Source organism: Mauremys reevesii, linkage group 26, assembly GCF_016161935.1.
Source record: "Mauremys reevesii isolate NIE-2019 linkage group 26, ASM1616193v1, whole genome shotgun sequence".
Taxonomy (NCBI): Eukaryota; Metazoa; Chordata; order Testudines; family Geoemydidae; genus Mauremys; species Mauremys reevesii.
Genome location: NC_052648.1, coordinates 13291 through 83593, shown reverse-complemented (window position 1 = coordinate 83593; position 70303 = coordinate 13291). Strand labels below are relative to the sequence as shown.

Sequence of the window (70303 nt, the reverse complement as noted above, 5' to 3'; positions counted from 1 at the left end):
TGAAGGTTTGGAGTGTGGGAGGGGGCTCCGGGCTGAGCCTGGGGCAGAGAGTTGGAGTGCAGGAGGGGGGTGTGGGGTGCAAGCTGTGGGAGAGAGTTTGGGTGCTGGAGGGGGCTCAGGGCTGGGGCAGGGGATTGGGGTGTGAGAGGGGATGAGGGGTGTGGGCTCTGGGAGGAAGTTTGGGTGCGGGGGGGGGAGCTCTGGGCACGGGGTTGGGGTGGGGGTGTGAGATGCAGGCTCCTGCCAGGAGGTGCTTACCTGCCTTTGCCCCACTGCGCCGCCAGACTTTTAGCACCTAAAATCTCCCAGTTTGGCTTCAGTAACCTCCATGAGATGTCTCCCGGCAAAACCGGGAGGGTTGGGCAACCATACCTAAAAACGGATAGGTGGCTACGAACAGGGGCTGCTAACAGGGAGTTTTGCAAGGGGAGTGGGAAGGGGGCAAGGGCCCCTTGCTATTTTTTAAAACTATAAACTAAACTACATTCAAAACTTCTTGATTTAAACAAAACCCTTTAATTAACTAGGAGACCATGCAGGCAGAAGCCCAGCAGTAGAGTGGGGGCTGTCCAGTTTATTGCGCTGAATTGCAGCATGTATGATTACTTGCCCTGTGGGCGGGTGGTGTATGTGTGCATTTGGTGCAAGGAGCTCCTGGCCCCCAGAGACTGCGTACGGGCTTTGGAGGCCAGGGTGGCGGAACTGGAGGAGCTAAGGGAGGCAGAGAGGTATGTTGATGAGGCTTTCTGGGACACTGTAGAATTGTCCCACCTCTGGTCAGACAGCCCCTGCGCTGTTGAGAAGGATGAAAGGCCCAGGGAAGCAGAGCAGTCAACGGGAGCAGAGGGAAACCTTCCCATAGTTGGGACCCTCCTTCCATATGGTGTTAGGGTATCCTCTCGCACTCAGGTTACCTCTCCGGGGGAGGGAACTCCAGTCACTAGGAAAAGGCAGGTGTTAGTAATGGGAAATTTGATCATTAGAAACATAAATAGCTGGATTTGTGATGACCAGGAGAACTGTGTGGTCACCTGCCTGCCTGGTGCGAAGGTTGCGGATCTCTCGAGGCATCTGGATAGACTTATATGTAGTGCTGGGGAGGAGCCGGTGGTTGTGGTACGTGTAGGTATTAATGACATAGGGCTGGATAGGAGAGACGTCCTGGAGGCCAAATTTAGGCTGCTAGGGAAGAGACTGAAATCCAGGACCTTTATGGTGGCATTCTCAGAAATGCTCCCAGTTCCACGCCAGGACCAGGTAGGCAGGCAGAGCTTCAGAGTCTCAATGCATGGATGAGACAATGATGTAGAGAGGAGAGGTTTAGATTCATTAGGAATTGGGGAAACTTTTGTGATAGGGGGAGCCTGTTCAGGAAGGATGGGCTCCACCTAAACCAAAGTGGAACCAGACTGCTGGGATAAGAGGGAAGGTCCTTTCATGTATTGAGAACTGGTTAAAAGACAGGGAAAAAAGGGTAAGAATTAATTGTAAATTCTCAGAATGGAGACGGATAACTAGTGGTGTTCCCCAAGGGTCAGTCCTAGGACCAATCCTATTCAACTTATTCCTAAATGATCTAGAGAAAGGGGTAAACAGTGAGGTGGCAAAGTTTGCAGATGATACTAAACTGCTCAAGATAGTTAAGACCAAAGCAGACTGTGAAGAACTTCAAAAAGATCTCACAAAACTAAATGGCAACAAAATGGCAAATGAAATTTAATGTGGATAAATGTAAAGTAGTGCACACTGGAAAAAATAACCCCATCATGTTCCTTCTGCCAATAACAGGGAGGGGTAACCATACAGGAAATGGCTCTAAAATATCTGATAGTCCTACATGGGAGCATCTCTTGGGTATAAGTAAGCGGGTTTTAGGATACTCTTGTGCTGGTGAATCAGCAGGAAGCTTCCTAATGCAGCAACAGATGTAACCCTAGACAACCAATATCATTTTTTGTGGCGGTGGGGAGTTATGTACCTCAACAATGACAGTTCATCTGCAAATTTAACACCATTAGTTTAGGACTAAACAAAGACTGTGAATGGCTTGCCAATTACAGAACCAGTTTCTCCTCCCTTGGTTTTCACACCTCAGCTGCTGGAACAGGGCCCCATCCTCCCTGATTGATCTAACCTCGTTATCTCTAGCTTGCTTCTTGCTTGCTTATATATACACACCTGCCCCTGGAAATTTCCACTGCTTGCATCCGAAGAAGTGGGTATTCACCCACGAAAGCTCATGCTGCAAAACGTCTGTTAGTCTATAAGGTGCCACAGGATTCTTTGCTGCTTCAACAATGACATAATTGTCTCTGCCTTTTTCCTTTGGGCAAACTACTGCAATAAATTAACACTAAATCAAATATACAACCGATATACTGTGTGTTGTAAAATATACCATTTCTAGTTAGTTTACACATCTGCATTCTGTGCAGATACATACATCTGTTGCCTTCTTATCAGTCTGTTCCAGTTTTTCCTGAGCATCTTTGAGAGCTTCTGAGTATTTATCCAGTTCATCTTCAGTTCCTTTTAACTTCTTCTGCAGTGCCACCAGCTCATCCTCTACCTTTTGAGAAAGAAAAATAAGTTGTGAACATTCTGACACATTGGTTGCTCTGCTTATAGATAAGGATAGCCAAAGACTTCTCCCTACTATTTGTTTTAAATTATGTTAAGATGTTTTTAAAGTGATGCTATGGAGAGATATCTAATTGTGGATTTTTCAAAGTCACTGTGTAACTTCAGTTGTTTAGATGTCAAGTAGCCTACACAGTTTTACACCATGCTAATAAACCTAACATGGCAGCTGAGCAGGCTGTTTGGCATTCACATAATGAACATAAGAATGGCCCTACTGAGTCAAACCAAAGGTCCATCTAGCCCAGTATCCTGTCTTCTGACAGTGGCCAGTGCCAGGTGCCCCAGAGGGAATGAACAGAACAGGTAATCATCAAGTGATCCATCCCCTGTCGCTCATTCCCAGCTTCTGGCAAACAAAGGCTAGGAACACCATTCCTGCCCATCCTGGCTAATAGCCATTGATGGACCTATCCTCCATGAATTCATCTATTTCTTTTTTGAACCCTATTATGGTCTTGACTTTCACAACATCCTCTGGCAAGGAGTTCCACAGGTTTCCTGTGTGTTGTATGAAGAAACACTTCCTTTTATTTGTTTTAAACCTGCTGCCTATTCTGAAACCATGCTATATCCATGTTTCTAAACTGATTTAGCAAACCTCACCTATGAGGAAATTTTTTTAAAATATTAGAAAAGACTGAGTGGGGACCTGATAACAGTCTTCAAATATGTTAAGGGTTGTTATAAAGAGGATGGTAATCTGTTGTTCTCTATGTCCGCTAAAAGAAGTAATGGGCTTAATCTGCAGGAATGGAGATTTAGCTTAGATATTAGGAAAAACTTTCTAACTATAAGGATAGTTAAACACTGGAATAGGCTTTCAAGGAAGGTTGTGGAATCCCTGTCATAAGAGGCTTTTAAGAAAAGGCAGACAAACACCTGTCAGGGATGGTCTAGGTATACTTGGTCCTGCTTCAGCATAGAGGGCTGAACTACATGACTTCTTGAGGTCCTTGCCAGTGCTACATTTCTATGATTCTATAACTCAGCTGTTGTAAGTAGGCATAACTCCACTTACTTCAATTTAGCTATGACAAAGTACACAAGTTGAGAATCTGACCCCATACATCCATAGATAGAGTAACCGTCTATGTTGCCCTGGTCTGAAATAAAAAATTATGCTAGCATAGTGTGCTCCTCCTCAGGGAAGGCAGGGACAAGCTTGTCCCCATCACTGGCATTCTACCTACAGTACTGTCATTGAATCCTGATGATAAAGAAAATGTCATGTATATAGGAAAAATGCATTATACCCAGTATCCCTGAGTTCAGGGAGACTCTTAATGAAACATAAATTTGAAACAATATGAAAAATAAATTTGGTGTATGTCTTTTACTCTTTGGACTGTGTTGCCCTTTGTTTATAGGCTATAGCCCACTTGGTCCGTACGTAAATACAACACTGGATGTATTGTCTCCTTAACATATGCATGAGGATAGAGAATGACTCACAGAAGTACAGGTATTGAGTAGAGTTTAGAGTCCATATCTCCCTTAGCAAGCACTGCTACACTTCACTTGGTAAATTGAGGCATTGCTTGAAATATGTTGAATATGATCAGTGCAAATGTGTTATCTGAAATACAGAGGTACCATCCACTCACTGAGATAGTTATTTTGTTAGATTTGATGGTCATAACATTATTTCCCTAAAGATTCAGAGCTTTAAACCATATATGGTTCTCCAATGGAAGGAGGGACATATGGGTCATCCAAGGTATGTTCCATTTTATCTCATTATCACTTGACCATACCATATAAATCCATACTGTATTCTAAAATGTGCTATTTATATCCTGCTGGGAGACTGCCAGATGACAAATTGCCCCCTGCTCCCTGGAGAATTTCTATTATCATGAGACTTCTTGCTGATAACATAACTGGTGTGCCTGCAGACTGTCTGATCTGTCATTGAACTCATAATACCACCTTTGTTCTGTTCTATCCTGGGAATAGTTAATTCATTGGGGAGAATGATGGTTTAACTCATCCCTTGAATAAGTTCAATTTATTAAAACAGTTAATTTATACCACCTTGATGTGTATGTTAATTTTTAGTGCAGTTCTTTTACTTTGTTAATTGTACCCTGGAGGATATCTTTATGATTTTGATTAGCATGTTGTGTATGCACATTGTTATACATTTCTGTACTTGTGCTCAGAGTAGCTTGATGCTGTGGAAAAAAGTGATAATATGATACTAGGCTATATTAATGGGAATATTGAGCAGGAGTAAGGTTATATTATCTCTGTATATGGCATTGGTGAGACTACAACTGGAATACTGTCTCCACACTTTTTAAACAGAAATTTGCAAAATTTGAGCGTATTCAGAGAAGAGCAACAACAATGATTTGTGGTCTGGAAAATGAACCTTACAATGAGAGACTAAGGGCTGTCTTTGCTAGCATTTTTTACCTTTTTTATTGCCAATTGACTTATCATAGTTAATGTCTTTATAAAGACTAGTCTGGACAGTTCACAAATGTTTGTGGTTTATACTAAGTTGAGCCCTAAAGAAGTGCAAGATATTTAGTTTATCAAAGAAAATGTTAACCAATGATTTAATCATGGTCTATAAGTACCTACGTAAGGAGTCGATATTTGCTGCTAGAGGGCTCTTTTAATATAGCAGAAAAAAGTATAGCAAGATCCAGCGGCTGTAAATTGAAGTCAGCAAAGTTCAAGCTAGAAATGAGATAAAAATGTTAGCAGTAAAAGTAATTAACCATTGAAACAGATGAGGGGTGTGGTGAACTCTCCATCACAGGTAATATTTAAATCAAAACTGGATACTTTTAAAAATGATACACGAGTTGACTTCAATTTAGTGGGTTAGATGCAGGATGACAGCATGAAATACTATAATCTGAGGTTTTTATGAGGTCAGACTAGGTGATCATAATACTCCCTTAGTGCCATTATACTCTATGTTATAATCTAAATGCCCTTGGAAAATAATAAAAACTACAAATTTAAAAATTCCAAATCCAACAATTTGACCTAACACCCTAATAAAGGTGACAAAGCAAAGCAAATAAAAATTCCTTCCATGAAAGCCATAGTTACCACCCTTCTAAGTCATTGAATTTCTCTGATCCTCAGTTCCCAATACATTGAAGACAACTTAACCAGGCACTCAGATACTATAGTGATTGGGGGGCATGTAAGTATCCCCAAAAATCATAACCAAAAGATATGTGTATTACTGTGTATAAAATAGGGTGGTCAAGCGAATAAAAAATTTATCACGATTAATCGCATGATTAAACAAATTGCAATTAATCGTGCTGTTAATAATATAATACTATTTATATAAATATTTTTGGATATTTTCCATATTTTCAAATATATTGATTTCAGTTACAACGCAGAATACAAACTGAACAATGCTCACTTTATATTTATTTTTTATTATAAATATTTGCGCTGTAAAAATAAAAAAATATATTTTTCAGTTCACTTAATACAAGTACTGGAGTGCAATCTCTTTATCATGAAAGTTGAACTTACAAATGCAGAATTATGTACAAAAATAACTGCACTCAAAAATAAAACAATGTAAAACTTTAGCACATACAAATCCACTCAGTCCTACTTCTTGTTCAGCCAATCGCTCAGACAAACAAGTTTGTTTCATTTGGAGGAGATAATGCTGCCCACTTCTTGTTTACAATGTCACCTAAAAGTGAGAACAGGCGTTCTCATGGCACTGTTGTAGCCAGCATTGCAAGACATTTAGATGCCAGATGTGCAAAAAATTCATGTCTATTCAACCATCATTCCAGAGGACATGCGTCTGTGCTAATGATGAGTTCTGCTTGGTAACAGTCCAAAGCAGTGCAGACCAACGCATATTCATTTTCATCATCTGAGTCGGATGCCACCAGTAAAAGATTGATTTTTTTTTTTTGGTGGTTCAGGTTCTGTAGTTTCTGCATCGGCGTGTGCTCTTTTAAGACTTCTGAAAGCATGCTCGACACCCTATCCCGATCAGATTTTGGAAGCCACTTCAGATTCTTAAATCTTGGGTCGAGTGCTGTAGCTATCTTTACAAATCTCACATTGGTACCTTCCTTGTGTTTTGTCAAATCTGGAGTGAAAGCGTTCTTAAAACAAATAACATGCTGGGTCATCATCTGAGACTGCTAGAACATGAAATATATGGCAGAATGCGGGTAAAACAGAGAGCAGGAGACATACAAATCTCCCCCAAGGAGTTCAGTCACAAATTTAATTAACACATTTTTGTAACGAGCGTCATCAGCATGGAAGCATGTCCTCTGGAATGGTGGCCGAAGCATGAAGGGGCATATGAATGTTTAGTAGATCTAGCATGTAAATACCTTGCAATGCCAACTGCAAAATTGCCATGTGAGCCTCTGTTCTCACTTTCAGGTGACATAAATAAGAAGCAGACAGCATTAGCTCCTGTAAATGTAAACAAACTTGTTTATCTTAGCGATTGGCTGAACAAGACGTTGGACTGAGTGGACTTGTAGTTTCTAAACTTTTATACTGTTTTGTTTTTTTGAGTGCAGTTATGTTAAAAAAAAATCTACATTTGTAAGTTCCGATTTCGTGATAAAGAGATTGCACTATGGTACTTGTATGAGGTTAATTGAAAAATACTATTTTATTTATCATTTTACAGTGCAGATATTTGTAATAAAAATAATATAAAATGAGTACTGTACAGTTTATATTCTGTATTGTAATTGAAATAATATATTTGAAAATGTAGAAAATAAAAAAAAATTAATAAATTTCAATTGATATTCTATTATTTAACAGTGCAATTAAAACGGCAAGTGATCACGATTAATTTTTTAAATTATGATTAATTTTTTTGAGTTAAACACGTGAGTTAACTGCGATTAATTGACAGCCCTAGTATAAAGATTTTTTTCCTTTGGAGGTTTCTTTCATTCAGCTGTTTGTTTCCTCCCCTTCAGATCTTCTGTGCACAAAGGCCCATAATATATCTTTTTTCTAATAGAAAGAACACTGGACAGTGTTCCATCAGAAGCTTGTCATTATTATTCCCTGAGTACACTTGATAAGTCACTCTAAAGTGACCCAATGGTAATTTTGTCTTTGTGCTGTGCATGCTGGGAATACATTTTGCTCTCTAAGGGTACGTCTATACTTACCGGCCGGGTCGACGGGTAGCGTTCGACTTCTCGGAGTTTGAACTATCGCGTCTAATCTAGACGCGATAGTTCGAACTCCGAACGCGCTCCCGTCGACTCTGGAACTCCACCACCGCAAACGGCGGTGGCAGAGTCGACGGGGGAGCTGCGGACTTCGATCCCTTGGCATCTGGACGGGTGAGTAGTTCGAACTAAGGTAGTTTGAGTTCAGCGAACTTGCATACCTTAGTTCGACACCCCGCCCCCCTTTAGTGTAGACCAGGCCTTAGACTAGACCAGTGTAATTCAAGAGTAACTACAGAAGTAGAGGTAGTTATTCTGGATTAATACTGGTGTAATTGAGAAGAGAATTTTTGCTATCTCAAGCCATGCTGTCAGACTCTGCTGACATCAGAGTGGGGGCTTAGATCTGAGTCCTGTACTCAGATTTTCCACATTGTGCCACTATTGGGCAGGCTTTTTCTTTTATATTTCTTAGCTTCTTTTTCATTTTCAGCTACAAAACTTTCCATTATAAAACTGGTTTTGTTGCTTGTCACTTTGCCAAATTTTAATTGTTTGGGATGAAATTTTGCATGCCATGACTCTACTGCAGGTTGAATTTTTTGGGAACATTCAGCCAAAACAGTTCAGCTGCTTCAAAAAATGAGACTATGGAAAAATACATCATTTTGCCCCTGTTAAAAATGCTGACAAACCTTTTATTTGAGCAGCTCTAGTGCCCTATGCTTTGGAACAAGAACTTGAAATTTGGTAGGGTAGGTGGCCTTTATGTCCGGGATGTACCTTTTGCGGGCACATTGAAAATCTACCCAAATTTGACAACGTTATAAGTCTTTGAAAAAAAATCACAGTACGCACATGCTCAGAGTCTGATTTTAGCAGCTAGAAAGCTCCAAAGATTCCATCATCATTGAGCATGCTCAAGCCTCTCACAGCTCCTACTGCTGATCAGACTGCATATGCATCATCCCCACAGAGAAACTGAGGGTATTTCATCCCCTCAACATTCTTATGTGTGAGCAGACCTGTGCATTGTGTTGGGATGGAGCATGTGTAGTCTGGCTACTATGGAGAGCACCATAGAAAAGCTCCTGAGGATGTTAATTTTGTATTCACTGCAGGAATTAGGTACACTTAATGATGAAGATAAAAGAAAATAGTGAATAACTACCCATTCACTAAGCACCATACATCTTGTGCACTGAATGAAGTAGGGTTGTGTGGAAAAAAAATAGTACATGATGCAGTCTAATTACTTGATCATAATGTGCATGCATAAGGGTTGTTATACAGTGTTTAGAACGTTTTGAGTATTCCTGTTATATCACTAATACTATAAATGAGGAATAATTGGAATTTTTTTTCACCTCTTTAAAAGCAGAGATCATAGTGGATTCTTTATATTTTTAAATTATGTTCCCACCAGGTCTCTACATGCATTATTGGTTTTAGGTTGATGGGACATGGACTGAGATGGTAAAAATTATTTTTAAAGCAAATAATGTAAACTTAAATATAACTTCAATTAAAAATCAGTTAATTTTTTTCACTTGGATGCAGCTTTTTCCTTTTCAAATCAATCCTTTTACTTTTTCATTTAGCTCTGCTATTTTGTAAAACTATCGAGCCAAGAAAATCTTCAGAAATGTGAAAGCTTCAGTATCCACTATCTGTTTTTTTAAACTAAATCCCTCCTTTAAGCAACTTTGTATAGACAACTGGGATTGCGCAGCCTTCCTTGTCATTTTCAGATAAAGGGTGCCTTTCCTCTCCTCCATCAAACTTGTGCAAAAACACTGATTTTGTGAAGCATTTCAGCTACAATTATTATTCAACATTCTGTGTTTATTCAGAATTGCATTCTTTTGTGCCTGGTCTTCGGGGTGAAACTGGTGGGCCTTAAGTAGTACTGACCCTCTGAACTAGTCTTATGTAGAAATTATAGTCTGGAATATAAAAAGGAATAACATAAAAAAGCATCTTTTAAAAAGTGGAAGTCAGATCCTAGTGAGGTAAATAGAAAGTAGCATAAACAGTGCCAAATTAAGTGTAAAAATGTAATAAGAAAAGCCAAAAAGGAGTTTGAAGAACAGCTAGTCAAAAATTCAAAAAAATGTTTAAGTACATCAGAAGCAGGAAGCCTGCTAAACAACCAGTGAGGCCCCTGGATGATAGAGATACAAAAGGAGCGCTTAAAGACGATAGTCATTACGGAGAAACTAAATGAATTCTTTGCTTCCGTCTTCACAGCTGAGGATGTTAGGGAGATTCCCAAACCTGAGCCATCCTTTATAGGTGACAAATCTGAGGAATTGTCACAGATTGAAGTGTCACTAGAGGTGGTTTTGGAATTAATTAACTTAGCAGTAACAAGTCACTGGGACCAGATGGCATTCACCCAAGAGTTCTAAAAGAACTCAGATGTGAAATTGCGGAACTATTAACTATGGTTTGTAACCTGTCCTTTAAATCAGCTTCTGTACCCAATGACTGGAAGATAGCTAATGTAACGCCAATATTTAAAAAGGGCTCTAAAGGTGATCCCGGCAATTACAGACCGGTACGTCTAACGTCAGTACTGGGCAAATTAGTTGAAACAATAGTAAAGAATAAAATTGTCAGACACATAGAAGAATATAAATTGTTGAGCAAAAGTCAACATGGTTTCTGTAAAGGGAAATCATGTCTTACTAATCTAGTTCTTTGAAGGGGTCAAAAGTGAGGTGGCAAAGTTTGCAGATGATACTAAACTACTTAAGATAGTTAAGACCAAAGCAGACTGTGAAGAACTTCAAAAAGATCTTACAAAACTAAGTGATTGGGCAACAAAATGGCAAATGAAATTTAATGTGGAGAAATGTAAAGTAATGCACATTGGAAATAATAACCCCAACTATAGATACAATATGTGGGGGCTAATTTAGCTACAACTAATCAAGAAAGATCTTGGAGTCATCGTGGATAGTTCTCTGAAAATGTCCACACAGTGTGCAGTGGCAGTCAAAAGCAAACAGGATGTTAGGAATCATTTAAAAAAGATTAAATAAGACGGAGACTATCTCATCTCAAAAAAGATATACGGGCATTTGAAAAGGTTCTGAGAAGGGCAACTAAAATGATTAGGGGTTTGGAATGGGTCCCATATGAGGAGAGATTAAAGAGTCTAGGACTTTTCAGCTTTGAAAAGAGGAGACTAAGGGGGGATATGATAGAGGTATATAAAATCATGAGTGGTGTGGAGAAAGTGAATACGGAAAAGTTATTTACTTGTTCCCATAATATGAGAACTAGGGGCCACCAAATTAAATTAATAGGCAGCAGGTTTAAAACAAATAAAAGGAAGTTCTTCTTCACACAGCGCATAGTCAACCTGTGGAACTCCTTGCCTGAGGAGGTTGTGAAGGCTAGGATTATAACAGTGTTTAAAAGAGAACTGGATAAATTCATGGAGGTTAAGTTCATTAATGGTAAGGAATGGTGTCCCTAGCCTCTGTTTGTCAGAGAGTGGAGGTGGATGGCAGGAGAGAGATCACTTGATCATCACCTGTTAGGTTCACTCCCTCTGGTGCACCTGGCATTGGCCACTGTCGGTAGACAGGATACTGGGCTGGATGGATCTTTGGTCTGACCCAGTATGGCCATTCTTATGTTCAGAAGCTCTGCAGGAAGTGCTGTATTTGACCTTAATCTGAAGGTCAATATAAAATCCCTGTTAGTATTGGTACGGTGCCTGCACTCCAACACTACTCATTGGTGCATCGGGATACAAATAAACATATTGTAATCCTCTTCCAATCACATTTAGCAATGACTGCATGTTTGTGGAAAATATTTTTATGTGTCTAAACCTATTAGTCTTTGCTATAATGTTTTGTGCTATGATGATCTCTTTTTGTTCTGAGATATTTAATCACTAGAGAGGAGTGATTTGTAACAAAGGACACCCAAGTAACTCAAAATGTTTGAGTTAGATCTAAATCCTACTGCATAGACAGTTGTGGTTTGATCTGTGTACTCTGCCAATTTAAAAATCCCAAATACAGCATTAGCAATGCATTCCTGGACTTCTACATAAGATCAATTCACACAAATAACTTAGTCCATTACCTCAATTTCAGGATTCAATATTTCTGATTATTCCCAATAACAGAGATCCTACCATACTATCCGGAGTAGGTGGTCACTGTCAATTGGTTCTCAAATGCAGGACATTTCTCACACTGAGGTGATCTGCATTAATTTTGCCTCAAGGTTAGATTTAATTCATGATCGGGCATTGCCTAGGAAAAATTTAACAGCTCTACCACTGTGTGTCATCCTTGTTTAAGATATAAAGCTCTAGTCTCTTCAAGGAAGGTGCAAGCTCAAGGAAATTAAATGAGGAATCATGTAGGATTCAAAAAAAGAACTCTCTGAAGTACACTGAGTAGTCTAGGAATGGTGCTGACCTTACTGAGTCCCAAATCAAAATGGATGAGCAAATAGTACAAGTTAACAGATTGTTCCATCTGCATGCATGAAATATATTACCAAAATGCAAAATACTTCAACAGAGGGTATGCAGAAAAATAGAGGAGACCTAACAATATTATTCTGTTTTCTCACCATCACAAAAATATGCTTTTAATATGTTGTTACAATTTTCTCTACAGTGTAGATATACAACTGTTTTTATTCCTACTCACCTGTTTGCACTTGTCCTCAGCTGCTTTTTTGTCTGCTTCGGCCTGTTCAGCTCTATCAATTGCATTCTCCTTATCTAGCTTCAGCATCTGCATCTTTTTCTTGATGGCTTCCATTTTTGCTGGAGGATGGGGTTGTGTCTCTCACACACAAGAGAAGAAAAGCTTTGCAAGAACAAACTTGTAGCAAACAGTCTTAAAAATAGGTAGAGAAAGTAGTAGAGCACTGCTAGTAGAGCACAGTAGTAGAGGTGTGCAGCACAGTGAACCCTTGAATGGTTGTAGTTAGCTTTAAAGTCTCAAAGACCCTTACTCAATATTTTGGATGTAGCCCAAATCCCTGGTGCGCCTCCCCCTCCCACCCGACCTTTCACGTGAAGCCTTTCTAAGGAACAAGCTGGAAGCGATTCACTAGGGGAATCTTAAGTACTCAGACGTCTCCTTATTTGGGTGTCTGTTTTCTTAAAGGAAAAAAATGTTTCCATTTTTAACCTTCTGACATATGCAAAAGTGTTGACATATGAACACATATGCTTGAAACAAAGCTCATTAGCAGCTCTGGTTTGTAGAGCACTTAAACAGTCCACAGGGTTATGGAAAATGGTCTGGCTTCCCATACATAGCAAGCAAGCAGAATAACATCTGGAGGAAGTGGAAGGATCCTTATGGATTTAGAAACTGAAAAATGTTCATGCGCAGAAAACTTGAGACAATGACTGCACATAAAAGAGAAACTAGTAAAAACATGTATCTTATGGGAAACAGACATCCTATGTTTGATATGTTGTGAAATGCATAACAAAATTATAGGTATAAAAATCATAAACCCTCAGAGTCCCAAATTTTGCTTTCAGTTAGCCTGGTACAATTCCTATAAATAATCTTTCAATAGACGTTTCATATATGTAACAGAAGGCAGATTTGGTACCCAAGATGGGGATGTTCAAAGGCTTTCATTTTGCACCTACCGGCAATCTTTGAAAATTCTCCCCCTAAATGTTTGGGGGAAATAATATATATTTGCTAATTCATTTGGGAGATAATGCTGTAAAGTTGAAGTGTCAAGTATTTTGTCAATTAATCTGATTCCATTCATAAACTATTATCTTTTAATATGATTGAGGGAAAGTTTGTTTTAGTTTTTACATTTTATGTATATTAATAAAGTGTGTTTTCCAGAGATGCTTTTTGCCCAATGGCAACATCTAACATTCAGGAGACAAAAGCATGTTTGGGTCCATTTTTGTCATACAGGAGGGGTTCTTAAACTCTCCCACGGGCAGGGACTACGTCTAAATAAATTATCTCATGCTCTTTGTTTTCATGACCATCTGGACTATCACAGAAATGAAAGACTGGAACGGACATTGAGAAGCCATCAAGTCGAACCCCCTGTCTACACTCAGGTTGGCCCAAGTAAACCAGAACATTCCTGGCAGGTGTTTGTCCATCCTGTTCATAAAAACCTCCAGTGAAGGGGATTCCACAACCTCCTTTGGAAGCTTGTTCCAGAGCTTAACTACCCTCATAGTTAGAAAGTTTTCCCTAATATCTAACCTAAATCTCTCTTCCTGCAGATTAAGCCCATTACTACTTGTCCCACTTTCAGTGGACATGGAGAACAGCAGATCACTATCAACTTGATAACTCTTGAAATATGTTAAGGGCTGTTATCAGGTCCCACCTCAGTCTCTTCTCAAAACTAAAAATACCCAGTTTAACCTTTTATAATTTTTGATGCTCTCCTCTGGACTCTTTCCAATTTGTACACACATTTCTTAAAGTGCAGTACCTAGAATTGGAAACAGTGCTCCAGCTGAGGCCTCCCAGGCCAAGTAGATTGAGACAATTACCTCCTGTGCTTTACATACAGCATTCTTGTTAATATACCCTGGAATATTAGCCTTTTTAGCCACTACATCACATTGATTCATATTTAATTTGAGATCCATTATGACCCCCAGAGCTTTTTCAGAGGTACTGCTGCCTAACCAGTTATTCCTCATTTTGTAGCTGTACATTTGATTTTTCCTAAGTGAAGTATTTTGTACTTGTTTTTATTAAATTTCATCTTGTTGAATTCAGCACAATTCTCCAATTTGTCAAGGTTGTTTTGAATTTGAAGCCTGTCCACCAAAGTGCTTGCAACCCCTTCCAGCCTGGGGTTATCTGCAAATTTTATCAGCATACTCTCCACTTAATTATCCAAGTAATTGATGAAAATATTGAATACGGCCCCTGCTATTCAAGAAAAAATATTATTAAAGTATTTAATGGGTCTTTAATGTTACATGCCAGCCAGAAACAAGGAGCCAGTATTATGTGACCAGCCAACATGCTGCAGATCACAAGGAAACCCTTTGTGAGACAGTTTGGGAATCCTTGTTAAAGCATTTGAGTCACACAAGTTTGTCCCCACTACAGTAAGCTCATGTACTTAAAAAAAAAAGTAGATTTTATTTTCTGTTAATTTAGACGTTTCACTAAAGGAATTCTAGTTTTGTTAAACAGAATTAAATTGTAATTTGGTAGAGAAATAATCCTCACTGAATAGACACTTCAGTGCTCTGGAGAAAAATGGATTCTAGTTTGACTGAGTCATGAGCTTAGAATATCACACACGGTATATACATAACATTAAAAATAATAGTAATATGTTAAACAGTGATCCACCAGTGCTCCAGGGTATGGTAAGCTGTGGGTAAGGACTGTGTGACAGATTTACCTGAGTAAAGCACATACTAGGATGAACGCAGTGAGTGAGACGTAATAACATACATTTACATAATAGCAAATAAAATACATTAATCTGAATTGTAAGCTTAACTACTGAAAAGTGGATAAAAGTTCACAAATTGTTAAAATGATCTGTTATATAAAACTGTTTAAGAAAAGATGTGGAGCAAAGGAGACAAAGACAAAGATATAAATAAAAATAGAGTGACCAGGTGTCCTATTTTTGGGGAGTTTTTCTTATATAGGCGCCTATTACCCCTCATGCCCTGCCCCATTTTTTCACAGTTGCTGTCTGGTCACCCTAAATAAAAAGGGTTTACTGATATCAGTCAAAGACTATGTATTGTGAATGGTGAACAAGAGGAGCAGAAAGTCAGAAATCAGGTAACCAAAAATGGATGTGTTGGGAGTTAGGCCTAATTGGCGGACAAAATAATGGGAGGGTGGGCTGCTTAGTTTATTGCTCCCTTTTGCGGTCCTTAAAAAGAGAGTTGGTGAAAACACCGTGGAGAGCTTTTACCATCACTGCAGCTGTAGCGGAAGGATTGTTATCATGATACCAGACCATGGTTCTGCAGTGGGGAGCTTGATCATTATTGCTGCACCAGGGAAGACCCCAACCTGATACATCTGAGGTCCTTCTTTGTCTTCCCTTCCCTTGTGCCTCCCCCATCTTCCTCCTGTCCTCTCACTCTCAGCTTTTCACTGGATCCTCAAAGCTGTATTGCATAGCACCAGTACAATGAGATGAGATGGTCCATCCAGCTCTGCTCACCCTGAGAAGGACAAATGAAGGAGAGGGACCTCACCAGACCAACTAGATAATGTCCCTGTCTGGGGAGAAGAGCCAGTGTCTAGAGCAATAGCTTTCATGGCTGACCTGCAAGACCAAAGCATCTGTCCCATGACTGACCAGCCACCCTGTATCCTAAGCTGTATTTTCCCCATCTTTATTATCCTAGTTCTTCTCTCTCTCCTGTGTCTGTTTTGTCTAATGCAGGAAAGTGACTATCATTCTAAATTCAGAATTGAATAATAGAACACCAAGGGCCTTTTGACTGAAAAAGAGATGTTAATCAATATTAATGTCTCTAGAAAAGAGTGATAGGTTTTTACTTGTTCTTTATCTCATTTTGCTTCTTTCCTTTTGTGTGTTTCAAGTAATACATTTCTAAGTTTCGTTCTGAGTTTTATAGTATATTTGCCATGGTATTAAGGAGTCTGAGGTCTCTATATAGCAAATCCTGGAGCTTTTTAACATTGTTTAATGTTGCATAGTAACTGGGTTTTTTTAAAACCCTTTAGCCCATATATTACAACTAAATTAATAAGATCTACCTCATTCACTACACAGTAACTAAGGTACAGTAAGGGGTAACACAAAGTAAGCAGTATGTCCTAGTGAGGTGTAAATATATTAATTGGGGGAGCATTTAGATAAATCTGATAGAAAAATGAGCTGATATTACTATAAAATAAACTCCAAAATAGTTCTTGAAGAGTTCCTGAGACCTTTAACTTCTTATCACTAAATGTAGAACTGGTTGTATAACTTGTTGCAAATAATGATTGTTGTACACTTTTTACATCTCTGCAGTGACTAAATTATAATTTTTTGTTAAAATTAAAAGGAAATTCTCCATTCTGTGCACATTTGATTACATTCTGCCCCGGTACCATATGCTGTCCTGCTATTATACAGCTCTAATAATTTTAAGAGATGGTGACTAATTGGATAACATGAAACAGACATAGAGAAGCAGCATGGGAAGCAGAGCCAGCACTTCTCTCAGACTGGAAATTGGATCTATCCCACAGGAAAAGGCAATATCCTGATCCAAAGCCTTGTACAGTAAAAACTGGCCCAATGCAGTACTAACATCAAGGGAATTATGTCAGATAAAACTGGATCCCAAAGCAGTGAACCTAAAATATAACCATAAGAGCTGGAAGCTACCACATGGAAACTCTTAACTAACTTACATTGAATTGGAGAGTACAACAAGAACAATATGGATTGCAGAAATGTGTTTATTGCTCTGTAGAATCTCTCAATGTTTAAATTATTTTTTATGTTTTCATCTCTTAATGCTATGGACAAGATAAACATGAAAAATATGAGCAAAGTTATGATAATCTTAAATTATGCAAAATTGTTTTGAGTCTGAAGTATTTTTGAAGCTAGTGAAATACTTGGACCCAGTCTGAAATTGTTCATAGATTATATATTTCTTAGGGCAGTTGATTAATCACAGTTAACTCATGCGGTTAACTCAAAAAAATTAATCACAATTAAAAACATTAATTGTGATTAATTTCAGTTTTAATTGCCAACTACCAACTGAAATTTATTAAATATTTTGGATGTTTTCTACATTTTCATATATATCTTGTATTTCGTGTTGCAATTGAAATCAGTGTATATTTTGATTACAAATATTTTCACTATAAAAATGATAAACAGAATAGTATTTTTCAATTCACCTCATACAAGTACTGTAGTGCAATCTTTGTCCTGAAAGTGCAATTTATAAATGTAGATTTTTTTTGTTACATAATTGCGCTCAAAAACAAAGCAAAGTCCACTCATCCTACTTCTTGTAGAGCCAATCACTCAGACAAACAAGTTTTGTTTACATTTACAGAAGATAATGCTGCCCTCTTCTTCTTTACAGTGTCACCAGAAAGTGAGAACAGGCATTTGTATGTCACTTTTGTAGCCAGCATTGCAAGGTATTTACGTGCCAGATATGCTAAATATTCATATGCTCCTTCATGCTTTGGCCACCATTCCAGAGGACATGCTTTCATTTTGATGACACTCGTTAAAAAAATAATGCATTAATTAAATTTGTGACTGAACTCCTTGGGGGAAAATTGTACATCGTCTGCTCTGTTTTACCCGCATTCTGCCATATATTTCATGTTACGGCAGTTTCGGATGATGACCCAGCATATGTTGTTCATTTTAAGAACACTTTCACTGCAGATTTGACAAAACATAAAGAAGGTACTAATGTGAGATTTGAAAAGATAGCTGCAGCACTCAACCCAAGATTTAAGAATCTGAAGTGCCTTTCAAAATCTGAGAGGGACAAGGTAGGAATCATGCTTTCAGATGTCTTAGAAGAGCAACACTCCAATGCAGAAACTACAGAACCCAAACCACTGAAAAAGAAAATCAACCTGCTGGTGGCATCTGACTCATGATGATGAAAATGAACATGTGTCAGTCTGCACCACTTTGGATGGTTTTCGAGCAGAACACGTCATCAGCATGGACGCACGTCCCCTGGAATGGTAGTTTTAGCATGCACATCTGGCATGTAAATATTTTGCAACACTGTCTACAACAGTGCCAGGAGAACGCCTGTTCTTACTTTCAGGTGACATTGTAAAAAAGAAGCAGGCAGCATTATCTCCTGAAAATGTAAACAACCTTGTTTGAGGGAGTGGCTGAACAAGAAGTAGGCTGAGCGAACTTGCAAGCTCTAAAATTTAACATTGTTTTATTTTTGGATGCAGTATTTTTGTAAATAATTCTATATGTGTAAGTTAAACTTTCATAATAAAGAGATTGCATTAGGGTTAGGGTCAAGGTAGTGGTGGGTTTAGGGTGGGGGTGGGGGTGTAGGTTAGGGTCAGGGTGTGGGTTAGGGTGAGAGTCAGGGTGTCATAGGTCTCACCCCCACTTGGAGCTATTGGGTTCCAATATGGGGACCTGCATGGACTTTCCTAAACTAAAATCCTAGTTTAGATCTGGTAAAAGCTGCCACCACCCAATAATGTACGTGTATTGGGACACAGTCCTTCCCCAAAATCCTTGGGGATCCCAAGAGCCCCAAATCCATGGAGTTCTTACACCTAGGAGAAATAAACCATTCCCCCCGCTTCCTCCCCCCTCCCTTTTCCTAGGAGAGATAGTGGGATCCAACTACAGAGGGATGCCTCCTCCTCCCTCCTCCCCTTTCCCTGAGAATCCACCCAAGGAAAGATCAACCAAGTTCTTAACAGAAAAGATTTATTAAAGAATAAAAAGAAAGTAACTTGTCTCTGTAATCCAAGATGGAACAATACACAGGGTCTAAACTTATTAATCTCTGGAGAGAATCCCCCCCTCCTTTCTTTCTCAGTAAAAGCAAAGTAACAGCAAACAGAAATAAAGAATTTCCTTCAGCAAACACACAATTGCAAATGTAGAAATCAAATTATAAGACTAATCCGCCTTTCTAATTAATACTTACTATTGAATAGTAGGAACTACTCTAGGAGAACTTGGAGACATATCTGGCCTCTCTTAGATCCAAAAAGAGAACGCAGAGCCAACAAGGAACACAGACAAAGGCTTCCCTCCACAGAGATTTTAAATTATCCTGTCCCTTGATTGGTCCTCTGGTCAGGTGTTTCTCAGGTTACTGAGCTTGTTAACCCTTTCCAGGGAAAAGAGACCTTAACCCTGATCTGTTTATTTATGACACAGGGGTCTAGGGTGAGGGTGGGGATTAGAGTCAGGGGTTAGGGTTACAGGTAGGGCCAAGGGTCCTATAGGTAGGGCTTCCCGCCCTAGAGTTAGGGTTTCTATGGGTAGGGCACTTGGAGCTAGGGTTAGGGTTCCTATGGGTAGGGCTTCCTGTCCTAGGGTTAGGGTTCCTATGGGTAGGGCACTTGGAGCTAGGGTTAGTGTTCCTATGGGTAGGGCTTCCTGTCCTAGGGTTAGGGTTCCTATGGGTAGGGCACTTGGAGCTAGGGTTAGGGTTCCTATGGGTATGGCTTCCCGCCCTAGGCTTAGGTTTCCTATGGGTAGAGCACTTGAAGCTAGCATTAGGGTTCCTATGGTTAAGGCTTCCCGCCCTAGGTTTAGGGTTCCTATGCATAGGGCTTCCTGCCCTAGGGTTAGGGATCCTATGGGTAGGGCTTCCCACCCAAGGGTTAGGGTTCCTATGGGTAGGGCACTTGGAGCTAGGGTAAGGGTTCCTATGGGTAGGGCACTTGGAGCTAGGGTTAGGGTTCCTATGGGTAGGGATTCCCGCCCTAGGATTAGGGTTCCTATGGGTAGGGCACTTGGAGCTAGGGTAAGGGTTCCTATGGGTAGGGCACTTGGAGCTAGGGTTAGGGTTCCTATGGGTAGGGCTTCCCGCCCTAGGATTAGGGTTCCCATGGGTAGGTAAATTGGAGATAGGGTTAGGGTTCCTATGGGTAGGGCACTTGGAGCTAGGGTTAGGGTTCCTATGGGTAGGGCACTTGGAGCTAGGGTTAGGGTTCCTATGGGTAGGGCACTTGGAGCTAGGGTTAGGGTTCCTATGGGTAGGGCACTTGGAGCTAGGGTAAGGGTTCCTATGGGTAGGGCTTCCCGCCCTAGGATTAGGGTTCCTATGGGTAGGTAAATTGGAGATAGGGTTAGGGTTCCAATGGGTAGTGCTTCCCATCCTAGGGTTAGGGTTCCAACGGGTAGGGCATTTGGAGTTAGGGTTAGGGTTCCTATGGGTAGGGCACTTGGAGCTAAGGTTAGGGTTCCTATGGGTAGGGCTTCCTGCCCTAGGTTTAGGGTTCCTATGGGTAGGGCACCTGGAGCTAGGGTTAGGGTTCCTATGGGTAGGGCTTCCCGCCCTAGGGTTAGGGTTCCTATGGGTAGGGCACTTGGAGCTAGGGTTAGAGTTCCTATGGTTAGGGCTTCCCGCCCTAGGGTTAGGGTTGCTATGCATAGGGCTTTCCGACCTAAGGTTAGGGTTCCTATGGGTTGGGCACTTGGAGCTAGGGATAGGGTTCCTCTGAGTGTTGGGCTTCCCACCGTAGGGTTAGAGTTACTATGGGTAGGGAACATGGAGGTAGGGTTAGGGTTCCTATGGGTAGGGCTTCCCTCCTTAGGCTTAGGGTTCCTATGGGTAGGGCACGTGGAGCTAGGGTTAGGGTTCCTGTGGGTAGGGCAATTGGAACTAGGGTTAGGGTACGTCTGGATAGGGCACTCTCTGCAGGCTGTAGGAGTCCCAGGGGGGCTTAGTGGGTTCGGGGGGACCCCCGAGGCCTCTCTGCAGGCTGTAGGGGTCCCAGGGGGGCCTAGTGGGTTGGGGGGGATCCCCCAGGCCTCTCTGCAGGCTGTAGGGGTCCCAGGGGGGCTTACGGAGTTTGGGGGGACCCCCCAGGCCTTTCTGCAGGCTGTAGGGGTCCCAGGGGGGTTTTGGGTGTTCGGGGGGACCCCCAGGCCTCTCTTCAGGCTGTAGGGGTCCAAGGGAGGCTTAGGGTGCTTGGGGGGACTCCCCAGGCCTCTCTGCAGGCTGTAGGGGTCCCGGGGGGGCTTAGGGAGTTTGGGGGGACCCCCTAGGCCTCTTTGCAGTCTGTAGGGGTCCTGGGAGGGCTTAAGGGGTTCTGGGAGGTTCCTCAGCACTCTCTCCAAGCTGTACGGTTCTCAGGGGGGCTTAGAGGGTTCAGGGGGACCCCCAGGCCTCTCCTCAGGCTGTAGGGGTCCCAGAGTGGCTTAGCGGGTTGGGGGGACCCCCCAGGCCTCTCTGCAGACTGTAGGGGTCCAATGGGGGCTTAAGGGGTTTGGGGGGATCCCCCAGGCCTCTCTGCAGGCTGTAGGGTTCCTGGGGGGGTTAAGGGTCTCCGGGAGGCTCCCCAGCACTCTGTCCATGTTGTAGGGGTCCCAGGGGGGCTTATGTGGTTCAGGGGGACCCCCAGGCCTCTCTGCAGACTGTAGGGATCCCAGGGGGGCTTAGAGGGTTCGGGGGGCCCCCCGGGCCTCTCTGCAGGCTGTAGGGTCCCAGGGGGGCTTAATGGGTCCCGGGAGGCTTCCCAGCACTGTCTCCAAGCTGTAGGGTTCACAGGGAGGCTTAGGGGGTTTGGGGGACCCCCAGGCCTCTCTGCAGGCTGTAGGGGTCCCAGGGGGCTTAGGGGGCTCGGGGGGACCCCCCAGGCCTCTCTGCAGGCTGTAGGGGTCCCGGGGGGCTTAATGGGTCCCGGGAGGCTTCCCAGCACTGTCTCCAAGCTGTAGGGTTCCCAGGGAGGCTTAGGGGGTTTGGGGGGACCCCCCAGGCCTCTCTGCAGGCTGTAGGGTTCCCTGGGATGCTTACAGGGTTCGGGGGACCCCCCCAGGCCTCTCTGCAGGAACTGCTCTGTCCATTACCCTGCGTGGCCACACGGTGTCACTGTTGCTCCGTGAGAAATGCTCTGTGCATTACCCTGCGTGGCCACACGTTGTATCTGTTGCTCTGTGAGAAATGCTCTGTGCATTACCCTTTGTGGCCACATGATGTCACTGTAGCTCCACGCAGGAACTGCTCTGTGCATTACCCTGCGTGGCAACATGGTGTCCCTGTTGCTTCGTGAGAAATGCTCTGTGCATTACCCTCTGTGGCCACACGGTGTCACTGTTGCTTCATGCAGGAACTGCTCTGTGCATTTCCCTGTGTGGCCACACGGTGTCACTATCGCTCTGTGAGAAATGCTCTGTGCATTACCCTGCATGGCCACACGGTGTCACTGCAGCTCCATGCAGGAACTGCTCTGTGCTTTACCCTGCATGGCCACACGGTGACACTGCAGCTCTATGCAGAAAATACTTTGTGCATTATCCGGCGTGACCACATGGTGTCACTGTTCCTCTGAGAGAAATGCTGTGTGCATTACTTTTCGTGGCCACACGGTGTCACTCTTCCTCCGTGAGAAATGCTCTGTGAATTACCTGTGTGGCCACACGGTGCCACTGTTGCTCCATGCAGGAACTGCTCTGTGCATTAGCATGCGTGGCCATACGGTGTCACTGCAGCTCCACGCAGGAACTGCTCTGTGCATTACCCTGCGTGGCCACACGGTGTCACTGCAGCTCCATGCAGGAAATGCTCTGTGCATTATCCGGCGTGGCCACACGGTGTCACTGCAGCTCCATGCAGGAAATGCTCTGTGCATTATCCGGCGTGGCCACACGGTGTCACTGTTCCTCTGTGAGAAATGCCCTGTGCATTACCCTTCATAGCCACATGGTGTCACTGTAGCTCCATGCAGGAACTGCTCTGTGCATTACCTTTTGTGGCCACATGGTGACACTGTAGCTCCATACAGGAACTGCTCTGTGCATTACGCTGCGAGGCCACACGGTGTCACTGTTCCTCTGTGAGAAATGCCCTGTGCATTACCCTTCGTAGCCACACAGTGTCACTGTTGCGCCGTGACAAATCCTCTGTGCATTACCCTTCATAGCCACACGGTGTCACTGTTGCACTGTGAGAAATGCTCTGTTAATTACCCTGCGTGGCCACACGGTGCCATTGTTGCTCCGTGATAAATCCTCTGTGCATTACTCTCTGTGGCCACACAGTGTCACTGTTCCTCTGAGAGAAAAGCTCTGTGCATTACCCTGTGTGGCCACACAGTGTCACTGTTACTCAGTGAGAAATGCTCTGTGCATTACCCTGCATGGCCACACGGTGTCACTGTAGCTCCATGCAGGAACTGCTTTTTGCTTTACTTTTTGTGGCCACATGGTGTCACTGTTGCACAGTGAGAAATGCTCTGTGAATTACCCTGCGTGGCCACACGGTGTCACTGTTGTGCTGTGATAAATCCTCTGTGCATTACTCTATGTGGCCACACGGTGTCACTGTTGTGCTGTGATAAATCCTCTGTGCATTACTCTATGTGGCCACACGGTGTCACTGTTGCTCCGTGAGAAATGCTCTGAGCATTACCCTGCGTGGCCACATGGTGTCACTGTTTCTCTGAGAGAAATGCTCTATGCATTACCCTGCGTGGCCACATGGTGTCACTGTTGCTCCATGGGACCCCCCCCCCAGGCGTCTCTGCAGGCTGTAGGGCTCCCAGGGAGTCTTAGGGGGTTTGGGGAGACTCCCCGAGGCCTCTCTGCAGTCTGTAAAGGTCCCATGGGGGCTTATGGGGTTTGGGGGGATCCCCCAGGCCTCTCTGCAGGCTGTAGGGGTCCCTGGGGGGCTTACGGTGTTCAGGGGGACCCCCAGGCCTCTCTGCAGGCTGTAGGGGTCCCTGGGGGGCTTATGGGGTTCGGGGATACCCCCCAGGCCTCTCTGCAGTCTGTAGGGTTTCCCATGGGGGCTTAACGGTTTTGTGGCGAACCCCCAGGCCTCTCTGAAGGTTGTAGGGGTGCCAGGGGGGCTTATGGGTTTCAGGGGGACCCCCCAGGCCTCTCTGCAGGCTGTTCGGGTTCTAGGGGGGCTTACGGGGTTCGGGGGGACCCCCAGGCCTATCCGCAGGCTGTTGCGGTTCTAGGGGGGCTTTACTGGTTTTTGGGGGACCCCACAGGCCTCTCTGCAGTCTGTAGGGTTCCCAGGGAGGCTTACGGTTTTCGGGGAGACCCCCCAGACCTCTCTGAATGCTGTTGGGGTCCCTGGGGGTCTTCTGGGGTTCAGCGGGACCCCCCAGGCCTCTCTGCAGGCTGTAGGGGTTCCTGGGGGGCTTACAGCTTTCGCGGGGACCACCCAGGCCTCTCTGAAGGCTATTGGGGTCCCAGGGGGCTTACTGGGTTTGGGGGGACACCCTCCCTCTGCAGCTGTAGGGGTCCCAGGAGGGCATAGGGAGTTCAGGGGGACACCCCAGGCCTCTCTGTACAATGTAGGGGTCTCTGGAGGTCTTAGGGGCTTCGGGGTGACCCCCCAGGCCTCTCTGCAGTCTGTAGGGTTCCCTGGCATCTTACGGGGTTTGGGGGGACCCCATAGGCTTATGGGTTTCAGGGCGACCCCCCAGGCCTCTCTGCAGGCTGTAGGGGTCGCAGGGGGTCGCAGGGGGGCTTGCGGGGTTCGGGGAGACCCCATAGCCTCTCTGCAGGCTTCAGGGGTCCCATGGGGTCTTACGGGGTTTGGGGGGACCCCGTAGGCCTCTCTGCAGGATTCTGGGGTGTCATGGGGGCTTAAAGGTTTGGGGGGCACCCCCCAGGCCTCTCTGCAGGCTGTAGGGGTCCCAAAGGGGCTTAGGGTGTTCAGGGAGACCCCCCAGGCCTCTCTGCAATCTGTAGGGGTCCCTGGGGGGCTTAGGGGGTTCGGGGGAACCCCCAGATCTCTCTCCAAGCTGTAGACATCCGGGGGGAATTGGGGGTTTTGTGGGAGGCACAGATACCTATTAAAGCAGAGTCAGGATGAGCTCTACCCTGACATCTTAAGGGGTTCTGGCCCCCCCCAGCCCTCTCTCCACGCTTTAGGTGTCCCAGGGGGGCAGGGGGATTTTGGTGGACCCCCAGCTCTCTCTCCAGGCTGTAGGGTTCCTGGTGGGGCTTAGGGGGTTCCGTGGGCTCCCCAGCCCTCTCTCCAAGGTGTAGGAGTCGCAGGGGGCTTAGGGGGATTCGGGGGGACCCCGAGACCTGTCTCTAGGCTGTAGGGCTCCCGGGTGGACTTAGGGGTTCGGGGGAACCCCGTGACCTCTCTCCAGGCTGTAGGAGTCCCGGGGTGGCTTAGGGAGTTCCACGGGGCCCCCTAGCCCTGTCTACAGGCTGTAGGCATCCCAGGGGGGGCTTGGGGGGTTCAGGTGGACCCTCCAGCCCTCTCTTCATTCTGTACGTTTCCTGGGGGGGTTTGGGGGGGCTTTAGGGTTCCCATGTGTTCTGAGGGGATTTATGGGGTGCAGAGATATCTATGTACAGGCTGGAGGGGTTCCAAGGGGATTAGTGGATGTGGGGCTGGGCACAGATACCTATATCCAGGCTGTAGATGTTCCTGGGGGGAATACGGGTTTTGTGAGGGGCACAGATACCTACATCCATGGTGGACGGCTGTGGGGCTTGGAGGGTTCGTGGGGGGCACATATACCAACGTACAGGCTGTAGCGGTCCGGGGGGAAATAGGGGTTTCGTGGGAGGCACAGATACTTATGTAAGCAGAGTCAGGATGAGCTCTACCCTGACATCTGGTGGTGAATTATGGTGAGTGCGGAAAATAATTTCAGAATTTATACATACAGAGAATGATAATTTCAGAGGCTGATCGTGTTTGCATAGGCACAGCCCATGGCATCCTGGGATGGTTGCTTTGGCAACTGTGGGATTCCCAGTTTCTTTGTTGTTAGGGTGGCAGAAGGGGAGTGTTGTCACCCTGAGTGTGGGGGCACAGATACCTACGTACAGTGGGAGCCGGAGCCGGTTCGCTGGAACTGGTTGCTAAATTTGAAGCGGGTTTAGAACCTGTTGTTAGGGTTACCATACAGCGAGCAGCTGGGGGTGCTGCTGGGAGACAGGACCCCTGGCTCTGTGCAGCTAGAGCCTCCTTTTCCCGAGCGCTCCCTTCCCCCGGTTTGCCTGGCAGCCAGGGGCGGCTCTAGGCACCAGCAAAACAAGCTGGTGCCTAGGGCGGCAAAATCTAGGGGGCGTCCCCTGCGGCCGGGGGGGCGGCAGGCTGGGCCGGCGGACCTGCCGCAGTCATGCCTGCGGGAGGTCCACCAGAGCCCCGGGACGACTGGACCTGCCGCAGGCATGACTGCGGAGGGGGCGCTCGTCCCACGGCTCAGCTGGACCTCCCTCAGGCATGACTGCGGCAGCTCAAGCGAACCGTCCGCAGCCGCGGGAGGTCCAGCCGAGCCACGCGGGACCAGCGGTCCCTCTGCTGTCATGCCCGCGGGAGGTCCGCTGCTCCCGCGGCTCCGGGGCGCCTCCCGCGCATGACTGCTTGGGGTGGCCAAAAACGTAGAGCCGCCCCTGCTGGCAGCCTCCCGAGCCTCATCACCCCCGGATTCCTGCCCTCCGAGTCTCCTCTTACATTGGGCTCTGGCTGGCTGATTGAATCAGGCTGCAGCTCTCAGCCTGCGGGAGCTGATTCAATCAGCTTGCGGAGCCCAAGGTAAGACGAGACTGGGAGGGGAGACTCTGGGGGTGACGGGGCTCGGGGGGCTGCGGGGCAAACCGGGGGAAGGTAGCGCTGGGGCAAAGGACGCTGGGCTCCGCAGCTGTCTCCCAGCAGCAGCTGCCACCGCCCCTGCTGCAGGGGAATCACACTGCAGCTGGCAGCCTGCGGAGCCCCAGGTGAGACGGGGAGGGGGAATCAGAGAGTGAGGGGGCTGGGGAGGGGGAAGGAATTGGGGGGTGACGTGGCTCGTGGGGGGAGGAATTGGGGGTGACGAGGCGGGGGAGAGGATGGGATCCCAGGGGAGGGGAGTAATTACAGCAGCTGTTCCCCCAGCAAAACCCTCCCCGCTACGTTTCCTTTCCAGTTTGCCTCCTTGGCTCCAGTCTGTAGATCTGTTTTTAAAGCTGATATTATCGATCCATCTCCATCTCTCTCTCCGCCATCGGTGGTTTTTACACTGTTCTGCAGACGGCCCCAGTCTCCAGCTGTTCAATCCTTCACCGGGGCGGGGGAGGGTTAACAGTGGGGGTCCCAGCCAGAGCCCCCAGCCCCGCTGCGGGGAGGGGCGCAGGGCGGGATGACGCAGGGGCTTGTGGGAGTTGTAGTGCGCCCCGGCCTACAACTCCCATCAGCCCCAGCGGGCGGCGCGTTGGGCGCGATGGGCTGCGCTCGCAGGGCGGGGCCTGGAGCGGAAGTGACGTCAGCGGTCTGGAGGCCGCCCGTGATAAGCGGGGAACTCAGGTGCGGTGGGCGGAAGGTGCTGCGGCCTCGGGACGTGGGGCCCCCGAGCGACCCCGCCCCCACCCGCGGGGTGTTTGGGACCGGCCCCCTAACTGCTCCCACAGCCCCCCGCAGCACCACCGCCGCCCCCCCCGGCACCCCCAGCGTGCCTCTCCTCCCCCTCGCCTAGCCACAGCCCCCTCCCCACCCGGCACCCTCATAACCCTCCAGCCACAGCCCCCCCCCATCTCCACCGCTTCCCTCACCCAGCCACAGCCCCCCGGCTTGTCTTTCAGCCACATCCCCATCTCCACCGCTTCCCTCACCCAGCCACAGCCCCCAGCTTGTCTTTCCTCCCCTACGGGCTCCCACAACCCCTCCCCACCCCCACCTCCCCCTGCACCTCCAGCCACAGCCCCCGGCGCATCTTTCTTCCCCACGGGCTCCACAGCCCCTGCCTCCCCAGCGCCTTTCCTCCCCCAGCACCCCTCACCCAGCCACAGCCCCTGGCGTTTCTTTCTTCCCGGCACCCCAGCGTGCCTCTCCTCGCCTAGCGACAGCCCCCTCCCCACCCCACCCCGGCACCCCCATAACCCTCCAGCCACAGCCCCCAATCTCCACCGCTTCCTCACCCAGCCACAGCCCCGGCGCCCCTTTCCTCCCCACGGGCTCCCACAGCCCTCCTTTCCTCCCCTGCCTAGCCACAACCCCTCCCCACCCCACATCCCCTGCACCTCCAGCCACAGCCCCTGGCGCATCTTTCCTCCCCATGGGATCCCACAGCCCCCGCCTCCCCCAGCACCCCTCACCCAGCCACAGCCCCGGCGCGTCTTTCCTCCCCACGGGCTCCCACAGCGCCTCTTTCCTCCCCTGGGACCCCAGCGTGCCTCTCCTCGCCTAGCCACAGCCCCTCCCCACCCCCACCTCCCCGGCACCCCCATAACCCTCCAGCCACAGCCCCCATCTCCACCGCTTCACTCACCCAGCCACAGCCCCCGGCTTGTCTTTCCTCCCCTACGGGCTCCCACAGCCCCTCCCCACCTCCCCTGGTACCCCATAACCCTCCAGCCACAGCCCCCATCCCCACCGCTTCCTCACCCAGCCACAGCCCCCGGCTTGTCTTTCCTCCCCCACGGGCTCCCACAGCCCTCCCCATCCCCAGCACGCCTCCTCCCCATCCCCACAGCTTCCCTCACCCAGCCACAGCCCCCACCTTCCTAGTGCACCTTTCCTCCCCAGCTCCCACAGCCCCTGCGACCTCCCCAACCCCATACCCTCCCCGTGCCCCCACACTGCTGTGAGCTTCCCCAGCTCCTCATGGGCCACCCCCTTCCCCACACACCTTCAGTGTGCCACAAGCGTCCCTCCCCCGATGGGCCCCCACAGTGCCCCCCGGCACCCCATCACCCCAGTCCGTCTTTCCTCCCCGCCCAGCCCTCCCCATCTCCACCGCTTCCCTCACCCAGCCACAGCCCCCGCAGCGTGTCTTTCCTCCCCGGCATCCCACAGCCCCTGGCACCACCAGTTTGCCTTTCCGCCCCATCCCCACAGCTTCTCTCACCCAGCCACGCCCCACCCTCCCAGCGTGCCTTCTCCCCCAGGCTCCCATAGCCCCTGCCCAGCCACAGCCCCTGCAACCATCCCCAACCCATGCCCCCCCCGTGCCCCCACACTGCTGTGAGCTTCCCCCGCTCCTCATGAGCCACCCCCTTCCCCACACACCTTCAGTGTGCCACAAGCTTCCCTCCCCCCACGGTGCCCCCAGCACACTGTGAATTTCCCAAGCCCCCTTGGTGCCCCCAGCCCACCTGCAACCCTAGTGCGCCGCGACCTTCCCCACCCCCAACCTCCCGCCCCGTGACATTCTCTAACCCCCTCAGCCCCCACAAACGTCCTCTTCCTCCCGCACCCCAGCCCGCCCTGACTTTCCTCGTCCCCCTTTAACCCCAACCCGCCCCAACCTGCTTCCCGGTCCCCAACCCACCCACCCCGCCTCCTATGCCTGCAGCCTTCTCCAATCTGAACGCCTGCCTCTAGCCAAAACCAGCCCACGCCCGTCTATCCCCCCATCCGTTGGGCCCCTCAGTCCTTTCTTCTCCCTCCAACACCTCCTAGGCCACCCCAACCTGCACCCCATCCCTACTTTCCCCATACATGCCTTCTCCCATAGCCCCTTCCGCCCCTCCTCCCTCCCCAACACCCCCAGCCTGCAACAACTTTCCCCAACCTACACGCCTGTATCCAACAGTTCATTCCTCCATTCAAGGGACTCCTCAGATCCTATCTCTCTCCAACATCCTCCCAGCTCACCCACAACCTGCGCCTCCATCCATGCCTCCACCTGTAGGGACTGCTCAGCGCCCCTTCCTCCCCAACAGCCCCCCCAGTTCATTTCCCCCATCCATTGGGCCCCTCAGTCCCCTTTTTTCCTCCCTCCCACCGCAACCTGCACCCCACTCTGTCCCTAGATCTGTGGGACGCCCAGTGCCCTTTTCTCCGTTGTCCAACATTCCCAACCTGCACCCCATTCCTCCCTCCACCCATGGGGCCCCTCAGCCCTTCTCTCTCCTTCCTGCCCAACACTCACCCTTCATAGCACATGGGCAGGCGAGCTAGGGGACGAAACCCGTGGGGAGCAGTGGATTGTAGAGTGGAGCGGTGACTGATAGTGTGGGCTCAGTCTCTATTCCTCGACTGGGGCGGCTGGAGATGGGATGGGAGAGGGAGGCAGGGATGAGGGTGTTAATAGAGCTCTGTGTAGTGATAGTTCCTGCTTGTCTTTATTAGTTTGCAGAGGAATTGTCCAGGAGCTGGAGCCGGAGGAGAAACTGGAAGAAGTGAACCTGAGCAGCCTGGATATCCTTGTAAGCAGAGATGAAGAGTCCTCAGCTTTCTGCCTTCTCCATGACTGGCTGTGAGTGAACAATTATGGCTTCTATCCCTCATCCGTACCACTCAAGTTTTCTTCAGAGGCTGTGAGCCTCCTTGTTGGCCATGGGGCTCTGTGGGATTACGACCAAGGGAAGGGACAACAGTCTCCTCTGCTCAGTGACTGTCTTGGATGCAGGTGCAACAGGCTGCTTAACATATGAACGTAAGAATGGCCAGACTGGGTCAGATCAAAGGTCCATCTAGCCTAGTATCCTGTCTACCGACAGTGGCTAATGTCAGGTGCCCCAGACGGAATGAACAGAACAGGGAATTACCAAGTGATCCATCCACTGTCACCCATTCCCAGCTCCTGGCAAACAGAGGCCAGGGACACGATCCCTGCTCATCCTGACTCATAGCCGTTGATGGACTCATCCTCCATGAATTGACAGTAACTCTCCACTTAACATCCTCTCGCTTAACATTGTTTCAATCTTAGGTCCCTGGTCAATTACAGAACATGCTGTATTTAAAGTTGTGCAATGCTTCGCTATAACGGCGTTTGGCTGCCTGCTTTGTCCACAGTCGGCAGCCCCCCATCAGCTCTCCTATGCCCCCCCACCCCAGCACTTCCCGCCCGCCAGCAGACCCCGCGGATCAGTGCCTTCCCCCACGGCCTCCTGCCTGTGGCAATCAGCTGGCTTGTGGCGTCTGGGGACGGGGAGTGAAGACTCGGTGTGCAGGCTCCGCCTCCCTCCCCTGCTTCCAAACGCCGCAAGCCAGCTGATGGCTGCGGGCAGGAGCGAGGACCCGGTGTGTGAAGTAAAGGGAAAGGAGGGGGGAAGAAGAGGCAGGTTAAGGGTGGGGGCTTGGGGGAAGAGGCGGCCGAGGGTTGAGGCCCCCGACCCTGGTGCTTGCAGAGAGGGAAAGCTGCCGCTGCTCCTGTGCAAGTGCTTCTGCTAGCCTACAGCACCTTCAGCCTCCTTGCCTGCCTCATTGTCACCAGTGCCAGTGGGCTGTGCACGTGTGGGGTAAGGCAGGGGCACTCCCCAACTATAGTACTGTCCTGTATGGCAAAAAATAATTCCCTGCAGCATAACCCCCCATTTACATTCATGCTTATGGGGAAATTGGACTTGCTTAACATCGTTTCACTTAAAGTCGCATTTTTCAAGAACATAACGAGAACGTTAAGTGAGGAGTTACTGTACCTAGTTCTTACTTGAACCCCATTATAGTCTTAGCTTTCACAGCATTCTCTGGCCAGGAGCTCCAAAGGCTGAGTGTGCGTTGCGTGCTTTTTAATTGTATCTATAAAGGTGTAATGGGAGATGGGAGAAGAAGAACCTACACAACACTGCAGATTCTGATAAGTTCTGTTTTTCCCTCTTGTGTTGTGCTTAGTACCATGGAGAAAGAAGTGAAGGGTAAGAGCCCACCCCAACTGTGAGATGGAAGGCACCCAAGAGCCGTGAGACAGTGAGCGTTGTTGATTCCAGGCTATGCAGATGCCATGAAGCTGGGAGTGGAGCAGACGTCACCATCAGTGAGATAAGTGTCTGGTTTTGTGAGGACTCTTGTAACGGTCCACCTGCCTCCAGGCCAGGACTTGTCGTTAGCTGGGGCTGAGTTTGTAGGAAAAGGTTCCTGAATAGCTGTAGTTACGAGGGAGACAAGGTCCCCATTTTCAGGGGCTGGTCATTTCTCTGTCCACAAGCAGTGTGTTCTCTGCAGCAGAAGGTTGGATCGAGGGGGATGACTCCAGCTGGTGAGTTTCTTGACTTCCTCCCACGTTTTTCTCTCTCTCTCTCTCTCCTCTAATGTGTTGGCCAACACACTCTGTCTGTCTGTCTCTGTCCTTGCCTCTCCTTGTCCTGTCTCCTTTCGTAGGACATGGGTAGGTGTGGTAGCTGTGCATCCCCACAGGCTAGGTCTTGGGAGCGGTGAACAAGTAGGAGGGGACCAAAATCACAGAGGGTAGTGGGCACTAGAGTGCAGCGGTGACTGTGGGTGTTGACGGAGTCTGTGTTCTAGTGGGGCTGATGTGGATGGCGTGGGACAGGGAGGTAGGGATGAGGGCAAGATTTCATGCACCGGTTGAATTTTGTGTAGTGATGGCTTTTTCTTGGGTTACGTCCTGCATTTGCAGAGGAATCATCCAGGAGCAGCAGCCGGAGGAGAAATTGGCGGAAGTGGACCTGAGCCGCCTGGAAATCCTTCTAAGCAGACATGAACAGTCTTCAGCTTTCTGCCTCCCACGTAACTGCCTGTGAATAAGAGGTCAGAGCTTGTAATTCCTCATCTGTACTCACTGCAATTTTCTTCACACTCTGTTTGCTTCCTCATTGTCTATGGGGCTCTGTGTGATTAAGGCTTGAAGGGAACAGAGTCTCTGGATCTCTCCTGGCATCTGCAGTCTGGGACTGTGGTGGGCCCACTGTGCACCCCTGACTCTCGCCCCCCTTTGCCTCTGCTTGCTGGAAGCAACAAGCTACAGAAAGCAATAAGTTACAAGCCAAATCATGCTTATCACAGGTGTGGTGTGTGTGACCAGAGTGTGCTGTGCGGAGTGACTGTTTAAGGTGTCATTCCAAGGGTTGCTTTCTACTTGTAGTCCTAAAGGTCTGATGGGATGAGGGTTCAGAGCAGAGCCTCACTGTGTGGGAGAGGCGAAAAGTAGAGCCTCCCCAACATTGCCCACTGAGAAGGTAACTTACTTGTTTTTCCCCTGGTGCTGGGTTTAGTACCAAGGGAAAAGAAGTCACGTGTCACTGTCTACTGCCTTCATGTCATGGAAAGCGAGCAAGAGCGATGGGACCTCAGGAACTACTGATGCCAAGGAAAAGCTGTCCTACTGGGAGTGGAACAGTCACCACTCTCAATGAGATAAGTGTCTGTTTTGGTGATTGCTCTGCTCCCGGCCCACCTTGCTCCTGGTAGGGACGCTCCATTTGCTGGGGCTGTGTTTGTAAGAAAGTGTTTTTGACTAGCTGTGTTTATGAGGGAGACAAGGTCCCCATTTTCAGGGGCTGCTCAGTTCTCTGGCCAGTAGCAGTGTGTCCTCTGCATCAGAAGGTGAGATCCAGGGGGATGACTCCAGGTGACGAGTTGCTTCCCTTCCTCCCATGTTTCTCTCTCTGTCTGTCTCTTCTCTAGTATGTTGGCCAACACTCTTTCTCTCTCTCTCTCTCTGTCTCTGTCCTTGCCTCTCCTTATCCCTTCTCCCTTCATAGCACACGGGCAGGCGTGCTAGGTGTGCATCCCCACAGGCTAGGTCTTGGGAGCTATGAACAAGTAGGAGAGGATGAAAATCATGCTGGAGTGGATGATTCGAGGGGGTGCGAGAGTGGAGCGGTGACTCAGTGTTTACTCGGTCTGTATTCACTGAGTAGATTTTACGCACCAATAGAGCTGTATGTAGTGATGTCTCATGCTTGGCTTTTGCAGCTGCGCTTCTAGAGGAATCATGGAGGAGCAGCAGCCGAAGGAGAAGGTGGCAGACGTGGACCTGAGCAGCTTGGACATTGTTCTAAGCAGAGATTAACAGTCCTCAGCTTTCTGCCTTGCACATAACTGGCTGTGAGTAAGCGATACTATATTCAAAGCACTGAACTCCTCACTTAAAGTTGCCCCGGTTAACGTTGTAACGTTGTTACTTTGCTGATCAATTAGGGAACATGCTCGTTTAACGTTGCACAATGCTCCCTGTAGTGAGTCGGTGTGGCTCCCCTCCTGCCCAGCAGAGGGAGTGCCCTTGCAGACACGTAAGTGGGCGGAGCCACCACCACCTGTCCCCGCCCCCCAGAAGTCAAGGGGCGGGACAGGAAGTAGAAAAGCTGTCTGCCAGAGCTCAGTCAGAGCCCAGCCACCGCAGGGAGCAGACGTGCCGTCGGGAGCTCCTGACTGGGAACTCTCCAGGGCCCGAGGCAGCTGTCCTGATTGGCCGGAGCTTCCTCGCGCCCGCTACGAAGAAGAACCACCGGAGCTTCCCTGGGCCGGTACCAGGAGGAACTGCCGCAACTCCCCTGCGCCCACTACGAAGAGGAGCCATCGGAGCCTCCCCGTCCCTGCTGTTACCTGGAGGAGCCGCCCGAGCACGCCTGGCCGGACTTCCCCGAGGAGCTGCCGGACCTGCCACCAAGCCCTGGCCTTGAGGAGCCTATGCTGATTGACTGGCCTGGACCCGGTGCCCTGGACGAGGTAAGCCCTGAGGGGGAAAGTGGAAGTAGCCCGGGGGTAGCCGACCCTTGTCAAGCTGCAGACGCAGAGGTCCCGATGTCAGTGTGTTGAGGTCAGGACCCCACTGACCAGCAGTGGTGACAGCTGCTGCTAGGGCCCCGGGCTAGGACACAGTGGAGTGGGTGGGCCTGTGTCCCCCCTGCCACCCCACTCACGGATGGCAGTTTTCCCCCTCACCCAATGCTCCGGTCTAGGGACCTGGGCCTATATAACTACCGTTTGTTTGCTGCTGAGCCCTTGCACCCGAGGGCCTGAGCTCCTTGTGCTGGTTGCTGCTGAGCCCCTGCAACCGAGGGCCTGAGCTTCCTAGCCCTGTTTACTGTTGTTCAGCCGGTTCCACAGAAGACGTGGAGTGAGTCAGCGTGGCTCCCCTCCTGCCCTCAGGAGGGTCGAGCCCCGGCACGATAGATTACACTCCCTTATTATGTTGCTTGGCAGCTGCCTGGTTTATCCAGTCCTTGCAGGAAGAGCAGCCCGTTTCAGCTAGCTGGTGGGGGCTTGGAACCAAGGTGGACGGGCAGCCCCCCATCAGCTCCCTGCCCCCCTAAGTTCCCTGTGCTCTGTTAGCTGGGCCTGGGTTTGTAAGAAAAGGTTCCCGACTAGTAGTTATGAGGGAGACAAGGTCCCCTTTTTCAGGGGCTGCTCAGTTCTCTGGCCAGGAGGAGTGTGTCCTCTGCAGCAGAAGGTTAGATCCAGGAGAATGGCTGCAGGTGGAGAGTTGCTTACCTTCCTCCTGTGTTTCTCTGTTCTCTAGTACGTTGGCCAACACCCACCCTCTCTATGCTGGCCTTTCCTTATGCTGTCTCCCTTCTTAGGACATGGGGAGGTGTGCTAGGTGTGCATCCCCACAGGTTAGGTCTTGGAAGCCGTGGAGGAGTAGGAGGGGACGAAAACCATGTTGGGCAGTAGGCGTTAAAGTGGAGTGGTGACTGTTGGTGTTAACTCGGTCTCTGTTCGTCGAGTGGGGCTGATGTAGATGGGATGGAAGAGGGAGGCAGGGATGAGGCCAAGATTTCAAGCACCAATAGAGCTGTGTGTAGTTATGGCTCATGCTTGGCTTTTGCAGCTGCGCTTGCAGAGGAATTGTCCAGGAGCCCCAGCCCAAGGAGAAACTGGCAGAAGTGGATCTGAGCAGCTTGGACATCCTTCTAAGGAGACATGAACAGTCCTCAGCTTTCTGCCTTCTGAAGAACTGCCTGTGAGTAAGTGGTCAGTGCTTTCAATTCCTTATCTGTACTTGCTGTAGTTTTCTTCAAAGGCCATGTGCTTCCTCGTTGGGTACCGGGCACAGTGGTATTAAGGCTGGGGAAGGGACAGGAGTCTCCTGAGCAAAGTGACCATTTTGGGTGCAGTTACAATGGGTCCTGTCTAGTTGCAGGTGTAAAGTAGTAACGGGAGATGGTTTGAGGGCGGAGCTGTGGGATACAGGAGATGTGAAATGAAGAGACTATGCGACATTGCAGACCGAGATGCTATTTTTTTTTGCTTTTTCTCCCCTCTGCTGGGTTTAGTACCAAGGAATAAGAAGTCACACGTCAGAGTCTACTGCCCTCATGCGATGGACAGTGAGTGAGAGCAGCGAGCCTGTGAGCATTGTTCAGGCCAGGCAAGAGCCGTACATCTGGGAGCCGAGGAGATGCTACTGTCAGTGAGATAAGTGTCTGTTTTGCTGAGGGTTCTGCTCACGGCCAATCTGACTCCAGGTAGAGACACCCTGTTAGCTGGGGCTGGGTTTGTAAGAAAAGGTTCCTGACTAGCTGTGGATACGAGGGAGACAAGGTCCCCATTTTCAGGGGCTGCTCATTTTTCTATCCACAAGCAGTGTGTCCTCTGCAAGAGAAGGTTGGATCCAGGGGGATGCCTCGAGCTGGCGAGTTCCTTCTCCTCCTCCTGCGTTTCTCTCCCTCCCTCTCTCTTTTCTGTACTGTGTTGGCCAACACACACTCTCTTTCCCTCTGTCTGTGTCCTTGCCTCTCCCTGTGCTTTCTCCCTTTATAGGACACGGGTAGGTGTGGATCCCCACAGGCTAGGTCTCGGGAGCCAGGAAGAAGTAGGAGGGGATGAAAATTATGTGGGGTCGTGGGTGCGAGAGTGGAGGCAGGTATTGTAAAATATCTAGCACGGTAGCATGTTGGACAGTGATGGCTCTTACATAGGTGGTTTGCTGTTCTTGCAGAGGCCCGCTCAAGGCCAATGGAGCCGCCCCAGACAGAGGAGAAACATCTGGAGGAACCAGACCTGCACAATCTAGATGTTTTTCACTTGGCAGTGGAGCTAAGGAGTGCTCTCGTGATATTCGAGGAGCAGGTGTGTGTTTTTGTGAAATCTCTCTCTATCCAGTATCTGCTGTGATAGACCCAGGCCAGTTGGGAACAGCAGAGTAGTAGAAGGGAGATAAACCTGCCACTGGATAAGTAGTTTTCTGTTCCCTGAGTGACCAGAGCAGGGGCTGCTCCAGGCTAATGAGAACACCTGACTCCAATTAACCTGTTAAGACTCAGGTGAGGCTGTTAAGCATGTGACTCTAATTAAGCAGTCGGTGTTTGGAATCCCTCATCTGTACTCGCTTCAGTTTTGTTCAGAGGCTGTGAATTTCCTCGTTGAACACGATGCTCTGTGGGTTTAGTACCAAGGGAAAAGAAGTGGAGGGTCAGAGTCTGCTCCCCTCATGCGATGGAAAGCAAGTAAGAGCGGGGAGACGGCGAACATTACTGATGCCAGGCAAGAGCCGTCCAGCTTGGAGCCGAGTAGCCGTCACTGTCAGTGAGATAAGTGTCTTGTTAGGTGAGGGCTCTGCTCACTTCTCACTTGGCTTCAGGTACGGATGCCCAGTTAGCTACGGCTCGGTGTGTAACAAAATGAGCTGTGGATATGTGGGAGACAAGGTCCCCATTTTCAGCATCAGCTCATTTCTCTGTTCACAAGCGGTGTGTCCTCTGCAGAAAAGCTTGGATCCAGGAGGATGATTCCAGGTGAGGAGTTGCTTGCCTTCCTCCCGTGGTAATCTCTCTTTTCTCTCTGTGTTGGCCAATACACTCTCTCTAAATCTGTCCTTGCCTCATTTTGCGTTGTCTTGCTTCCTGGCACATGGGCAGGTGTGCTAGGTGTGCTCCCCACAGGCTTGGGTCTCGGGAGTAATGAAGTAGGAGGGGACAAAAATTATGTGGGGTAGAAGGGATGAGAGTGGATTGGAGACTGTCGGTTTTGAGTCGATCTGTGTTCATCAGGTGGGGCTGATGTAAATGGAATGGCAGAGGGAGCGAGAGATGAGGGCAAGATTTCACACACCTTCACAACTGTGTAATGCTGGATCATGCATGGCTTTTGCAGCTGCGCTGGTACAGGAATTGTCCAGGAACCCTACCCGGAGGAGAGACTCTCAGAAGTGAACCTGATCAGCCTGAACATTCTTCTAAGCAGACATGAACAGTCCTCAGCTTTCTCCCTCCTGCATAAATGGCTGTGAGTAAGCGCTGTACTTTTAGTCACAGGCCGTGTGCTTCCTCGTTGGGTACAAGGCTCTGTGGGATTAAGGCTAGGGAGTGGCCAGAGTCTCCTGAGAAAGTGACTATTTTGGGTGCCGTTACAATGGGTATCTTCGACTTGCAGTTGTAAAGCAGTAATGGGAGATGGGTTGAGGGTGAAGCTCTGGGATACGGGAGATGGGAAATGAAGAGACTATGCGACATTGCAGATGGAGATGCTATTTTTTTTCCCCCTCCTCTGCTGGATTTGATACCAAAGAAAAAGAAGTCATTTGCCAGTCTACTGCCCTCATGTGATGGAAAGCGAGCGAGAGCGATGAGACCCGTGAGCATGTTGATGCCACGCAAAAGCCGTCCATCTGGCAGCAGAAGAGCCATCGCTGTCAGTGAGATAAGTGTCTGTTTTGGGGAGGGCTCTGCTCATGGCCCACGTTGATGCTGGTAGGGATGCCCCGTTAGCTAGGGCTGGGTTTGTAAGAAAAGGTTCCTGACTAGCTGTGGTTGTAAGAGAGACAAGGTTCCCAATTTCAGGGGCTGATGATTCCTCTGGTCAGGAGCAGTGTGACCTACGCAGCAGAAGGTAGCATCTAGAGGATGACTCCAGGTGTCGAGTTACTTGCCTTCCTCCCATGTTTCTCTGTCTTCTCTATTGTGTTGGCCAACACTCTCGCTCTTTCATTCTCCCTTCCTTGCCTTTCCTGGTGCCGTCTCCCTACGTAGGACGCGGGAAAAGGGTGCTAGGTGTGTATCCGCACAGTCCACGTCTTTGGGACCCATGAAAAATTAGGAGGGTATGAAAATCATGGATATTAGTGGGTGCCACAGTGGAGCAGTGCCTGTGGGTGTTGACTTGGTCTTTAATCATCGCCTGGGGCTGATGTAGACCAAATGAGAGAGGGAGGCAGAGATTAGGGCAAGATTTCACATACCTTCAGAGCTTTGTGTAATGCTGACTCATCCTTGGTTTTTGCAACTGCACTGGCAGAGGAATTGTCCAGGAGCGCTGTCTGGAGGAGAGACTCTCAAAAGTGGACCTGAACATCCTTCTAAGCAGACATGAACAGTCCTCAGCTTTCTGCCTCCTGCATAACTGGCTGTGAGTAAGCGGTCGGTGCCAGTGGAATACCTCATCTATACTCGGTGTAGTATTCTTCACAGGCCGTGTGTCTCCTTGTTGGGTGCGGGGCTCTGTGGTATTAAGGCTGGGGAGGGGCCAGAGTCTGCTACGCAGAGTGACTATGTCGGGTGCTGTTGCAAGGGCTGCTTTTTGGTTGTAATGCTAAAGGTGTAATGGGAAGAGTGTTGAGGGCGGAGCTCCCCCATGTGGGAGAGGGGAAAAGAAGAGCCAATGTGACATTTGCCTACTGAGATGGTAACTTGCTTGTTTTTCTCCTTGTGCGGGGTTTAGTACCAAGGGAAAAGAAGTCACGTATCAGTCTACTGTCCTCATGCGAAGGAAAGCGAGACAGACGAGACCGCGATCATTGTCGAAATCGGGCATTAGCTGTACATCTGGGAGCGGAGCAGTCATGGCTGTCAGTGAGATAAATGTCTGGTTTGGTGAGGGATCTGCTCATGGCCCACCTGGCTCCAGGTAGGGATGCCCCATTAGCTGGGGCTGGGTTTGTAAGAAAAGATTCCTGACTAGCTGCTGTTATGAGGGAGACAAGGTCCCCATTTTCAGGGGCTGGTTATTGGTCTGTTGACATGCAGTGTGTCCTTGGCAGCAGAAGGTTGGATCCAGGGGGATGAATCCAGCTGGTGAGTTTCTTGCCTTGCTCTTTCTCTCTCTGTCTCTCTCTTCTCTAGTGTGTTGGCCAACACTTTTTCTCTCTCTGTCTATGTCCTTGCATCTCCTTGTGCTGTCTCCCCTCATAGCACGCGGGCAGGTGTGTTACGTGTGTATCCCCACAGGCGAGGTCTCGGGAGCTATGAACAAGAAAGAGGGGATGAAAATCATGCAGAGTAGTGGGCACTAGAGTGGAGTGTAGACTGTCGATGTTGACTTGGTTACTGTTCATCAAGTGGGGCTGATGTAGATGGGATGGGAGAGGGAGGCGGGCATGAGGGCAAGATTAAATGCACTAATAGAGCTCTGTGTAGTGATGATGGTACTTAATTGACTTTATTAGTTTGCAGAGGAATCATCCAGGAGCCCTCGCCGGACGAGAATATGCAGAAGTGGACCTCAGCAGCCTGGACATCCTTTTAAGGAGACATGAATATTCCTCATCTTTCTGCCTTTTGCATAACTTCCTGTGAGTAAGAGATGAGCACTTTCAATTCCTCACCTCTGCTCGCTGTAGTTTTCTTCACAGGCCGTGTGCTTCCTCGTTTGTTATGAGACTCTGGGATTAAGGCTGGGGAAGGGACAAGAATCTCCTGAACAAAGTGACTATTTTGGGACCAAGTGTCCTTAGATTTCCAGAAAGCCTTTGATAAGGTCCTTCACCAAAGGCTCTTATGAAAATAAAGTTATCACTGGAAAAGAGTGAAGATCCTTTCATGGATTGAGAACTGCTTAAAAGACAGGGAACAAAGGGTAGGAATTAATGGTAAATTTTCAGAATGGAGAGGGGTAACTAGTTGTGTTTCCCAAGGGTCAATGCTAGGACAAATCCTATTCAATTTATTCGTAAATAATCTGGAGAAAGGTGAGGTGGCAAAGATAGCAGATGATACTAAATTGCTCAAGATAGTTTATGGGATTTTTTTAAGTTATTCAGTGTTCATTGGATTTAACTAAGTGATTGGGCAACAAAATGGCAAATGAAATTTCGTGTGGATAAATGTGAAGTAATGCACATTGGAAAAAACAACCCCAACTATACATAAAATATGATGGGGGCTAATTTAGCTACAACTAATCAGGAAAGAGATCTTAGGGTCATCATGGATAGTTTTCCGAAGATGTCCACGCAGTGTGCAGCGGCAGTCAAAAAAGCAAACAGGATGTTTGGAATCATTAAAAGAGGAATAGAGAATAAGGCAGAGAATATCTTGCTGTCCTTATATAAATCCATGGTACTCCCACATCTTGAATACTGGGTACAGATGTGGTCTCCTCATCTCAAAAAAGATATACTGGCATTAGAAAAGGTTCAGAGAAGGGCAACTAAAATGATTAGGGGTTCAGAATGGATCCCATATGAGGAGAGATTAAAGAGGCTAGGACTTTGCAGCTTGGAAAAGAGGAGATTAAGGGGGCATATGATAGAGGTATATAAAATCACGAGAGGTGTGGAAAAAGTGAATAAGGAAAAATAAGTTTACTTCCTATAATATAAGAACTAGGGGCCACCAAATGAAATTAATGGGCAGCAGGTTTAAAATAAATAAAAGGAAGTTCTTCTTCACGCAGCGCACAGTCAACCTGTGGAACTCGTGAAGGCCAGGACTATAACAGGGTTTAAAAGAGAACTGGATAAATTCATAGAGGTTAGGTCCATTAATGGCTATTAGCCAGGATGGGTAAGGAATGATGTCCCTAGCCTCTGTTTTTCAGAGGGTGGAGATGGATGGCAGGAGAGAGATCACTTGATAATTACCCGTTGGGTTAATTCCCTCTGGGGTACCTGCCAATGGCCAGGATACTGGGCTGGATGGATCTTTTGGTCTAAGCCAGTTTGGCCATTCTTATGTTTTTATGGGTGCCTTTACAATGGGTGCCTTCCAGTTGCAATTGTAAAGTAGTAAAGGGAGATAGGTTGAGTGCTGGGATACGGGAGACGTGAAATGAAGAGACTACGTGACATTGCAGTTGGAGATGCTAATTTTTTTTGTTTCCCTCCCTCTGCTGAGATTAGTACCAAGGAAAAAGAAGTCACGGTCAGAGTCTACTGTCCTCATGCGATGGAAAGTGAGCGAGAGTGACGAGACCACGAGCATTGTCAAAATTAAGCATTAGGCATGCATCTGGGAGCGGAGCAGCTACTTCTGTCAGTGAGATAAGTGTCTGTTCTGGTGAGAGCTCTGCTCATGGCCCATCTGGCTCCAGGTAGGGACGTCTTGTTAGTTGGGCCTTGGTTTGTAACAAAATGTTCATGACTAGCTGTGGTTATGAGGGAGACTGGGTCCCCATTTTCAGGGTCTGCTCATTTCTCTGCTGACAAGCGATGTGTCCTCTGCAGAAAAGGTAGGTTCCAGGTGGCGAGTTGCTTGCCTTCCTCCCGTGTTTCTCTCTCTCTCTCTCTCTTCTCTAGTGTTGGCCAACACACTCTGTCAGTCTGTCCTTGCCTCTTTTTCTGCTGTTTCACTTCATTGCACACAGGCAGGTGAGTTAGCTGTGTATCCCCAGAGGCCAGGTCTCGGGAAGCATGGCGAAGTAGGAGAGGACGAAAATAATGCGGGGAAGTGTGTGTGAGAGTGGAGGCAGGTACTGGAAGGTCTTGTGCACCTGTAGTGTTTTTGGCAGTGATGGCTCTTCCATAGGTGGTTTGCTGTTCTTGCAGAGGGCAGCGGAGCATCTGCAGGAAGCGGACCTGCACAATCTAGCTGTTTCGCTTTGCAGTGGAGCCGAGGAGCGCTCTTGTAATGTTGGAGGAGCAGGTGCGTGTTTTTGTGAAATGATATTTCTCTATCCAGTATCTGCATAGTGAGGTGCCTCGTGGAGAGCAGAGAGATGCTTCTCCTATCCATGGGATGGGTCCTGGGGAAGGTCCAGCTCTGCCTGTGGCTGGCAGTGGTCTGGGATTGTCCCTTTCCTAGAGGGCTGTAGCTCCTTAGGAGTGGTGAGTATTTTAGGCCCTAGGTAAGCTGAAGAAGAATAAAGGAGGGAGCAGCAGCCAGTGACGTGTGTCTCCGTTGTTCTTCCATGCACAAATGGTGACCTAGCTTACAAGTGTTCGTTCTCTCTCTCTCTCTCTCTTTTCAGTCGTACTGAGATTGGTCAGATGAGAGATCGGCCAACCTGTGGCAGAGACCAAAGAAGGAGCAGCCACCCGGAGCCCATCCCTAGGGATGGAAGCCGGACAATGATCTGCAGAGTAAGAGCAAATGGAAACTTGCTGAAGTTCAGTATTGAGGGAGGGCTGCAAATACTCTTGTCAGTGGAGAGAATTTGTGAGTATGGGGAGGGCCCCTGAGGAAAAGCCTCAGCATCTCACGGGGGCACGATAAGCTTGGGGGAATCCTTTGTGCCCTCTCAAGGAATTGTCAGGTGCTATGGAGTCTTCCCAAAGTGCGATAACTCTCTTTGTGGAGAGCCAGGAAGGTGACTACAGGTGCTGAGTTTGCCTCCTTCCTGTACGTGTATCTCTGCTCTCATATGTTGGCCAACATGTGCGCGCTCTCTCTTTCTGTCTCTCTCCTTGTCTCCTTGCATAGAACATGGGCAATGGTGGATGCTCACAGTCTAGGGCTGGAGAGCCTGCATCCCACTGGGGCATTGGGAGGGGGAAGAGAAGCATGATGGGTACTAGATCCTCCATTGGTAGTGGTGGGGGTGACTGTGGGAGTTGACTCTGACTCTGTTCATCAAGTGGGGCTGATGTACGGTGGGTGGGAGAGGGAGGGCGGCGTCTCACACACCAATAGAACTTTGGGCAGTGACGGCCCCTGTGATGGGTTGGATCACAGACACACCCCCCCCCCCCCGGGAGCTGCCAACTGATGTGCCAAGTCTACCTCTGCCCCTGCTTTCCCTGCTAGCTCAGGACTCTAGCACCCTCTTGCTGAGCCAGATACTCCCATCTGCTCCAACATAGACCCAGGGTCTGAATTACTTGCCCCAAAGCTGCAGGTTGACCTGAAAACAGCTCACAGAAGTGTGCTTGTCTTTAGCACTCAGATGCCCAACGCCCAATGGTGTACAAACGCAAATAAATCCGTTTTACCCTGCATAAAGCTTATACGGAGTAAACTCATAAATTGTTCATCCTCTGTAACACTGATAGAGAGAGATGCACAGCTGTTTGCCCCCCCTCCAGGTTAACTCTGGGTTAATTAATAAGTAAAAAGTGATTTTATCAATACGGAAAGTAGGATTTAAGTGGTTCCAAATAGTAACAGACAGAACAAAGTGAGTCACCAAGCGAATTAAAAAGCACAAATCTATGTCTAATCAAACTGAACACAGATAATCTCACCCTCAGAGATGCTTCAGTAAGTTTTTTCCTCAGACTGGACCCCATCCAGGCTTGGGCACAATTCTTTCCCTGGTACAGCTCTTGTTCCAGCTCAGGTGGTAGCTAGGGGATTCTTCATGACTCCATGGAGCTATAAAGGTGTAATGGGAGATGGGAGAACAACCACGTACACAACACTGCAGATTCCGATGATAACTTCTGTTTTTCCCTCTTCTCTTGTGCTTAGTACCACGGAGAAAGAAGTGAACGGTAAGAGCCCACCCCCGTTGTGAGATGGAAAGCACCAAGAGCCGGGAGACCACAAGTGTTGTCGATGCCAGCCTATGGCGATGCCGTCGATCTGGGAGTGGAGCAGCCATCACCATCAGTGAGATAAGTGTCTGGTTTGGGGAGGACTCCGGTAACGGCCCATCTGCCTCCAGGCTGAGACTTGTCATTAGCTGGGGCTCGGTTTGTAGGAAAAGATTCCTGACCTGCTGTGGTTATGAGGGAGACAAGGTCCCCATTTTCAGGGGCTGGTCTTTTCTCTATCCACAAACAGTGTGTCCTATGCAGCAGAAGGTTGGATCGAGGAGGATGACTCCAGCTGTTGAGTTTCTTGACTCCATCCCACATTTTTCTCTCTCTCTCCTCTGTGTTGGCCAACACACACTGTCTCTCTCTCTTTTTCTCTGTCCTTGCCTCTCCTTGTGCTGTCTCCCTTCGTAGGACACGGGCAGGTGTATTAGGTGTGCATCCCCACAGGCTAGGTCTTGTGAGCTATGAACAAGTAGGGGACCGAAAAGATGCAGGACAGTGGGCGCTAGAGTGGAGCGGTGACTGTGGGTGTTGACTGAGTCTCTGCTCTAGTGGGGCTGATGTGGATGGGTTGGGAGAGGGAGGCAGGGATGAGGGCAAGATTTCACGCATCAATTGTATTTTGTGTAGCGATGGCTCTTGCTTGGCTTATTTGCTGCACTTGCAGAGAAATCATCGGGGAGCAGCAGCAGGAGGAGAAACTAGTAGACGCGGACCTGGGCAGCCTGGACATCCTTCTAAGCACAGATTAACAGTCCTCAGCTTTCTGCCTTCCACGTAACTGGCTGTGAGTATGCGGTCGGTGCTTCGAATTCCTCATCTGTTCTCGCTCCAGTTTTGTTCCTGGTCGGGTACATGGCTCTGTGGGGTTAAGAGGAGGGAAAGGCACAAGTCTCCTGTGCAGAGTGGCTGTTTTGAGTGTAGGTGCAACAGGCTGCTTTCTAGTTGTGGTCCTGAAGGTGTAACGGAAGAAGGGTTATGGGTGGAGATCTGGGAGTGTAAATGGGAGAAGAACTTATGTGATGTTGCCAACTGAGATGCTAACTCGTTTGTTTCTCCTCCACCCCCTTGTGCTGGGTTCAGGACCAAGAGAAAAGAAGTGGAGGGTCAGCGTCGGCTCACCTCACGTTATGGAAAGCGAGTGAGAGCGACGAGATTGCAAGCATTTTGGATGCCAGGCAAGAGCCGTCCAGCTGGGAGCGGAGCAGCCGCCACTGTCAATGAGATAAGTATCTGTTTTGGTGATTGCTCTGCTCACTGCCCACCTGAATCCAGATACAAATGTCCCATTAGCTGGGACTGGGTTTGTAACAAAAAATTCCTGACTAGGTGTGGTTCTGAAGGAGACAAGGTCCCCATTTTCAGGGGCTGCTCATTTCTTTGTTCACAAGCGCTGTGTCCTCTGCAGAAAAAGTTGGATCCAGGAGGTTGATTCCAGGTGGCGAGTTGCTTGCCTTCCTCCTGTGTTTTTTTTTTTCTGTCTCTCTCTTCTCCAGTACGTTGGCCAACACACATCCTTTCTCTTTCTGTCCTTGCTTTTCCTTGTGCTGTCTCCCTTCGTACGACACGAGCACGTGTGCTCGGTGTGCATCCCCACAGGGTAGGTCTCGGGGGGCCATGATGAAGTAGGAGGGGATGAAAATTGTGCAAGGTAGCGGGCGCGGGAGTGGAGGGGTGACTGTCAGTGTTAACTTGGTCTCTGTTCATCAAGTTTGGCAGATGTAGATGGGCTGGAAGAGGGAGGCAGGGATGAGGGCAAGATTTCAAGCATCAGTAGAGATGTGTGTAGTGATGGCTCATGCTTGGCTTTTGCAGATCCATTTCCAGAGGAATTTCCCAGGAGCCGTAGCCGGAGGAGAGGTTGGCAGATGTGGACATGAGGAAACTGAACATCCTTCTGAGCAGACACGAACAGTCCTCGGCTTTCTGCTTCCCACATAACTGGCTGTGAGTTAGCTGTCGGTGCTTTGGATTCCTCATCTGTTCTTGCTGTACTTTTCTTCACATGCCGTGTGCTTCCTCGTTGGGCATGAGGCTCTTTGGCATTAATGTGGGGGAAGGGCCAAGAGTCTCCTGAGCAAAGTGACTATTTTGGCTTACAATGGGTCCCTTCTAGTTGCAGGTGTAAAGTAGTGATGGGAGATGGGTTGAGGGCAGAACCGTGGGATAGAGGAGCTGTAAAATGAAGAGACTACATGACATTGCAGACAGAGATGCTGTTTTCTTTTTTGCTTTTCTCCCCTCTGCTGGGTTTAGTACCAAGGAAAAAGAAGTCACACGTCGGAGTCTACTGCCCTCATGCGATGGACAGTGAGTGAGAGCAGCGAGCCTGTGAGCATTGTTCATGCCAGGCAAGAGCCGTCCATCTGGGAGCCGAGCAGAGGCCATTGTCACTGAGAAGTGTCTGGTTTGGTGATTGCTCTGCTCACAGCTCAGCTCCTGGTAGGGACACCCCATTAGCAAGGTCTGGGTTTGTAAGAAAAGGTTCCTAACTAGTGGTTATGAAGGAGACAAGGTCCCCATTTTCAGGGACTGGTCATTTCTCTGGCCAGGAGGGGTGTGTCCTCTGCAGCAGAAGGTTCAATCCAGGGGGAAGACTCCAGCTCTTGAGTTTCTAGACTCCCTCCCATGTGTGTTTTTCTCTCTCTCTCTCCCCTCTAATGTGTTGGCCAACACACACTCTGTCTGTCTGTCTCTCTCTCTCTCTCTGTCCTTGCTTCTTCTTGTGCTGTCTCCCTTCATAGGACATGGATAGGAGTGCTAGGTGTGCATCCCCACAGGCTAGATCTCGGGAGCTATGAACAAATAGGAGGAGATCAAAATCATGCAGGGTATTGGGCGCTAGAGTGGAGCGGTGTCTGTGGATGTTGACTCAGTCTCTGTTCATCGAGTCAAGCGGATGTAGATGGGATGGGAGAGGGAAGCAGGGATGAGGGCAAGATTAAATGCACCAGTAGTGCTGTGTGTAGTGATGGTACTTACTTGACTTTATTAGTTTGCAGAGGAATCATCCAGGAGCCCTCACCGAACGAGAATATGCAGAAGTGGATGTGAGCAGCCTGGACATCCTTCTAAGGAGACCTCAACAGTCCTCAGGTTTCTGCCTTCTGCCTAACTGGCTGTGAGTAAGCAGTGAGTGCTTGGAATTTTTGTACTCACTGTAATTTTCTTCATAGGCCATTTCCTTCCTTGTTTGGTATGGGGCACTGTGGGATTAAGGCTGGAGAAGAGACCAGAGTCATACTTGCCAACTTTCACTGGGTAGATAAGAACCCTGAATTCACAATATTCCAAAAATCAAGCTAATCCTATTTCAAATAAGGCCAAAACAAGCCAATTCCTAAGAACCCCAGCACTCAATGACTAGATCTCTCCTGGCGTGCAGTCTGGGAATGTGGTGGGTCCGCTGTGCACCCCTGACTCTCTCTCCCCCCTTTGCCCCTGCTTGCCAGAAGTAGCAAGCTACAACGAGCAATAAGTTACAGGCCAAAACCAAGCCCGATTTGTATGTTTTGTTTTCCCCCTTGAGATTTGGTGTGTGTGTGACCAGAGTCTGCTGTGCAAAGTGACTATTTCGGGTGTCGTTGCAAGGGGTGCTTTCTACTTGCAGTCCTACCGGTGTAATGGGAATAGGGTTGAGGGCGGAGCCCCACTGTGTGCGGGAGGGGAAAATAAGAGCCTACCCAAAGTTGCTGACTGAAAGGGTAACTGATTTGTTTTTCCCCTTGTGCTGGGTTTAGTAGCAAGAGAAAAGAAGTCACAGGCCAGAGTCTACTGCCCTCGTGCAATGGAAAGAGAGCAAGAGCGATGAGTCTGCAAGCGTTGTTGATGCGACGCAGAAGGCGTCCATCTGGGAGCGGAACCGCCACCACTCTCAATGAGATAAGTGTCTTCTTTGGTGATCGCTCTGCTTAAGGCCCATCTTGCTCTCGTAGGGACGCCCGTTAGCTGGGGCTGGGTTTGTAAGAAAAGGTTCCTGACTAGTTGTGGTTACAAGGGAGACGATGTCCCCATTTTCAGGGGCTGCTCATGTCTCTGGCCAGGACCAGTGTGTCCTCCGCAGCATATTAGATTCAGGGGGATGACTCCAGCTGGTGAGTTTCTTGACTCCTCCCACGTTTTTCTCTCTCTCCTCTAATGTGTTGGCTAACACACACTCTCTGTCTGTCTCTCACTCTCTGTCCTTGCCTCTTCTTGTGCTGTCTTCCTTCATAGGACACGGGCAGGTGTGTTAGGTATGCATCCCCACAGGCTAGGTCTTGTGAGCTATGAACAAGTAGGGGACCGAAATGATGCAGGGCAGTGGGCGCTAGAGTGAAGCGGTGACTGTGGGTGTTGACTGAGTCTCTGCTCTAGTGGGGCTGATGTGGGAGGCAGGGATGAGGGCAAGATTTCACGCACCAATTGAATTTTTTGTAGTGAGGGCTCTTGCTTGGCTTATTTGCTGCACTTGTAGAGGAATTGTCCAGAGCAGCAGCCAGAGGAGAAATTGGCAGACGGGCCTGAGGAGCCTGGACATTCTTCTAAGGAGACATGAACAGTCCTCAGCTTTCTGCCTCGTGCATAACTGGCTGTGGGTAAGTGGTCAGTGCTTGGAATTCCTCATCTGTACTTTCTGTGATTTTCTTCACACTTTGTTTGCTTCCTTGTTGGGTGTGGGGCATTTTGGGATTAAGACTGGGGAAAGGACCAGAGTCACAATTGCTAACTTTCACTGGGGAAATAAGCACCCCGACTTTGACAATAAGCCAAAAATCAAGATAAACCCATTTGAAAACAAGGCCAAAACAAGCCAATCCCTAAGAACCCCAACACTCAATGACTAGATCTCCCCTGGCGTGCAGTCTGGGACTGTGGTGGGCCCGCTGTGCACCTCAACTAGCCGTCCCCTTTGCTCCTCCTTGTCCGTGCTTGCTGGAAGCAAAAAGCTACAAGAGGCAATAAGTTACAAGGCAAAAAGAAGCACAATTTCTGTGTGTTTTCCCCACAGGTTTGGTGTGTCTGACCAGAGTCATCTGTGCAGAGTGACTATTTCAGGTGTTGTCACAAGGGGTGCTTTCTACTTGTAGTCATAAAGGCGTGATGGGAGGAGGGTTCAGGGCAGAACCCCACCATGTGGGAGAGGCAAAAAGAAGCGGCTACCCAACATTGCCAATTGAGATGGTGACTGACTTGTTTTTCCGCTGGATTTAGTACCAAGGGAAAAGAAGTGACAAGTCAGAGTCTACTGCCCCCATAATGATGGAAAGTGAGCGAGAGTGATGGGACTGCGAGAATTATTGATGCCTTGAAAAAGCCGTCCAACTGGGAATGGAAGAGTCATCACTGTCAATGAGATAAGTGTCTGTTTTGGTGATTGCTCTGCTCACGGCCCACCTTGCTCCTGAAAGGGATGCCCCGTTTGCTGAGGCTGTGTTTGTAAGAAAAGGTTCCTGCCTAGCTGTGGTTTTGAGAGAGAGAGAAGATTCCCATTTTTAGGGGCTGCTCAGTTTTCTGGCCAGGAGCAGTGTGTCCTACGCAGCAGAAGGTTGCATCTAGGAGAATGAGTCCAAGTGGTGAATTGCTTGCCTTTCCCTCGTGTTTCTTTCTCTCTCTCTCCTCTAGTGTGTTGGCCAACACTCTTTCTCAATCTGTCCTTGCTTTTCCTTGTGCTGTCTCCCTTCTTAGGATATCGGCAGGCGAGCTAGGTGTGCACCCCCACAGGTTGTGTCTTGGGAGCCATAAAGAAGTAGGAGGGGACGAAAATCATGCGGGGCAGTCGGTGCGAGACTGGAGCGATGACTGTTGGTGTTGTGGGGCTAAGACAGATCGAAAGCGACGCAGGGAAGAGGGGCTTAATTGGGCTCTATGTAGTGCAGAAGTTCTCAAACTGGGGTTTAGGTCCCGTCAGGGGGCCGCAAGGTTGTTATTTGGGGGGTTGTGAAATGTCATCCTCCATACTAAACATCACTTTGCTTCCAGCATTTATAATGGTGTTGAATATACAAAAAGTGTTTTTAATTTATAAGAGGAGGGTCACACTCAGAAGCTTTCTATGTAAAAAGGATCATCAGTACAAAAGGTTGAGAACCACTGGTGTAGTGATAGTTCTTGCTTGTCTTTATTAGTTTGCAGTGGAATTGTGCAGGAGTCTCAGCTGGAGAAGAAGCTGTCAGAAGTGGACCTGAACTGCCTGGACATCCTTCTAAGGAGACATGAACAGTCCTCAGCTTTCTGCATTCTGGATAACTGGCTATGAGTAAGAAGTCAGTGTTTTCAATTCCTTATCTGTACTCACTCTTGCTTCCTTCATAGGTCAGGTGCTTCCTCGTTGGGTACGAGGCTCTTTGGGATTAAGGCTGGGAAGGGACAAGTCTCCTGAGCAAAGTGACTATTTTGGGTGCAGTTAAAATGGGTCCCTTCTAGTTGCAGCTGTAAAGTAGTAATGGGAGATGGGTTGAGGGCGGAGCTGTGGGATACGGGAGATGTGAAATGAAGAGACTACGTGACATTGCAGACGGAGATGGTAATTATATTTTTTTTCTTCCTTTTACTTCCTTGGTACTAAACCCAGCAGTCACACATCAGAGTCTACTGTCCTCATGCGATGGAAAGTGAGTGAGAGCAGCGAGCCTGTGAGCATTGTTCATGCCAGGCAACAGCCGTCAATGTGGGGGTCGAGCAGACGCCACTGTCAGTGAGATAAGTGTCTGTTTTGCTGAGGGTTCTGCTCATGGCCCATATCAGTTTCTTGCCTTTCTCTCTCTCTCTTCTCTAGTGTGTTGGCCAACAATCTGTCTCTGTCCTTGCCTCTCCTTGTGCTGTCACCTTTCATAGGACACGGGCAGGAGTGCTAGGTGTTCATCCCCACAGGCTAGGTCTCAGGAGCTATGAAGAAGTAGGAGGGGATGAAAATCATGCAGGGTAGTGGGCGCTAGAGTGGAGCGGTGACAGTCAGTGTTGACTCAGTCTCTGTTCATCTAGTCGAGCTGATGGGAGAGGGAGGCAGGGATGAGTGCATTCATAGAGCTCTGTGTAGTGACAGTTCTTGCTTGGCTTTATTAGTTTGCAGAGGAATCGTCCAGGAGCCCCAGCCGGATGAGAATGTCAGAAGTGGACCTGAGCAGCCTGGACATCCTTCTAAGGAAACAAGAATAGTCCTCAGGTTTCTGCCTTCTGCATAACTGGCTGTGAGTAAGGGCTCAGTGCTTTGAACTCAGTCATCTGTACTCACTGTAGTATTCTTTATTGACCGTGTGGTTTCTTGTTGGGTACAGGGCTCTGTGGGATTAAGGGTGAGGGGCCAGAGTCTGCTGTGCAGAGTGACTCTGTTGGGTGTTGTTGTAAGAGGTGCTTTGTACTTTTAGTCCTAAAGGTGTAATGGGTAGAGGGCGGAACCCCGCCGTGCGTGAGAGGGGAAAAGAAGAGCCTAAGAGACATTTCTGACTGAGACGGTAGCTTACTTGTTTTATCCCCTGGTTTTAGTACCAAGGAAAAAGACATCACATGTCAAAGTCTACTGCCCTTATGAGTGAGAGTGACGAGACTGCGAGCGTTGTTGGTGCCAGGCAGGAGCCGTCCATCTGGGAGCAGAACAGCTGCTACTATCACTGAGATAAGTATCTGTTTTGCTGAGGGTTCTGCTCACGGCCCACCTGGCTACAGGTAGAGACACCCCGTTAGGTGGAGTGGGTTTGTAAGAAAAGGTTCCTGACTAGCTGTGGTTTTGAGGGAGACACGGTCCCCATTTTCAGGGGCTGATTTCTCTGGCCAGGATCGGTGTGTCCTCGGCAGGAGAAGGTTAGATCCATGAGGGATGACTCCAGGTGGTGAGTTGCTTGCCTTCCTCCTCTGTTTCTCTCTCTGTCTTCTCTACTCTACTCTACTCTACTGTGTTGGCCAACACACACTCTCTCTCTCTCTCTCTCTCTCTCTCTCTCTCTCTCGGCTGTCTCCCTTCATAGGGTACAGGCAGGAGTGCTATGTGTGCATCCCCTCAGGCTAGGTCTCGGGAGCTATGAATAAGTAGGAGGGGACGAAAATCATGCATCGTAGTGGGCGCTAGAGTGGAGGGGTGACTGTAGATGTTGACTCTCTCTTCAAGTGGGCCTGATGTAGATAGGCAGGGATGAGGGCAAGATTACCTGCACCAATTGAATTTTGTGTAGTGATGGCTCTTGCTTCGCTCATTTCCTGCGCTTGCAGAGGAATTGTCCAGGAGCAGCAGCTGAAGGAGAAAGTGGCAGACGCGGACCTGAGGAGCCTGGACATCCTTCTAAGCAGACATGAAAGGTCCTCAGATTTCTGCCTCCCGCACAACTGGCTGTGAGTAAGCGGTCAGTGCTTGGAATCCCTCATCTATACTGGCTCCGGTTTTGTTCAGAGGCTCTGAATTTCTTCATTGGACATGGTGCTCTGTGGGATTCAGACGAAGCAAAGGCACAAGTCTTCTGTGCAAAGTGAGTATCTTGGATGTAGGTGCAGTGGGCTGCTTTTTAGTTGTAGTGCTAAAGCTGTAATGGGAGGAGGGCTGAGGGCGGAGCCCTGAGGTGTGGTAGATGGGAGAAGAAGAACCTATGCACATTGCAGACTGAGATGCTAACTGATTTGTTTTTCCCCCTAGTGCTGGGTTTAGTACCAAGTGCAGAGTCAGAGTCCACTCCGCACATGCCATGGAAAGGGAGCGAGAGCTGGGAGATTCTAAGCATTGTTGATGCCAGGGAAGAGCCATCCAGCTGGGAGTGGAGCAAGGACCACTGTCAGTGAGATAAGTGTCTTGTTAGGTGAAGGCTCTGCTGTGGTTACAAGGGAGACAAGGTCCCTATTTTCAGGGGCTGCTCAGTCCTCTGGCCAGTACAGGTGTGTCCTCTGCAGCGGAAGGTTGGATCCAGGAGGATGACTCCAGGTGACAAGTTGCTTGCCTGCCTTCCTCCCGTGTTTCTCATTTTCTCGCTCTGTCTCTTTAGTGTGTTGGCCAACACTCTCTCTTAATCTGTCCTGTCCTTTCCTTGTGCCATCTCCCTTCTTAGGACACAGGCAGGCCTCTGAGGTGTGCATCTCCACAGGTTAGGTCTTGAAAGCCCTGGAGTAGTAGGAGGGGACTAAAACCATGCGGGGTAGTGGGTGCGAGAGTGGAGCAGTGACTGTCAGTGTTGAATAGGTCTCTGTTCAAGTGGGGCTGATGTAGATGGGTGGAAGAGGGAGGCAGGATTGAGGGCAACATTTCAAGCACCATTAGAACTGTGTGTAGAGATGGCGCATGCTTGGCTTTTGCAGCTGCATTTCCAGAGGAATTGTCCAGGAGCTTGAGCCGGAGGAGAAACTGGCAGAGGTGGATCTGAGCAGCTTGGACATGGTTCTAACCAGACAGGAACAGTCCTCAGCTTTCTGCCTTCTGAACACCTGGCTGTGAGTAAGCGGTCAGTGCTTTCAATTCCTTATCTGTACTCGCTGTAGTTTACTTCACAGGCCTTGTGCTTCCTCCTTGGGTACCGGGCACAGTGGTATTAAGGCTGGGGAAGGGACAGGAGTCTCCTGAGCAAAGTGACTATTTTGGGTGCAGTTACAATGGATCCCTTCTAGTTGCAGATGTATAGTAGTAATAGAAGATGGTTTGATGGCGGAGCCGTGGGATATGGGAGATGAAGAGACTACGTGACATTGCAGATGGAGATGCTAATTTGTTTGTTTTTCTCTCCTCTGCTGGGTTTAGTACCAAGGAAAAATAAGTCACATGTCAGAGTCTACTGCCCTCATGCAATGGAAAGTGAGTGAGAGCAGCGAGCCTGTGAGCATTGTTCATGCCAGGCAAGAGCCGTTCATTTGGGAGCCAAGCAGATGCCACTGTCAGTGAGATAAGTGTCTGTTTTGCTGAGGGTTCTGTTATCAGCCAATCTGACTCCAGGTACAGACACCCTGTTAGCTGGGGCTGGTTTGTCAGAAGAGTTTCCTGACTAGCTGGGGAGACAAGGTCCCCATTTTCAGGGGCTTGTCATTGCTCTGTTCACAAGCAGTGTGTCCTCCGCAGGAGAAGGTTGGATCCAGGAGGATGACTCCAGATGGTGAGTTACATGCCTTTCTCCTGTGTTTCTCTCTCTCTCTTCTCTAGTGTGTTGGCCAACACTCTCTCTCTCTCTCTCTCTCTGTCTCTGTCTCTGTCCTTGCCTCTCCTTGTGCCGTCTCCCTTCATAGAACAGGGGCATGAGTGCTAGGTGTGCATCCCCACAGGCTTGGTCTCGGGAGCTATGAACAAGTAGGAGGGGATGAAAATCATGCAGGATAGTGGGCGCCAGAGTGAGGCAGTGTCTGTGGATGTTGACTCAGTCTCTGTTCATTGAGTCCGGCGGCTGTAGATGGAATGGGAGAGGGAGGCAGGGATGAGGACATTCATAGAGCTCTGTGTAATGATGGTCCTTGCTTGGCTTTATTAGTTTGCAGAGGAATTGTCCAGGAGCCCTCGCCGGAGGAGAATATGCAGAAGTGGATCTGAGAAGCCTGGACATCCTTCTAAGGAGACATGAATAGTCCTCGGGTTTCTGCATAACTGGCTGTTCCTCATCTGTACTTGCTGTAGTTTTCTTCACAGGCCGTGTGCTTCCTCCTTGGGTACGGGGCTCTGTGGCTGGGGAGGGCCCAGAATCTGCTCTGCAGAGTGACTATGTTGGGTGCCATTAAGAGGGCCAATGCAGAGAGGAGAAAAGGGGCCTGAACCCTGATTACAGGACGGTCACCCTTTCTTTAGTAAAATACTCCTCCTTCTTTTTTACTCGGTGTGGGTGGGGCGGGAAGTCCCCAATGTGAAAAGATCTGGAAATGAACAGGTAAGGGAGGGATCCTGCTGAGTGTCTCCTTCCGATCAATCCTCCATCTCTCAGCGACACCCTTCCGGACTTACCTTCCTACCTCACCAAGAAAATAACTTTGTGCTCCCTAACCAGAAACCAGGGAGAAGGTAGTCTTTTTTTTTACCAGAAAAGACCCCTCTTCCTTGTGACGCAGTCCTGTTAGTAGGGTTAGGTGCACCCACGTGCTGGCTCCGAATACCACCGCATGTGATTACAACACCTGAACATCAACACATTTCAGAAAGGACCGCCACATCATTCCCTTCGGACGTAGCCCTAGGAATCTCCTCTGTCTATCTCCAAAGAGAGACAAGGCCTGGAATTTGGACACAGCTGAGGGAGCTGTCCGAATCTCTACAGTTGAACACTCATCAGTGCGACGGTGTCTTTCTTGTGCACAAGAAAACAAAGGGTCAAAGTTGTGGTTGGTTGAGCGGTGTAAATTGGGCAGGGCAAAAGGACTTGCGGAAGGATGAGGTGGAAGTGAGGGTCTGAAAGGAGCCCCCCACCTCACCTGTTCATTTCTAGATGGTGTGACATTTGCATGGTTGGGCCATTTCTTGGCTTTTTTGAGAAAAGGGGCGAATTTTCCCATGGCTTCCACCATCCCCTTACAGCTGCCCCTTTGCCACACTATGTTGCATCTGACCTGGATAGGTCGCAAGTAAGATTTCACTTCAAATCTCAAAGTCCAGTAGAAATAATTGTGGGGGAATTTCCTGTCACTAAGAGAAACAGAAGCTCAAGCCTTCTCAAGGGGTGGGGTGTTGCTCAGCCACAGGCACAAAAAGGCTCCCCTAGTTTAAGCGTGCGAGGGATAAGACGTTACAGCCTCGTTACAGGGCAGTCATTTTGCCGGGCATGTCAAAGTGACCTGTGGTTTAATTTGCTTGGCAAAGGAGACCCAAACCTTCCTTACAGGGTGGTCCTTAAGCCAGGGGCGTTCGAATGGGGCAGAGAGAAAAGCGCTGTAAAGGAGAGACCTCCGTTCCCTCAGGAGAGCGTAGTCTCATTGCCCAGCAAGTGCCAGCAGCCCAAGAGGAGCTAGAAAGGGGAGACCTGCACCCTTCTCACAGGGATTGGTCAGTGGCAAAGAGCATTCTAAAGGCTAGGTCCTAAGGAGCTCAAAGCCACAGAGACCTTGTGGTGATCTGCGTGTAATGTAATATCTCATTGTAAGGTGATGAGGCCAGCAAGAGTTAATTAACTCACAAACTGACCTTGACCCATGGCCAAACTTTAAAGACTGGTTAGGAAGATTTGTAAAGGAATTAGAGGTTTAAAATGCAGCCTGCATTGTTAGAGATAGAAGGGTAAATGTTAGCCCAGGTCTTGTCTATTGCTATAGCTGTGATTCAAAGATCAAAAAAGCAAAATAGGAAGACACTGGAGTGAGATAGCGTTATTGTCTATATCGGGGATGGCAACCTTTCACAAGTGGTGTGCTGAGTCTTCATTTATTCACTCTAAAATTTATTACTGGCACGCGAAACCTTAATGTTTTTCAGAAGGTCTCTTTAGTTTCTATGTCTATACATTATATAACTAGTGTTGTATTGTAAAATAAACAAGGTTTTCAAAATGTTTAAGTAGCTTAATTTAAAATTAAATTAAAATGTTGATCTTACACCGCTGGCCTGCTCAACCCGCTGCTGGTGTGGGGTTCTGTTCCACTAGGCCGCCAGTAGGCTGTGCGGGGCCCTGCCCACAGACAGGGTAGCTACCTTCTCCCTGGTTCTGGCCCATTCTCTTGCTCTCTCTGCACTGAGCTGAGGGTGGGAGTGGACGGAGCACAGGGCTGGGGCTGAAGGGTCTGGCCCAGGAGCTAGAATGAGGGAGGGGGCTCAGGGTTGGGGCAGGAGGTCTGGGTGTGGGGGCACTTACCTGGGCAGCTCCCATTTGGTGTGAGGGGTGCAGGTGGGAATGTGGGTGGGGGTGCAGGAGCTCCCGTTTGGTGCTCGGGGTGGGGATGTGCAAGATTCAGGGCAGAGGACTGGGGCCATGTGAGGGGAGTGCAGGTGTCAGTGCGGGGGGGCTGGGTATGTGTGGGGGTGCCACAGTCAGGGCTGGGGTCGGGGGGGGGAAGGAGTCAACAGAGGGCTGGGTGTGTCTGAGGGAGGTACAGGGCTCAGGGCAGGGGTGTGTGTGTGGGGGGGGGGTGGCAGGGCTCAGGGCAGAGGGCCTGGGTGACTGCCCCCCTCAGAACCTCCAACCCCCTCTGCTCCTTGTCCCCTGACTACCCCCTCCTGGGACCCCTGCCCCTAACTGCTCCCCAGAACCCTATCCCCTATCTAAGCCTCCCTGTTCTTGTCCCCTGACTGCCCCCCTAGGAGCCTACCCCCTACCTGTCCCCTGACTGCCCCAACCCTTATCCACACCCTGAGACAGACCCCCAGACTCCCATGCCCCATCCAACCAATCCCCACCCCGACCCGACCCCCAGCACTCCTGACCAGTACACCCTCCCCTGCTCCCTGCCTGCTGCAACCCCTCCACACCCCGCCTCCTGACAACCCCTCCTGACTCATCCAACCCCCAGCTCCTTGTCCCCGACCACCTCCTCCAGAGACCCCACCCTAACTGTCCCCTGACCCCTATCCACCCCCACTCCCTGACAGACCCCAGAATTCCCATGCCCCATCCATCCCCCTGTTCCCTGTCTGCTGCCTCCAGAGACCCCCACCCCTAGCCACCTCCCCAGGATCCCACCCCCTATCCAACCAACCCTGCTCCCTGTCCCCTGACTGCCCCCACCCCTTACCAAAGCCCCCCAGCCCCAGATCCCCTTACCATGAGCCGCCAAGCAGAGCCAGCCTATGCTGCCCCATGGGAGTGCACAACCCTGCCCCTCAGCGTGCTGCATGCACGGGGGCAGGGCTCTGGATGAGTGGGGAGCGTCTTTCCCTCCCTGCAGAGCCAAACGCTGCCCCACAGGAGCACGCAGCCCTGGACCCAGAGCTCTGTGTGGGAGGCAGGGATCCGGGGGAGGGGCTGGGGGCTTGCTGCGCTAGGCCCGGTGCTCTAGCCTGGGAGTGCGGACCCTGCGGCTTGCCGCGCTGGCAGGATTTTTAATGGCACCCTGGAGACCCGGCAGGCAGCCGCGTGCCATTGAAAATTGGCTCCCGTGACGTCTTTGGCACGTGGCTGCTGGAGGTTGCTGACCCCTGACCTAGTGTCTCTGTGGCTCCATGATGGAAATAACTAGTGAGACGTGTGGCCATGTAGGGTAATGCACAGAGCAGTTCCTGCATGGAGCTACAGTGGCACCGTGTGGCCACGCAGGATAATGCACAGAGCAGTTTCTGCATGGAGCAACAGCGGCACCGTGTGGCCACGCAGGGTATTGCACAGAGCAGTTTCTGCATGGAGCAACAGTGACACCGTGTGGCCACGCAGGGTATTGCACAGAGCATTTCTGTCAGAGGAACAGTGACACCATTACCCTGCGTGGGCAGACGGTGTCACTGTAGCTCCATGAAGGAAATGCTCTGTGCATTACCTTCATGGACACATGGTATCACTATTCCTCCGTGAGAAATGCTCTGTGCATTACCTTTCATGGCCACATGGTATCACTATTCCTCCGTGAGAAATGCTCTGTGCATTACCCTGCGTGGCCACATGGCGTCACTGTTGCTCCGTATAGGAACTGTTCTGTAAATTACCCTACGTGGCCACACGGTGTCAATGGTTCTCTGAAAGAAATGCTCTGTGCATTACCCTCCGTGGCCACACGGTCTCTCTGTTGCTCTGAGATATGCTCTGTGCATTACCCTCCGTGGCCACACGGTCTCTCTGTTGCTCTGAGATATGGTCTGTGCATTACCCTTCATGGCCACACGGTGTCACTAGTCCTCCGTGAGAAATGCTCTGTGCATTACCTTTCATGGCCACATGGCGTCACTGTAGCTGCATGCAGGAACTGCTCTGTGCATTACCCTTCGTGGCCACACGATGTCACTGTTGCTCCATGCAGGAACTGTTCTGAGCATTACCCTGCGTGGCCACACGGTGTCACTGTAGCTGCATGCAGGAACTGTTCTGTGCATTACTCTGCGTGGCCACATGGTGTCACTGTTCCTCTGAGAGAAATATTCTGTGCATTATCCTCCATGGCCACATGGTGTCTCTGTTACTCCGTGAGATATGGTCTGTGCATTACCCTTCGTGGCCACATGGTGTCACTGTAGCTCCACGCAGGAACTGCTCTGTGTATTAAAAAGAAGAAGCAAGCGGCAAGGTAAACAAGCAAGAAGCCAGCAGCCAAACACTAGCCAACAGGCAATTTTCAGCCAATTAAGCCAAAATCAATCTCAGTTTCTCTGTTTTTCCCATGTGTTTTTCCACCCAGCCCTCTGCCCAGAGTCCTGCACACACACCAGGCCTGTGCTCTGCACGCACCCCCAGGCCCCTCCCCTGAGCCCCCCTCATACACACCCAGCCTTCTGCCTGACTGCTTCACCCCCACCCATGACCCCAGCCCTGACTCTGGCACCCCCCCACATCCCCATTCACCCCCCCACCCTCAGCACCAAATGGGAGCTCCTGCACACACCCCTACACACATTCCCACCTGTACACCTCACACCAAATGGAAGCTGCCCAGGTAAGTGCCCCACACCCAAACCTCCTGCCCCAATCCTTAGCCCCCTCCCTCATTTTATCTTCTGGCCAGACCCTTCACCCTCATCCTGTGCTCAGTGCATTCCCACTCTCAGCTCAGTGCAGAGAGGAAGAGAATGGGCCAGAACCAGGGAGAAGGTAGCTTCCCGCTGTCTGTGGAGAGGACCAGGACTCCAGACTGGCAGCGAGCTGAGTGGGTCTGGCAGCAGGGATGTCAGCTGGCAGGAGCCCGCAGATGGAACCCTGAGCGGCAGTGGGCTGAGCTGCTCAGCCTGCTGCGGGTCTAGGGTCCTCGCCAGTGGCCCCACCCAGACAGCTGCTAGTCTGGGATTCTGGCTGCCTGACTATTGCCAGCCGGGGTCCCGACCACAGGCCTCGCTCAGCCCATTGCTGGCCTAGGTGAAAAGAACCCCAGACTAGAAATGGGTTGAGCGGGCCAGCGCGTAAGATCAACATTTTAATTTAATTTAAAATTAAGCTTCTTAAACATTTTGAAAACCTTGTTTATATTATTTAACTAAACTATTGTTGTATTGTAAAAGAGAGACTTATAGAGACCTTTTAAAAACATGAAAAAGTATTACCAGCACTCAAACCTTAAATTAAAATGAAGACTCGCACACCACTGCTGAAAGGTTGCTGACCCCAGGTATAATCAATGACTTGGACTCTGGATACATTCTATGGGTGGTGTACCTGAGATCACTTACCCACTGTGGTTTAAAAATGCCCGCACCCCAATCTGGGTCTATGGCGATTGTGTTATGTATGTATCTTATGAACCTTGTAACCGACACTTGTAATCCCTCAGAACCTAAGCCTGACCGCAGCTGTACAGTGCCTTCCTTCTTAATGTTTAAAATCATACTTACACAAGTTACCTTCTACACTCTCATTGGCTATTTAACATTTTTATTGAAGTTATTTTAATTAAAATAGACAAAATGTAGATATGGTTGTTGGGGATGCACTTGGCATAATCCAGGTAACTCAAAAGGATGGAAGGCCATGAGAGCTGATGAAGTCCTCTTGCTCTGAGCCATAGTGTACCAACTCTCCATGTTTGACCCCGAGTTGCTCTTGTGAAAGGGGCTACTCCTTCTAGAAGAAAGAAACTAGTAAGAACCGGTTAGTAGCTAGGCAGACTTGGTTCTGGGCGGGTAATGTTCATGTCATAAACATTGTAACAAGTTACTGTTTTGGTTAAAGTATAAAAGGTATGTGAGTTCTTTGTTTCAAGACGGTTTTGATTTGAGCCCTGTGTGGCTCCTGATGCCTATTTGAGATCTCAAATAAAGTTCTGTTTGCTTCTCCATCCTGGTGTGTCCTTTTGGTGCGGTGCACACCAGGCAACGAACTCAACCACTGCCAGCTTGGGCACTGAGTGCCGGCAACAGTTTGGTCAAAGCCAGATGACAATTACTTAGGGGTGTTATTGTAAGTTACTATAAAAAGGGCTGCACTAGCTGGAGCTGAACGCATATCATTGCCAACTCTCCCCACACATGCTCCAGGTACTGGCTCCATGACTTGGGATGAACAAGAAAAAGGATGGTACATTGTGAGAGGGACCTAGAGGGTTTCAGAGCTGACAAGCCAGGGCAGGAGATGGTTGCTCCCAGGTATGATGGTGATGGGGCCCATTAAGGTATCTGGATAGAAAAGGCAGGGGCAAAAGCATGTGGTGGGGCACAGCTGAGGCTGAACATTAACTGCCAGGGGTGAGGAGGGCAATAAATCATCCCCCCCGGGCCCCCAGACTGGGCATCGTCTGAGCAGGAGGCCTTTCTATGGCTGCCCTGGTTAGGGGCAACCTTGAGCGCCATACGCCAGGGACCCGCCCTGCCCTGCTGGGCTTCTCTACCCGCAGCGGGGCAGCCGCAGGGAGCAGGAAGGCTGGGCAGTGCTGCCCTGCTGGGCCCAGAACCTGATCTGCTGCCTGGTGTGTCGCCTCCCTGCATTGGTGCAGTGACTGCGGGGGCCCTGCCCCCTCCAGAGGAGAAGGACCATTGTACCCACATGGGCCAGTGCCCTGGGTGTGTCCCTCAGCCCCACACGTGGGGGGGGGAATGAGCTTGGGAAGCCCCCTGGGGCAGTGTCCGGTGTCCTGCCCCCCAGCTGCTGCAGTGACCCCGGGGGGGGGGTCTCCACTATTTGGGCAGCGACCCCCTCCAGGGGAGTTTCTGGCCCAGTCAGGGCAGCGTGAGGGCGCAGCGACTTCAGCGGGTGCCACTGAGCATGCGCCGGGCGTTGTCCGCGTGCCCGCGCAGTCCCAACCCAGGCGGCTGCCGCCGAATCCGCTTCCTGGGTGTGAGCCGGTGACTCTGTGTCCGCAGGGCAGGGCCAGGCTGGGCTCGAGCGAGCGGTCGCGCCCCGATCTTGGCGCACTTCGGACCGGAAGTGACATGGGCCCAGTGCCGGGTGGAGGGAGTCGCGGTGCGCGTGGGGGTCCCGGCCTGCTCACTGAATGGCAAAGAGACCCCGGGGGCAGCTGCGCGCGTGGGGCGGATCGAGACTCCCGGAGTCGGGGGTGGGGGAGGGGCAGAGGGTGTGAAATGGGGCGGTCAGGCGGGGGGTCTGGAAAATCAGCTGGGGGGGAGGGGCCAAAGGGTGTGAAATGGGGGGGTCAGGTGGGGGAGGGGCAGAGGGTGTGAAATGGGGGGGTCGGGGGGGCAGACTGGTTCAGTGCCAGTTTCATACCTGGGTAGGTTTTGGCGGGTGTCTGGAATGGGCACCACGGACACACATTCATGTGTCTCCCCACGTGGTGTCTGTCTAGGTTTTGACTTGGGTTTGTTGGATCTGTACTGCAGGCAACTGAAAATAAGGACTGTCATAGGTCTCACCCCCACTTAGAGCTGTTGGGTTCCAAAATGGGGACCTGCATTGACTCCCCTAAACTAAAATCCTAGTTTAGATCTGGTAAAAGCTGCCACCACCCAATAATGTACGTGTATTGGGACACAGTCCTTCCCCAAAATCCTTGGGGAGCCCAAGAGCCCCAAATCCATGGAGTTCTTACACCTAGGAGAAATAAACCCTTCCTCCCCCCTCCCTTTTCCTAGGAGAGATACCGGGATTCAACTACAGAGGGATGTCTCCTCCTCTCTCCTCCCCTTTCCCTGAGAATTCACCCAAGGAAAGATCAACCAAGTCCTTAACACAGATTCAAACCTAAATTTCAACCCAAAGGGAAACAAACCATTTCCCTCCTCCCCTCTCCTAGTGCTTAGGAGAGATACCTGATTTAAACTCCTTGAATGAAACCCAGGAGGAACTCACTCTTCCCCCCTCCCCTTCCCTTGAATCTCCACAAGAGAAGGAATTAACCAAGTCCAAAGAAAAGAAAAGAATTTATTAAAAGAACAAAAAAAAAGAAAGCACACCATCTCTGTCATACCAGGATGCAAAAATACAGGGTCTAATTTATCAATCTCTGGAGAGAATTCCCCCTCCTTTCTTTCTCAGTAAAAGCAAAGTAACAGTAAACAGAAATAAAGAATTTCCTTCAGCAAACACACAATTGCAAATGTAGAAATCAAATTATAAGACTAATCCGCCTTTCTAATTAATACTCACTATTGGATAGTAGGAATGACTCCAGGAGAACTTGGAGACATGACTGGCCTCGCTTAGATCCAAAGAGAGCATGAACACTTGCACAAAGAACACAGACAAAGGCTTCCCTCCACAGAGATTTGAAATTATCTTGTCCCTGATTGGTCCTCTGGTCAGGTGTTCCTCAGGTACTGCATGTTAACCCGTTACAGGTAAAAGAGACCTTAACCGTTAACTTTCTGTTTATGACACGCCCCCCCAAATTGCAGACAGTGGGGGAACCACACTGGCGGTGATTTCCTTCTAGAACTTTAAAATAAACAGATTAATAGAACACATGCACTATTACATATACTACTAAGTATGTAAACAAAAAGATATTTGACATTCAAGAACACTTTTTAACCATTTAAAGGGGTGTGTGCTGAATAGTGTCCTTTGTAGGAACATGAGATGTGTTATGACTCCCCTGCCCTTTGGATGTAAGGGCTGTGTCATGAATAGAAAGAAGAGGTGACCCCTGAATACTGTCCCCTGCAGAAAGAAAGGGTGAGTCGTGAATTGCAGTCCCCCCAGAAACAAAGGGTGTGTCGTGAATTGCAGTCCCCCCAGAAACAAGAGGTGTGTCCTGAATAGTGTCTCCCCAGAAACAAGAGGTGTATCCTGAATCATGTCCCCTCCAGAAACAAAGGGTGTGTCGTGAATTGCAGTCCCCCCAGAAACAAGAGGTGTATCCTGAATAGTGTCTCCCCAGAAACAAGAGGTGTATCCTGAATAATGTCCCCTCCAGAAACAAAGGATGTGACCTGAATTGTAGTCCCTGCAGAAACAAGGGGTGGTCCTGAATAATGTCCCCTCCAAAAACAAAGGGTGTATCGTGAATTGCACTACCCCTAGAAACAAGAGGTGTATCATGAATACTGTCTCCCCCAGAAACAAGAGGTGTATCCTGAATCATGTCCCCTCCAGAAAGAAAGGGTGTATCGTGAATTGCAGTCCCCCCCAGAAACCAAGGGTGTGTCCTGAGTTGTAGTCCTACCAGAAACAAAGGGTTTACCCTGAATAATGTCCCCTCCAGCAACAAAGGGTGTGTGGTGAAATGCAGTCTCCCCAGAAACAACGGGTGAGTTGCAAATTGGAGTCCCCCCCAGAAACAAAGGGTGTGTCCTGAATTGTAGTCCCACCAGAAACAAGGGGTGTATCCTTAATAGTGTGCCCCCAGAAACAAGAGGTGTATCCTAAATAATGTCCCCTCCAGAAACAAAGGATGTGACCTGAATTGTAGTCCCTGCAGAAACAAGGGGTGGTCCTGAATAATGTCCCCTCCAAAAACAAAGGGTGTATCGTGAATTGCACTACCCCGAGAAACAAGAAGTGTATCCTAAATACTATCTCCCCAGAAACAAACGGTGTGTCATGAATTTCAGTCTCCTCAGAAACAAGAGGTGTAACCTGAATACTGTCCCCCCAGAAAGCAAGCGTGAGTCGTGAATTGGAGTCCCACCAGAAACAAAGGGTTTATCCTGAATAATGTCCCCTCCAGAAACAAAGGGTGTGTTGTGAATTGCAGTCCCCCCAGAAACCAAGGGTGTGTCCTGAGTTGTAGTCCCCCCAGAAACAAGGGGTGTATCCTGAATACTGTCTCCCTAGAAACAAGAGGTGTGTCGTGAATTGCAGCCTCCCCAGAAACAAGAGGTGTGTCCTGAATACTGTCTCCTCAGAAACAAAGGGTGTGTCGTGAATTGCAGTCCCCCCAGAAACAAGAGGTGTATCATGAATACTGTCCCCCCAGAAACAAAGGGAGAGTCGTGAATTGCAGTCCCCCCAGAAACCAAGGGTGTGTCCTGAATTATAGTCCTACCAGAAACAAGGGGTTTAGCCTGAATAATGTCCCCTACAAAAACAAAGGTTATGACCTGAATTGTAGTCCCCCAGAAACAGAATGTTTTGTGAATTGCAGTCCCCCCAGAAACAAGAGGTGTATCCTGTATTCTAGTCCCCCCAGAAACAAGAGGTTTAATCTGAATAATGTCCCCTCCAGAAACAAAGGGTGTATCGTGAATTGCAGTCCCCCTAGAAACAAGAAGTGTATCCTGAATAATGTCCCCCCAGAGAACAAGGGTGTGTCGTGAATTGTAGTCCCACCTGAAACAAATGGTGTATCCTGAATAATGTCCCCCCACCCAGAAACAAAGGATGAGTCATAAATTGGAGTCCCTCCAGAAACAAAGGGTGTGTTGTGAATTCTAGTCCCAGCAGAAATAAAGGGTGTACCCTGAATACTGTCCCCCCAGAAACAAGAGGTTTAATCTGAATAATGTCCCCTCCAAAAACAAAGGGTGTGTCGTGAATTGCACTACCCCGAGAAACAAGAAGTGTATCCTAAATACTATCTCCCCAGAAACAAAGGGTGTGTCGTGAAATGCAGTCCCCCCAGAAAGAAAGGGTGTGTCCTGAATTGTAGTCCTACCAGAAACAAGGGGTGATTCCTGAATAATGTCCCCTCCAGAAACAATGGGTGTGTCCTGAGTTGTAGTCCCCCCAGAAAAAGGGGTGTATCCTGAATACTGTCTCCCAGAAACAAGAGGTGTATCCTGAATCATGTCCTCCAGAAACAAAGGGTGTGTCGTGTATTGCAGTCCCCAGAAACAAGAGGTGTGTCCTGAATAGTGTCTCCCAGAAACAAGAGGTGTATCCTGAATCATGTCCCTCCAGAAACAAAGGGTGTGTCGTGAATTGCAGTCCTACCAGAAACAAGAGGTGTATCCTGAATAGTGTCTCCCCAGAAACAAGAGGTGTATCCTGAATCATGTCCCCTCCAGAAACAAAGGGTGTGTCGTGAATTGCAGTCCCCCCAGAAACAAGAGGTGTAGCCTGAATAATGTCTCCCCCAGAAACAAAGGGTGTGTCGTGAAATGCAGTCCCCCCGAAAGAAAGGGTGTGTCCTGGATTGTAGTCCTACCAGAAACAAGGGGTGTATCCTGAATAATGTCCCCTTCAGAAACAAAGGGTGTGTCGTGAATTGCAGTCCCCCCAGAAACAAGAGGTGTATCCTGAATAATGTCCCCTCCAGAAACAAAGGGTGTGTTGTGAATTGTAGCCTCCCCAGAAACAAGAGGTGTATCCTGAATACTGTCTCCCCGGAAACAAGAGGTGTATCCTGAATAATGTCCCCTCCAGAAACAAAGGGTGTGTTGTGAAATGCAGTCTCCCCAGAAACAAAGGGTGAGTCGTGAATTGGAGTCCCCCCAGAAACCAAGGGTTTGTCCTGAATTGTAGTCCTACCAGAAACAAGAAGTGTATCCTGAATACTGCCACCCCCAGAAACAAGAGAGGTGTCATCAATAGTAGTACTCCTCGGAACAAGGAGTGTGTCCTGAATAGTGTCCCCTCCAGAAACAAGAGAGGTGTCACAAATTCCGTCCCCACTGGAAACGAGAGGTGTGACACGAATAATGTCCTTGCAGAAACAAGATATCTGTCATCAATATCACTCCTGGGAACAAGGGGTGTGTACTGAATAGTGTCCCCTCCGGAAACAAGAGTTGTGTCATCAATAGTATGCCTCATGGGAACACGAGGTGTGTCCTGAATCCTGTCCTGTTGAGAAACAGGGATGTTTCTTGCCCTTATGGCTTGTAAAAAGTGATATTAGAAGCAATAGGGCATGGCTCCCTGGTGCCCTCTGTATCAGTGCCCCTGTGCTTGGCGCAGCTCCATGCAAAGCTGGTCATGGGAACCTCTTGTCTGCTGTGCAGAGGGCAGGGGCTGATGTTTGGGGGGTGTGACAGGCATCTGTGATGTTGCCTCTGGGTTATGAGTAGCAGATGCTGAGTGCTGTTGGTGGACTCAACAAACCTTCTGATTAGTGAGCTCTCTGCTTAAAGTGAGAGTGTGCTGTCTCTCTCATTCCCCGAACACACACAGCCTCTCTCTTTCACATACATGGTTGGACTGTTATTCTGTTGAAAAAATAAAATAGTAGAGACTATATGTGTACGGTGCATATCAAGGATTACAGTACTCTTAGTTTATTTGTTTCAGTGGTCCGTGCATTTCATAATTTTACTACTCTAAGAATTAAAGTTAAAGTAGAAGTGAGTTCTAAAATGCCTCACCTGGCCATGGCTTGCATAATTGTCATTCATGATTTAAAACAACAACGATAGAGCACAATATGATAAAAGTCCGGCAATCAAATAAAAGTATCCTGCTAGAACATAAATTCTGCTTCAACGCACAACTTTAGACACTGCAACTGAAGGTTGCTTATTTTCAAATTGTATTTTTAGTGATCTCTGCAAAAGACCTTAACACTTGTATGAAAATAAATGTAGTTCCATGTATAATCCTAATAGCCATGATGGAATCAAATGTTAGTGAGTCATGTACGTGATTTTGATAGGTAAACATAAATGCAAAAATATTTAGAGACATTAATTTCCTTTCTTAATAAAAGAGAAAACAACACAGTAATAATGTTTTTTTAGTGAATGGTTTTTCACTGTGCTAAAGAGTATTTATTTAATTTTGACTAGATAATGGCAGTAAATGCAGAATGTGTGTTAAGCGGATTTTAAGCAGAGTTTATTTTTTCAATTTGTATATATCTGTATTAAAGCTAGTGTACAAAATATGAAACTTGTGTTTCTGATATCTTTGTTAAAGCTCCAGAACCGACACCGTGATGCTTGGAAGTGGGACTGGCTTGCTGTATTATCTCCTGATTGGTGTAAACTTACATAGATACAATACTCCTGCCAGCTAAATCCTTATTCTTTAATTGAAACAGATACAAAGTCCAATTAAAGGCACATTTTCAGTTTATTTATTTAAGTTATTATGTGGCAGAAACCTGGAGTTTTCAGGTGCTCAACTAGCCCCTGGAATCATCATTAAAATTGCCTCACTGCCTCAATATGAAATGTTGCCTCTGGTGAGCCATGAGTGGCCAGAGGGCTGTGGGCAATGGAAAGTTCCAGGCCCCTGTTTGACAGCATGAAGTTGGCATTGAGCTGCATGACGAGTGCCAGGCAGCACAAGCTGCAGCAGCAGTGGAGGCGTAAGGGTGGCAATATGCTATGTGACCCTTATGTCTGTGATGCTGCTGAGGGTGGTGGCATTGCCTTAAGACAGAGATTGACAAACTATGGCCCGCGGGCCATATCTGGCATGTGGATCCCTCCTGCCCAGCCCCTGAGCTCCTGGCCTGGGAAACTAGCCTCTGGCCGTCCCCTGCTGTCCCTACTGCTGTGCAGCCTCAGCTCACCCTGCTGGTGGTGCAATGCTGTGGGTGGCAAGCAGGACCAGCTTTAGGAACTATGGGGCTCAATTTGAATACCTGGCAGTGGTCTGGGTGTTTGGCGGCACTTTGGCGGTGGGCCGTTCACTTGCTCCTGGTCTTTCGTGGCACTGAAGGACCCATCAGCGAAATACTGCCGAAGACCGATAGCGAGTGAAGGAGCTGCCACTGAAATGCTACTGAAGATCTGGCCCACTGTAGGATGAGTAAAAAAATTAAAAAGGTATGTAACTTAGGTGCTCTTCTTTAGGGCATGGGGCTCTCTTAGGTGTGGGGCCCGATTTGGGAGAACTGAGATACCTCTTTCAGCAACCCCCAAGTGTACCTACTGTGGAGTCCCATACTCTCTGCAGGTAGAAATTTCTTTTTAGGAATCTGAAATATGGTAATTATAGTGTTACCTGGTGATAGAGTTTGAATCTTATATAGATTTGCATTGTAAGAAGAAAGGTTGATCATTACATCCAGAGGAACAGTGCTTCCTGCTGTCAAGCTAGAAATGAACTAAAGAGTTTCTGTGGCACCTGAGTCTGTATTTATAGCTGCCTTTGGCTTCTAAGGCATGCTGGGAAATGGAGGGGTGGAGCTTAGGCAGTATATAAGCTGGTGTATTGTCACCTGAAGTCATTCAGCTTTGTGGTGGTCCAAAGAGATGTGCCTAGGTGCTTCTATGGGTGTTTTTAGTCATGGTGAGTATTGATACAGGGTAAAGATGACATGTATTTGTCATTAATGTACTGTTTTCCTTGTCTTATTGCTGTGTAATGTGTTTTTATTTCATTTCAGGTTGTTTATAGTGTGTTTGATTTATGATTTTTATTTTCATTGGGAGGGAAGACATTGGGGGTTGTTTCTGATAGAGCATCTGTTAAACACCTGTATCCAGTACCAGTGGCACATCTGTGGTGTTGGACTGTTGTAGAAGAATTGCAGTATTCTGTTTGGGTTAGGTGGGGACTGGTCTGAGGAAACTTTAATATTTAGTAAGAGTTTTGTGTCTTAACCTTATGTATTTTGTCATAAGCCTTCTTCATATTTGCAGCTGTATCCAGATCTGGTATGAAGTTGTCTTGTGACATGAAAGGTTGTGAATATTTTTATTTTTGACTGTCATGCTGGTGCTGTATGTTTGTGAGTGATTTCAACATAGGGGAGTGAAGGCCTGTCTACCGAGGCAAAGGGGATGTTGAGAGGGGGAGCTCCTGTCCAATTTCCAAACATCAGTATATGCGAAAGGGTTTGATGGTCAGAAGCGTTTGTGATGATGAGGCTCTTTCATTACTTATGGGA

The 70303-nt window shown here is 48.8% G+C and overlaps 1 protein-coding gene and 4 long non-coding RNA genes across 13 annotated transcripts in view; 4 read left to right on the top strand and 1 right to left on the bottom strand.

The window, feature by feature from the left end:
- The window catches only part of TPM4 (tropomyosin 4), a 26758-nt gene extending 13943 nt beyond the window's left edge, over positions 1 to 12815 (bottom strand). The window contains exons 1-2 of the mRNA XM_039515463.1: positions 12485 to 12815; positions 2444 to 2569 (exon numbers count right to left, since the gene is read on the bottom strand). Coding sequence (XP_039371397.1) covers positions 2444 to 2569; positions 12485 to 12598 — 240 coding nt within the window. The 5' untranslated portion in view covers positions 12599 to 12815. The remainder of the gene's footprint in view (positions 1 to 2443; positions 2570 to 12484) is intronic.
- Positions 12816 to 36732: 23917 nt separating this feature from the next.
- Positions 36733 to 40556, top strand: LOC120391742. 2 transcript variants are annotated; one of them, XR_005591464.1, is made up of 6 exons: positions 36733 to 37146; positions 37782 to 37811; positions 38170 to 38301; positions 38584 to 39420; positions 39733 to 39918; positions 40457 to 40556. It is a non-coding gene; the product is annotated as an uncharacterized LOC120391742 (long non-coding RNA). The 2 variants fall into 2 exon arrangements; XR_005591463.1 differs by having other exon boundaries at positions 37658 to 37811.
- Positions 40557 to 42506: 1950 nt separating this feature from the next.
- On the top strand, positions 42507 to 45027 carry LOC120391743. Its single transcript, XR_005591465.1, has 3 exons — positions 42507 to 42872; positions 43198 to 43309; positions 44637 to 45027. It is a non-coding gene; the product is annotated as an uncharacterized LOC120391743 (long non-coding RNA).
- Positions 45028 to 46216: 1189 nt separating this feature from the next.
- On the top strand, positions 46217 to 48597 carry LOC120391744. The gene is made up of 3 exons (XR_005591466.1): positions 46217 to 46654; positions 47703 to 47828; positions 48448 to 48597. It is a non-coding gene; the product is annotated as an uncharacterized LOC120391744 (long non-coding RNA).
- A 2224-nt stretch (positions 48598 to 50821) lies between these two features.
- LOC120391741 lies at positions 50822 to 55175 on the top strand. 8 transcript variants are annotated; one of them, XR_005591462.1, is made up of 7 exons: positions 50822 to 50952; positions 51261 to 51300; positions 51752 to 51876; positions 52172 to 53145; positions 53310 to 54590; positions 54714 to 54747; positions 55117 to 55136. It is a non-coding gene; the product is annotated as an uncharacterized LOC120391741 (long non-coding RNA). The 8 variants fall into 8 exon arrangements; XR_005591458.1 differs by having other exon boundaries at positions 50822 to 50945; positions 51264 to 51300; positions 53310 to 54747; positions 55117 to 55175; XR_005591456.1 differs by having other exon boundaries at positions 50822 to 50945; positions 53310 to 54747; positions 55117 to 55175.
- The last annotated feature ends 15128 nt before the right edge of the window (positions 55176 to 70303 follow it).